This window comes from Poromitra crassiceps (assembly GCF_964638095.1).
Source record: "Poromitra crassiceps genome assembly, chromosome: 18".
Taxonomy (NCBI): domain Eukaryota; kingdom Metazoa; phylum Chordata; class Actinopteri; order Beryciformes; family Melamphaidae; genus Poromitra; species Poromitra crassiceps.
The window spans coordinates 23,729,663-23,792,848 of record NC_139636.1 but is presented as its reverse complement, the minus strand read 5'-3'; the positions used below and the strand labels follow the sequence as shown (position 1 = coordinate 23,792,848).

At 43.1% G+C, this 63,186-nt stretch overlaps 4 protein-coding genes across 6 annotated transcripts in view; all 4 read left to right on the top strand.

Moving 5' to 3' along the window:
• Nucleotides 1-7,924, top strand: part of pnpla2 (patatin-like phospholipase domain containing 2) — an 8,293-nt gene extending 369 nt beyond the window's left edge. Inside the window, exons 2-10 of one of the 2 annotated variants that reach the window (XM_083654520.1) lie at nucleotides 277-509; nucleotides 627-692; nucleotides 2,373-2,582; nucleotides 2,844-2,904; nucleotides 3,964-4,158; nucleotides 4,241-4,373; nucleotides 4,949-5,071; nucleotides 5,614-5,688; nucleotides 6,207-7,924. In XM_083654520.1, coding sequence (XP_083510646.1) covers nucleotides 277-509; nucleotides 627-692; nucleotides 2,373-2,582; nucleotides 2,844-2,904; nucleotides 3,964-4,158; nucleotides 4,241-4,373; nucleotides 4,949-5,071; nucleotides 5,614-5,688; nucleotides 6,207-6,450 — 1,340 coding nt within the window. In that variant the 3' untranslated portion in view covers nucleotides 6,451-7,924. The remainder of the gene's footprint in view (nucleotides 1-276; nucleotides 510-626; nucleotides 693-2,372; nucleotides 2,583-2,843; nucleotides 2,905-3,963; nucleotides 4,159-4,240; nucleotides 4,374-4,948; nucleotides 5,072-5,613; nucleotides 5,689-6,206) is intronic. The other variant, XM_083654521.1, reaches the window with a different exon arrangement.
• A 9,344-nt stretch (nucleotides 7,925-17,268) lies between these two features.
• LOC310792654 (protein phosphatase 1 regulatory subunit 12A) lies at nucleotides 17,269-35,790 on the top strand (the record flags this gene model as incomplete). Its single annotated transcript, XM_083654374.1, has 25 exons — nucleotides 17,269-17,559; nucleotides 20,570-20,700; nucleotides 20,816-20,934; nucleotides 22,173-22,329; nucleotides 22,523-22,667; nucleotides 23,256-23,330; nucleotides 23,453-23,532; nucleotides 24,962-25,191; nucleotides 25,384-25,493; nucleotides 25,606-25,803; nucleotides 25,973-26,055; nucleotides 26,234-26,323; nucleotides 26,474-26,575; nucleotides 26,702-26,803; nucleotides 26,923-27,013; nucleotides 27,135-27,272; nucleotides 31,128-31,230; nucleotides 31,360-31,463; nucleotides 31,626-31,691; nucleotides 31,836-31,870; nucleotides 31,973-32,036; nucleotides 32,132-32,236; nucleotides 32,831-32,881; nucleotides 33,094-33,144; nucleotides 34,340-35,790. 25 exons carry the CDS (start codon nucleotides 17,269-17,271, stop codon nucleotides 34,424-34,426), a joined length of 2,808 nt encoding a protein of 935 aa, XP_083510500.1. The 3' UTR covers nucleotides 34,427-35,790.
• A 3,156-nt stretch (nucleotides 35,791-38,946) lies between these two features.
• On the top strand, nucleotides 38,947-47,117 carry pgghg (protein-glucosylgalactosylhydroxylysine glucosidase). Its single transcript, XM_083654381.1, has 15 exons — nucleotides 38,947-39,158; nucleotides 39,303-39,364; nucleotides 40,055-40,314; nucleotides 40,447-40,657; nucleotides 40,743-41,178; nucleotides 41,269-41,388; nucleotides 41,486-41,617; nucleotides 42,065-42,176; nucleotides 42,618-42,690; nucleotides 43,520-43,656; nucleotides 43,754-43,887; nucleotides 44,321-44,416; nucleotides 44,520-44,617; nucleotides 44,709-44,932; nucleotides 46,652-47,117. Exons 1-15 carry the CDS (start codon nucleotides 39,141-39,143, stop codon nucleotides 46,726-46,728), a joined length of 2,190 nt encoding a protein of 729 aa, XP_083510507.1. The 5' UTR covers nucleotides 38,947-39,140; the 3' UTR covers nucleotides 46,729-47,117.
• Nucleotides 47,118-47,982: 865 nt separating this feature from the next.
• incenp (inner centromere protein) lies at nucleotides 47,983-62,814 on the top strand. 2 transcript variants are annotated; one of them, XM_083654522.1, is made up of 21 exons: nucleotides 47,983-48,139; nucleotides 49,018-49,169; nucleotides 49,378-49,488; nucleotides 50,294-51,141; nucleotides 51,282-51,318; nucleotides 51,693-51,729; nucleotides 52,248-52,380; nucleotides 52,505-52,535; nucleotides 52,968-53,046; nucleotides 53,181-53,318; nucleotides 54,489-54,509; nucleotides 56,400-56,509; nucleotides 56,685-56,802; nucleotides 57,019-57,105; nucleotides 58,205-58,341; nucleotides 58,527-58,647; nucleotides 59,538-59,678; nucleotides 60,590-60,637; nucleotides 60,987-61,052; nucleotides 61,579-61,732; nucleotides 62,114-62,814. In XM_083654522.1, the coding sequence occupies exons 2-21, from the start codon at nucleotides 49,027-49,029 to the stop codon at nucleotides 62,293-62,295; spliced, it is 2,742 nt and encodes a 913-aa protein (XP_083510648.1). In that variant the 5' UTR covers nucleotides 47,983-48,139; nucleotides 49,018-49,026; the 3' UTR covers nucleotides 62,296-62,814. The 2 variants fall into 2 exon arrangements, with proteins under 2 accessions (XP_083510648.1, XP_083510649.1); XM_083654523.1 differs by lacking the exon at nucleotides 54,489-54,509.
• The last annotated feature ends 372 nt before the right edge of the window (nucleotides 62,815-63,186 follow it).

The following is a 63,186-nucleotide window of genomic DNA, read 5'->3' as shown; positions in this document are numbered from 1 at the left end:
CACAGCAGGGTTTCCACACATCAAATTCAAGGACCCATACTTTACAGAAGCTCACAGACAACAATTAAAAAGATAGAGACTTGAATGTGTGAACACACTTTTCAACCGGGCTGTATTTTATTTTATTTTATTCTATGTCTATTTCTATTCTTGCACAAAATATATAAATTCAAACACTTTCAATAACCCGTCTATTAAAAAAAAATCAATTGATTTTTCCTCAAACTTTCAAGGATTTCAAGGAGCCCTCTCACAGACTTTGTATTCGATTCACAGGAGAAGCTGGTGCAAACATCATTGAAGTTGCAAAAGAGGCAAGAAAGCGATTCCTCGGACCGATGCATCCTTCTTTCAACCTTGTCAAGATTATGCGCCTTCTGCTGCACCGCTTGCTGCCAGCTGAGGTCCACCACCGGGCCAACGGGCGACTGGGAATCTCCCTCACCCGTGTGACGGATGGAGAAAACGTCCTGGTTTTTCAATTCAACAGCAAGGAGGAGCTAGTGCAGGTGAGCTCAGGCCTCCTGTGGCTGTTTTGTCAAAAATGATGCTGAAAAGTGATGTGCGCACATTTGCCCAAGAACTGCATTTCTTATTAGCTTTTTTCTTTTCTTTTTTCTTTGTAGGCGTGTTTATGCAGTGCCTACATCCCAGTGTATTGTGGCCTTATTCCTCCCACACTGCAGGGAGTGGTGAGTAGATCACATTCAGCATGTGTGCACTTTCCTTCTGTAGACATAGATAATTTCTTATCTGCATCAAGATGGTTAATGAAAAGACATTGCCCCAATCCAAGTGTCCACCTTCCAGACTTACCTTACGTACATACCGTGACGTGTTCAATGTGATCACGTCAAGTCTGCAAGGGCGAGGGACTATAAGGCTATAAATAAACTGCTGATAGACAGGCCTAAAGACTACAATAATAAAATGCATTTTGCTTACCTCTGTGGCCTACTTCTACACATTTCTGTGTCATGATGTGGTTGAATATTATTTCCCTACATGATTCGAGTAACGTTTTATAAAGTCATTTACACATTACACATTCATAAGTTATTTATGGTTGGCAAGTGGAAAAACTACAACTTCACGTCCATATAATTATACTGGAAGTCTGCTTGAGGGGCCCCTTGTGGACTAACCTTGCGAGGCAATTGGATTTGCGTGATGATGCTTGCATGAGAATTCCATCTTGCCACGCTCCAAGCTATTGGTTTAACTCTGTACTGGCAGTGGCAGTGGGCCGGACCAATCTGCGCCCAGAGGCCGCTACAGGTGGGATTTAGGTGTGACGACAGCGAGAAGCAAGCCCATGATAGACAGGTGGTTCATCCAATCACCTGCCCGGTATTTTTGGAACACGCTTGCCCTTTTTGAAGCAGTTTCCAAAGACGAGGGTCCAGATGGTTCCGTGTAACAAACCATTTGGCAGCGTCAGGTTACTTGTGGGCTGGATGAATTGTGGATCTGGACAGCCCTCGGAACTCGCAGACTTCCCGGGAACACGCCTGCAAAGTCCACGAGTATGCAGGTGGAGTGAAGTCCGGACATTTGGATTGGGCCATTGCCTCCATGATATACGTACATATGCACAGTTTTAAACACACCTCTCATACACACACAGATACAGTATATTGCTGTTGGAGCTGTATAACATCCTACCCTGCTCCTTTTTATATTATCATCTTTGCTTGAATCTTGTGTTTCCTCTAATTGTGTTTTATTGTAGTCCCTTTTGGCTTTTGTTTTGTTTTTGTTTTTTACCAGCAGGCACCCCCCGTTAGTTAGAGCCCTCCCTCTCTCAAAAGTGTATTTGTTCTGAATGACCACTGTTTGGCAACACTGATTATAAATTCCTCACGAGTTAGTGTTTTGTTTGACATTTCGCAGTAGAAGGGAAAACTCAAACTCTTTTCGCCGGACTTGTCTCTGGCACAAAGGTTTTCTGAGAAGTATCATTGAGCAACACCAGCGCTCCCACACTGCGTCTGTGACCTTTGTGACGAGTTTCAGAGCGCACGTGTACACGTGTTTGTGTGCACCGAGGGCTTGTGACCAAACTTGAGAGTGGCAGAACCTATGTGTGACTGTGTTGGCAGGCTTCAAGGTTGTTCTGGCTGCCGCCTGTCCTATCCTCGATGGCACAAATGTAAGCCTTGATGTCGCTGCGATCTTATCGGTTGACACATCGCATGCCTTCCGGCCAATTTTAAAAATAAATCAGCTGACTTCAAAACAAAACAAAATGCTATGCTCTGTGACCTAAATACCATTCTGTAGTACCATGCTGCCATTCATTGTGAAGACATTGTGCTAGTACTGATTTGTTTCTATTTATCAATCAATCTTATTTATGTGTTATCCTTCAGCGATATGTCGACGGAGGAATCTCAGACAACCTGCCTCAACCTGAGCTGAAAAATACCATCACTGTGTCCCCGTTCTCTGGAGAGAGCGACATCTGTCCCCGAGACCAGTCGACCAACATGCACGAGCTGCGCTTCACCAACACGAGCATCAAGTTCACCCTCCCCAACCTCTACAGGGTCTCCAGGGCACTTTTCCCTCCAGACCCACTGGTAGGCCACTTGCTTACACCATCCCCCAATACACACACACACACACACACACACGCACGCACGCACGCACGCATGCACACACACACACACACACACACACACACACACACACACACACACGCACGCACGCACGCACACACACACACACACACATACACAAATTGATTGGTAACTGGCTCAGATGGACTTGAGTGAACTCAGACTTCTATGACTAATGAGAGATGAATGTGTGTGTTTGCTGTGTGTTTGTTGTGGCTGCAGGTAATGAAGGCTATGTGTAAAGAGGGATATAAAGACGCTCTTCACTTCTTAAAGAGGAACGGTAAGAAAGTTTTTAATTTTCTCCATGAAACCATGTTATGTTCTGCTTATAAATAATGAAATAACAAAACTAATTGATCTCGATGGCCTGGTTATCTGGTCAGAACATCTCTGAGTATGAATACAAAGTGTCTCATACTGATATGCAATTGGAATTTGTGCTTCCTGTTACAACATGACTACAGTTCATACACGTCCTGTTGCAGCATGTCATCATGTCATACACATCCTGTTACAACATGTCATGTGTCATACAAATCCATACATTGCATTAAATGTTGTGTTTGTGATCAGGCTTGTGTTACCCCCTGTGTGTGTGTGTGTGTGTGTGTGTGTGTGTGTGTGTGTGTGTGTGTGTGTGTGTGTGTGTGTGTGTGTGTGTGTGTGTGTGTGTGTGTGTGTGTGTGTGTGTGTGTGTGTGTGTGTGTGTGTGTGTGTGTGTGTGTGTGTGTGGGCGTGGGCGTGGGCGCATGCTGTACGTACATACTTATGTATGTATCTACAGTATGTACGCACGTATGTATGTATGGGTTGCATCTATTGCTTATTAGCCTATTTCACAGCCCACCAAAATCAGACATTTTGTGTCTAAAAACAGGAAGTAAAACAGGTGCAAGCAAGTCATTGTTTAGACACCTTTCATTTGGCTGCAATATCCAGTTGGCTGCTTGTTAGGTTGAAGCCTGAACAGCTAAATGGGTCCAGTCCGGGCACTCTAATCAGTGTCTTGCTTGCACCTGCTTTACTTCCTGCCTTTTAAACACAAAATGGCTGATTCGGGTGCGATGTGAAAATAGGCGTATTGAATCATTCTAAAAACATATGATCGTTTTTACAAATACAGTATATTGTTTATTAAAAACGATCCAGTTGAACGACTTCCCCATCGATCCAAGTCAGATAGATAAAAAAAAAAAAACTATAGTTGAACTACTGAAGAACTTCCTTCCCCATCGATCCAAGATAGATAAAAAAAACTATACGGTTGAACTACTTAATAACTTACTTCCTCATTGATCCAAGATAGATAAAATGCTCTCACATTTGCTTTTGTATTCAGGCTTGCTTAACTTCAACGGACCTCGCAGAGCCCTGCTGGCCAATGGGGAAGAAAATGAGGATTACGATGAGGATGATGATGATGTGAGTGACGAAGGGGAAAAGCCACATGGAGAAGATGGAGCAATGGTGGTTTATTTGGATGACTCGATAGAGCAGCGTATCTTTGAACAGCTTCCACTGAATGTGCACAAAGGTAACAGAACTTTTACAGGAGTTTTTCCACTTCAGTGTATTTGGAATGGATTTCATAAGACCAACTCTGCCTCCCTCTGCAGCTCTAGTGGAGGCTTGCAAGGAGAGGAGGAGCCTGGCACACTCGCTAAGCAACCTGCTCCCCGTCAGGATGGCTTCTGCTATGATGCTCCCCTACACGCTCCCCCTGGAGTCGGCCATGTCCATGACTGTCAGGTACGACTTTGTTCCTCTACACCACCTGTGCTCATTGCTTTCTACACTGGATAAGTCAAAGCAGCACATTGATTCAAGATTCCCGTTGATCCAAGATTCTTGATTCTTGAATCCTGAAACTTGGATAAGTCAAAGCAGCACATTGTAATGTCGACTTGAGCTTTATATCGAGAAGTAGTAGAAGCAAGTGCCATTGTCCTAATTTAAGTTGATTTTATATTTTTTACTCTATATCCTATAACAGCTATTGCATTGTGGCTGTGGCTCAGGAGGTAGAATGGGTAATCCACTAATCAGTTTCGATCAAAGCGGTCGGTGGTTCAATTCCCGGCTCCTCCAGTCCACATATGTATGAGAATGGGTGAATGTAGGCATATTGTAACGCAATTTGGATAAAGGTGCTATACAGTATAAGTGCAGTCCATCCATTTAGCTATTATCTTGTTTGTGAATATATTCCAGTGGCAGAAACTATGGGAATAGCATCCTATAATTATAAAAAGATAGACCCACCATTGAGGTCCAGGTATTTTACAGTGTGGCCATACCCTAATAATAGTGTGTCCCATCTGTAGACTTCTGGAATGGCTGCCGGATGTGAAGGAAGATATGGTTTGGATTCGAGAGCAGATGGGCAAAGTGCTACAGAGCGTTCTACGTCAGGCCTCCAAAAGCATTTCTCAGCATGTATCTGCTCGGTGAGTGGCTATGCAGTTACACACACACATACACACACACACACACACACACACACACACACACACACACACACACACACACACACACCCACACACACACACACACACACACACACACACACACACACACACACACCTTCCTACATGTTCAACGACCCACTTCCTTCTCCTTCTCTCTTCCTGTATTTATGAACATACAGTACCAGCTCTTCCTTAACGCCGGTGGAGATTGAGGTGGTGACAGAATATAAATATCTTGGTCTTATCATAGATCACAAATTATCTTTGGATCAATGGATGCTATTTTTAAGAAGGACCAACAATATGTGTATTTCCTTAGGAAATTAAACTTTTTTAACGTTGATAACAAAAAAAAACTTTTTTTATGAGTCTTTTATTGAGAGTATCCTTTGTTATTGTATTGTATGTTGGTATGGACATTCCAAAGTCACTCACAAGAACAAATTGGGAAAAATGGTTAAGATCTGTGGGAAAATGATGGGGGAGCAGCAGGCTGATCTGTATCACCTGTACCTGACTAGGCTGACTGTGAAGGCAGACACGATCTGCTCAGATGCATTCCATCCACATTCAGCGGAGTTCCAGTCTGGTCGGAGGTATGGATATGCTAAGATCCGAATCGCGCACCTCTATAATGTCTTATTACAAAATATCGTGGGCACAGTATTACAGGGAAAGTTTACCCATAACCTTGGTTGCTTGATATCGCGGTATCACGGTAATCGTCACATCCCTAGAACTAACAGAGCAAAACACTAATTTTTATTCCCATTTCAATAACTCAATTAAACGAGATGTGAGATGATTATTGGTGTACACTTATGATGGCTGCTGCTGCGGTCGATGATGTTGGATTACTGTGGTTTCCGTTTCCGGGTGTGTTTTTTAATGGCCTTTATGTTCAGGCATCCTACTAATGATATGCACTTTAAATATGCCTGGCTACTATAGATGATTTGTAGTATTGCCGTTTGACTGCTACAACAGATGATTTGTCTGTTTATGTCATGTGATTTTATTGGGTCTGTGTGTCTACATGTACTGTGTTGTACTACAAATTGCGTCCTTGGTGGACATTAAGGTTAAAGTTTTCTACTACTAATGTTTGCTGTAGGTTTTCCTGTCAACTGGAGCTGCACCACTACCAGTCGCTCCCGTCTCAGCTCAGCTCCACCGGCCGTTTTCCCACCTGGGTGAATGAAAGCAGCTCCTCCGTCCTGGACATCATCATGCGTCTGGACCAGTACCAGAGGCAGCTGCTGCCCGGAGTCTTGTGCATCAACATGGACGTGCAAGGCTCCTTCGAAACTGGCCGTCTGACCCCAGACAAGAGTCCTCCTCCCATGCTCTTGCCTTAACACTCCACCTGCTGCCTCTTTAGGAGCCGATGACAGTTTTCTGTTGCAGATACTACAGCACTGAGGATCAGAGGTCCTGATTCTAGACTTGGGTACATTTTAAAAGGACTTCATTCAATTTGTAATGTGTCTTTAGACTGTTACATTTCTATATTTTTAAGCTGCCTGGAAGATGTTTGTATTCTAATCAACCCATCCGAACTAGAGTGGATAGAAATGGTAGTCATTTACCATTTTACAATTCCTGTTATAAATATTTTTATTGACTAATTCATAATGAAAATAAGTGTTGAACTACAGTCAGGCTGTGTAGCAAGCCCCAGGTCACAACATACATGTGTTGTGTTCATCACTGCGGTAGATAGCTGCAGACTTGTCACTCAAATTTGGCACATGCACACAAACAGGCATGTACAGACTTGAAATACGAGACATTACAAAGAAAAATGCGCACTTGGCATGTTTTAAAAAAGCAAGCGTTTATGTTTTTGTGGAATGCTGTCAGACCAGCAGTTAGCGGAATGTCTCTGCTGCATCCAGTGAGAAGCTCCAAGTCGCCAGCCTCCACTAAACCGGAAGTGAAGGACCGGAGGAGAGGAGAGAGACGAGTGGAACTGCTGGATGGATTCCGACTGAGTGGTTCCAGGTCAAGTACTTCAGTCTACTCCATTTATTTTATGCAATTGTCAATGCAGTATTATAAAAAAAATACACTGTCTTTATATTCTGTGTCTATGTCAGTTTATCTAAGAATTTTACGGTTATTTATATGAACATTACAAAACTGCTTTACTCTATTTTTTGTCCTGTCATCTTTGTTTGATTTAGGTTATGACTAGCTACATTAGTCTCGCTTACCAGACTCTCCAGCCTTCTTGTATTAACCACAGTGGAATTTTATAATTTATTTAATTTACAGGATGTAAATTAGTACTAGCAGAGCTAATAAGCACAAATACATTGAACATTTTCAAAACGGCCAAAGTGTGAGGCCACAGCACAGGTTTTTGACAAATGAGTGGAAGTCAAATAGTTTTTTTGTGTGATTTTTGTGCGTGAGTTTTAGAAGAAAATCTAATTTGTCTACCAATGATAAATATGTGAAATCAAGTTTTTTTTATTTTTGTCATGTACCTGTTGTTTCCTTAATGATATACTAAATCTTTAGTCATAAATGAGATATGAAAACTACAATATAATGTATTTTGGCATTCTGCTTGCCTTGAAATTCTGTTGACCATTGCTTTTCTTGTTATATTAAAGCTTACACTTAAATGAACCATAAATCACAAAGTAAATTTGATTTTGATTAATCAAAAACACAAATTTGATTAATGAAATGTGCAATATTTCTTCCTACTGTATTTGTTGTTGCGTGTCCTCATTTGATCTGCCACAACATGACATATCTCCCAGTTCACAACCTGATTTTATTTTCTATTGCAGTATGTACTTTAATGTGGCTTGCTGAGAATAATGTTTTGCATGATCACTAAATAAACAATGTTATTGTTTAACATTAACAACTCTGTCTTTAAAATGTCTGTTTTTCTTTTACCTTTATTTAACCAGATAAAAACAATCTTTTATAATTGTGACCTGGCCAAGAAGGCAGCAAAGTTGCATGTGGAGTGATACGTGTTGGTAACATCTAAAAAACAAAACAACAATACAAATAGAGCAAAGACATCAACACTGTGACATCAGAAGTGCTACTGGTTTGTAACATACTAAAGAGTAAAATCTCAAACATAGCCTCCTGCAAATTTAAGGTTGCAGATGGCATGACACTCAAGGGGAAAATGAGCACCATAAACATAATTCAAAAATTTACATACCGCAACAATCACAATTACAAGCTGAAGATTGTCATGTCTCAGACAACACAAAGAGAGCAAAGCAAAAATAACTTGACAGTAATGTTATAGATTGTGGCATGAGCTGAGCTTGTGGTAAGGACCTCTGACAAATTTGGTTTAAAGCTGGACAACGAAATGAGGCAGACCAATTTGAGACGAGTCTGCAGGTCATTCCAAAACCAAGGGCCGAAATACATTTTTTAGAGCAATGAGAAAAATTGTGGTACTCAACCTTGCCCTACTCAGGAGCCACATTGACAAAAAAATATTTTTGCAAGAGCCACAATCCAAGAACCTCCCTTTCCTCCCTGAAACCAATTCAGTCCTGCTTGAGTCTCGCTCAAACAGCTCTCCACCTTTCAGAAAGGCCATATTGAACCTTGGGTGCTTTGTTTCATGATGCCGCTGTAAATTGGACCTTTTGAATTGTGAAATGACATCATCACAAAGCAGACAGATGCATTTTCCCAAATCCACGGAGACAAAGAAAACCTTGAGTTCCCAATCCTCTTTAAATGTTCAATATTCCTCTTCATATTTGCGTTTCTTACGTTCTCTAGCCATTTTATGTTCATGCTGAGCTAGTTTTCCCAGTGTGATGGAGTTTGCACTTGGGGCATAATAGATTGATGCGACTTGAGAATGAGAATGAACTTGATGAATTCTGCTGACAATGTTTTTCTTTTTCTTTTTTTCTTTTTTAAGTAGGCTAGTACTTAAAAGAGCCACAACTACCCATAAAGGAGCCGCATGTGGCTCTAGAGCCTCGGGTTGAGTATCACTGCGTCTAAACACTCATCGATCAGTTAAACAACAATGTTCCCCTCACTACCTAGAAAAGCTGTTACTTACAGTGGAAAGTACACAGGATGGGGAACAGAGAATACTGTACACACCGTAGCTTAGAGCAGTGGTTCTCAAATCTTTTCACATGAAGGACCCCTAAACTCACAAAAATTAGACCACAGACCCCCATTTGATAGGATTTTGTCCCACGGACCCCCATATGATAATAAGATTGATGCTTTTAGATGTTTTATTACAGAAAGTGTATCAAACCCATGACCAAAATCGCCATTGTGTTACTTATGAATTATAGCAAAAATAAATTACCCCCCTTTTGGCTGGGGATCCCCTGGAACCCCTGGGGCCCGGACCCCCATTTGAGAACCACTATGGGGCTCTATCGTTGCATCAGCCTATAAACTGCGCCCATCACCCAGCGCAGCGCAGATTAATGGGCGTGAACCAGCCCACTCCATATTTTGGTATTGGCGCTACACGCAGCCTTAAAGGGATACACCACTTTTTGGGAAGTTTAGCTCATTTGCCACATCCCCCCAACATAACCAAGATACACCATGCCTTACCGGCACTGTCCGCTCAGTTCACAGTGAGCTACAGTCGTGAAGTTAGTAATTATCGGCATAGAATGGAGGCTAATGGTACAGCTGTTAAAAATCTGCCAAAACACACCAATCACTGTGCCAAAATACATGGTGTGCCTCGGGTACTCACCACACGATGAAATGTTAATCCAAAATGCACATAATCTGTCTTTTTGGAAGGAAAAGATGTTGGCGGCCAAGCTTGGAAAGTAGTGCCGGCTACCTCTTTTCCTTCCAAAAAGACAGACAAAGTGTTGTCAGCTTTGTAGAGAATTTCTTAAAGAATTCAAGGAAAGCCATCAGGCCCTGGTGATTTACTGCTTTTCATTTTTTTAATTGCCTGTTCTATCTCAGCTATTGATATAGTCTTATCAAATTTGTCTTTATCTTCCACACTAAGAGTGGGTGTTTCAATTTTCTCCAGAAATTGGTCTTTTTCAATGTTATGTCCCGAGTCAGATGAATAAAGAGTTGAGGGTGCTCTTGCAAGTTTTTTTATCAAGCTCACTTATCAAAGCAATTAACTTGTCGGTACGCTTTGTCCTCCTTTTGTTCATGCCTGCACTGTATGATATCACCTGCCCCCTCAGATAAGCCTTCATAGCTTCCCATAAATTAGCCTTGGTTGTACTAGATGTCTGATTTGTTTCCAAAAAGAAGTCTATTTGGTTAGATATGAAAGAGACAAAGTCTTCATTATTTAGTAGCCGTGGGATAAGTCTCCAAGAGCGATAGGCAGGTTCATTTTCTGGGAATTGTAATGACATTAACACTGGACTATGGTCTGATATGATGATATTCCCACACCCACTAGATGACAACAGAGGAAGCAGTTTTTTATCCAAAAGAAAAAAATCTATCCTTGAGTAGGATTTATGAGGTGAAAAAAAACATATATTGTCTATTTGTGGGGTTTTTAAACCTCCAAGGATCTATTATTCCATACAACTCCAGGAATGAATTAATACACTATGATGATTTACTTAAAGTTCCCTTGTACCTCTGGAGCGATCAAGAGTAGGATTTAATACACAGTTAAAAAAGTCCCCTCCAAGTATCAAGGGGTGAGTATTTAAATCCGGTAATAGAGAAAAAAAATCTTAAACAAATTAAGCATTGTCCCAGTTATGAGCATACAGGTTCGCCAACACAACCAGTAAATTAAATAATGTTCCTTGTACCATAATGTATCTACCATTATTATCTGAAATAACTTTTGTGACAGAAAACTGAACCTCCTTGTGGATAAGTATTGAGGACGAGGGATATATATAGGCCCAGGATGACATATGTGTTTCATATAGGGTTGTGTTTTCATTTCGCGATTTGATTTTGTCCAATATTGAAATGTTCTACAATTGCATGTTGTGGTAACATTACACATTATTTCTATCTATTTCTATCTACCTTTCTATCTATTTAGGCTAATTTGGATGCTATTTATTATCGAAATGTATTAGCCCAATGCATGCTGGGAGATTTCACATGTGTGGCTGTGGCAGGGAAGCCAGGCAGTGAACATTTGTTTGGCCAGAATGATCTTGTTTTCTCTCGCCTTCACTGCACAGGTAGGATGATGCAACAGCCTGTCTGAGCAAGGGAGTGAGAGAGAGAGAGAGGGGGACAAACTGAGATCAGCAGAGCAGAAGCTGTTCCTGGAATATCCGCGGCGCACTGAATAAGCCTGGTTTTCAAAAGCGCAAAGCGCTAAATTAACGCCAGGAGGGAAGATATCATTAGGCCGGTATTTAAGGCCGAAACGCCCATTCTGGCCTATTCTGCCACTGTGCCACGCCTATTTCGCGTAAAGCGCATTTCGGGGCGTAAAGCCATGTTGCTATCTTACCGAGGCAGGCGCAAGGCACGTTTTTTTGCATTTAAGGCCAGTTTTTGCGCCGAAGGCCTGTGGGAGAACAGGGCCCCACTGGCTTAGAGCAGTGGTTCCCAACTAGGGGTCTGGGGGCCTCCAGGGGTCCTTGAGAGGCTTCCACAGGGTCCTCAGCAAAATGAGGAATACTCACTGTTACTTCACTTATTAGAGGATAGTACGGTGAAGTAATGTTTTGGAATGAATTGTCATGTAGTTTTACTCTGTCTACCTGTAATGACTATAGAGGGTCTGTCCTCATTGACAGAGGCACAGACACTAAGCTCTTTCATGGAGGTTACAATTGTATTGATAGTCACTAATGGAGTTACAAACAATGTGGAGCAAGAGTGTAATTTGGTCAGGGTTACAAAAAGATGCTAATTATTTCTGTGTACATTGTATCTATTGTTACTTATTGGAGCAATAAAAACAGTGAGACTATGCATGTGTACAGCACTTTGCACACAGTACAAAGCAGTCACGAGAGCACAACGAAAATCAATATGACGTCAATGGGACCAGGGAGTTTACTTGGGGTTTTATACCCTCTATTTAACTCTTAACTTTAACCTATTATATAGCCTATATTTTACTTTATTGTTTTACTTTTGCTTTTTTGTTGATCGTTTATTTATTTTTGACTTTTTATTCACCCATGGAAGCAATATGTTCTATTTGTTCTTTATTTTCTCCAGCTTGTAAACTTTTATCAGACTTCATGTAAAGTTCTCTTATGAATAGGGCAGGCTATAATCTTGCATGAATATAAATCACATGCAGTTATAAAAGGTCAGCTGTAACCCATACATAGAAACATCACATCACCATGACACATACCCACATAAACTATCATTAGTTCCCACAGGAGGGAAGTGTTGTCTCTCAAGCAAAACTGGGTTCTTCATACTAAAACACAGTCAGAGTGAAACGGACAATCATACATTTCAGTCTCAAAAATAAATGGGCTTTTTTTTAAACAAGACAAGACAATTGCTCCAGTAGCCCTTTATTTTCATTTTTATTTATGGGGGGATGATTACTTCTTTTTTTTTGGGGGGGGGGGGGTAATTTTAATTTTCAAAGAGTTATACACACACAATTGACAACAATGACAACAACCGAAAAACAAACAAACAAGACAATCACAAAGACAACAGAGGTGTTACAGAGGTATGCATGGGATAATGAGGTCATGAGTCAGGTTACAATTAGTTGGGGGTCCAGTCTTGGAAAGAACGGAATTTTCGTAATCAGTTCGCTCACCTTTGCCCACTTAGAATGTTCCTCATTGTACAGTATAGCTCCATGAGGTTAGTGGCATGCAGCCTTCTCCATCACTAACATGTCTAGGAAAGACCTCAACCATGCTCTGATCACTGTCCAATCCATCTGCACGTTCCCAGTACACTGCAATGAGACTTCTGGCTGTCATACAACCAATGGTCAAGAGGCATTTATGATGTTTGGGCCAGGCACCTTGAGGTGAGTAATTGAAAAGGCACAGTAAGGGGTCCATGGTGAGTGTGCTGTTCAGAAAGACCCCGAGAGAACGGATCACTTTATCCCACAGTGCCTTCATTACTGGACACGACCAAACCATATGATAAAATGTCCCCTATGTCTTGACGAAAATGCCAACACACACCGGAGTCTAACAGGCCCATTCTATTCAATCTTGATGGGGTGTAGTATAACCTCTGTACCACTTTATAATTAATCAGCTTGTTTTTCACTGATTTAGAGACTTTGTGAAGATTTTCCCAAATTGAACACAAAACGTCTATATCTAGGGTCACCCCCAAGTCCCTCCCAAATTCCTTGAATGGCACTCCATCTATCTATCTGGGATCTGGGAGCCGTTGAGCAATGTATAAATCTTGGAAACAATACTTTCTTTTTCCATTATTATGTTTTGCAGCTTACCTTCTAATTTTGACGTTATGGGTATAATCACTGTCTGGCCCAGAAAGCCAGACAGCTGTGTCCTAATCTGCATATATGTTAAGAATTCTTTATCCTGTAAGGTAAGCTATATTTGTCCTTGGCTTGAGCAAAAGTGAGTAATTTCCTCCCATCGGGGCCCATCATATCCACAAAGTCTTTCAATACCCTTAGACTTCCATATTTCATTTCTCAAAGGCTTGCCACCCTGTGTAAACCTATAATGATCCCACAATGGTATCAGGTGAGTTGTTACTCTGAAAACTAACAAGGGATTGAAATATTTTAGTGATTTCACAGGAGAACTTGATCGATGGGTTCTCTATATTTCTCTTTTTTATGGGTGCATACCACAAAACTTTTAGGGAGATCTTATCTTCCATATTCTCCAAAATCTCCTGTTCCATGACTTCCCAAACAGTTTCTCTGGCTTTTAAGCCGTAACCCCACTTTAATGGATACCTGGTATTTGAAGGCTATATAATACTTATGGTCAGGAAGGCCTTGTCCCCCATCCACTCTGTCTATATGCATCTTAATCCGGTTAACCCTGGGTTTTTTATCATTCCAAATGAGTTTTCTGAATATAATATTGACATCCTTGAAGAAGCTCTTTTTGAAAGGGAGAGGGATTGCAGAAATGAGAAAAGTCAGTCTGGGCAACACATTCATTTTTAGCGTGTCTATATGCCCCATAATGAAATGGGAAGGGATTTTCATCTGTCTAAATCATTTTTAATGTCCACTAGGAGATTCTTTGTCTTTTCAATTTTATTATAGGATTTTTATTTTGAATTTTACAGCATGTCCACTGTAGTGGCGGACCACGGGGCCATTTTAGTGTGAAAAGACCTCCAGGAGGCATGGAGATGCAGATGCTCCGCCCAAAGGGCTTCACATTTTGGGGCAGGAGCATCCAAAAACCAGGAGAGAATTTTGCTCAAATTGTTGAGGGAGGCTCAGACAGAGAGTTTTCAGATGATAAGGATGAAGTGGGACTGGTTACAGTAGAGGGTGCTGCTGAGAGTTGAGAGGAGTAGCATTGGCAGTGGCGTAAGCCATAAGGTAGTCATGACAGGCCCCAGTACAAGAAAATTTGATGGGCCCTAGTAGGCTACATGCTACTACGAAGTATATGTGCGAGCGCACGCACGCACACACGCACGCACGCGCTCGCGCGCACGCACGCACACACACACACACACACACACACACACACACACACACCCCATATATTTTACCAACATGTGTTGGATTTTACGGTTGAATCAGACTATTGTATGGGGGAAATAAAGAGGTCATAATCTATCAGAACCATGGATAGCGCTCTGACACCCGTAACAGACAGCCAAAGTATTTAAACGTGAAAACAAGCATCAGCACCTGAGAGCTTTCACTGTGGTTCTGAAATGGCAGCTGTCTTTAACATGTATAATGTTGATACATGTTGATTGTATATTGATAAGCATAACATTTTGTTACAGATTGCTGCTGACTATTTAAAAAAGAAAGGGAAAAAACATTACAGAGATGGCTTTGCCTTTCGAGGGCATATAATAGCAAATGGCACCGCTTTATCTAATGTGTGTTCTTATTTGAACACAGGTGTATTTCTGTGGTGGCAATTTGAGTCATTTGCAAGGACCCGTTCTCTGCCCAATACGTTGGAGAGCCTGCTGTCTCCACAGGCCCCTCTACCCTAGGGGCCCCAGTGCAACCGCACTGCCTGCACTGTCTACTGTAAATGTATGCCCCCGGAAGGCAGCATCAGCTGAGAGGATGGGCAAGAGGGAAACGATCACAAATGATGCCACAATGGGTGGAACCCTGTGGGGGAAGAGCATCTGCATATCCATGCCTCCTGGAGGGCTTTTCACACTAAAATGGTCCTGCAGTCTGCCACAGTGGACATTGACAAAAGCGTCATTTTCAGAGTGTTACATTTATTGTATACCACTGAAAACTTACTAACTGCAGTTCTCAAATCAAACCCAATCTTAGCTACAGAAACACCATCTGCATGATTTGAAGTAACACTTATCTCTCTCTCTTGCACCCATAAAATGACACAGGGCAAAAGAGACAGAGCATGTGCCATGTCGTCATGGTTACAACCCAACAAAATTTGTTATATCACTGAAAAGCCCAGGATGCCCTCTACACACTGCAACAGGTTTCAGTGTGACAGCCTACAGTATGATTTTTGAATTTAAGACCATAGTCACTGAATCATGTCCACTGTAGGGGACATTAGTCTATGGTCTGGGTCCCAGGGAGTTAGAAAGACAAAATATTTGTTGAATTGATTTCAATTATAGGAATGGAGCTCCTTTATCCTTTGCATAAGTGTGTAAGCATCATTCTTATGTTTTATGGTATAATCTGCTCCACTTGATAATGCCTTCAAGTGCTGTCGGAAATATGAATGTTTCAAAGTGAGCAACATGAATAACCAAGAAATGGCCCGAGTTCCACACTGTGATGTTTTGGAGCTGTGTCACTATGGTAAAAGTTATGCATTTTATTGTCATGTTTTTGTTTGGCATTCTAGTAAATAATTTGGGCCGATGTATGTCTCTATTCACTATTTTGATCAAAAGGGACACTCCACCGAAAAACAATGCTGATTTATTTTGCACATAATCTTGCACATATCTGAACACTGTAAACAGTTTTGCACCCATTCAGTTTGACAGTTATTGAGAGTTGATTTGAGCGGTTGTGGACCAGTGATGTTATTTGTGCTGTGCATAAATGACATCACTGGTCCACAACTTAACTTTTGATTGTGTGAAATTACGGTAAATAAATCAGCATTTTTTTTCAACTTTGAAGTTGTCACGGATGTTGTGTATAGGCAGGCAGCTCTAACATTACTGTAAGTAGCTCTAAAACGTTTGCTTTCTAAAATAAAACGGACACAAAAACAAAATAGTTTTGTTATGAGGTCCAATTAAATTGGGGTATGGCTGGCAGGTGTTCAATTCATAATGAATAGCGGAAAATTGGGGTTTCCATGTAGCCTACTGAGCAATTATAGGCGTAGACCTACTGTCCTTCACTAGTCTACCCCCTGAAATTGATTTACAACATGGCTTTTGTTTTGTTTGATCCAGCTAGAAAGCTGTATGCAGTGTTACCCCCAAATGCCATTTGTGCCAATTGTCCTGCCCTACACTGCCTGTGATTGGCTTACCCTAACCTTAACCAATCATCCCTCCTCAGGCCTAAACCCAACCGCATGCATAAACCTAACCAGTCATCACTCCTCTTAGGGCAGGACTTGACACAAATGATGGTAACGCTATAATGTATATACATTATAAATGTAAATAATGTAAATAATAACGAAATAATCTATTAAAATAGTGGGATATTGAGTAAATGCTGTCTTATAAGATTCAAGATAGCCATAGTGAGTATGTAATCATGTTACAATTACAAGTGACTGAGGAATTTGTCTTTGTGCAGTATGCAGCACAGCGATCACAGCAATAGCAGAAAATGGAGCAAACAGAACAATATAAAGTATTATCTAAAGAAAGTCTTATCAACGTCTGATCTCGGAAGTAGGACTTTACAAGGAGCACTTGAACGCAGCACCAGACTGCCAGAAGTTTGTACCACACGGGAGAAGTTCACGGCTCGGTTCCGTGTTTCGTCGCCAGGGGGCGCAGCTCGAGCGAAGCTGTCCCACCGATCCACCGAGTCTCTCCCCGTACCATGAACTGAATCTGTCCGCCTAGAGAGACCAGGGAAGATGGCGGCGACGCCGGCGAGTGACCGTTCCCGGTCCGACGCTGCTAAACAGCGACGGCAGGACCAGCTGCAGCGGTGGCTGGGCTCGGAGACGGACCGGACGGGCCCGGACGGCCACCGGGAAACCTCGAGCGGCAATACAGGGACGCGGCGAGCCAAAGTCCGCTTCGCCCAAGGAGCGGTGTTTATGGCTGCCTGCTCCGCCGGGGACCGAGAGGAGGTGGCGGTGCTGCTCAGACAGGGAGCTGACATCAACCACGCCAACATCGACGGGCTGACAGCGCTGCACCAGGTAGCACGTTTACTCTGTCTGGGTTTGATCAACAAACACACAAACACTTTGATACGGCGATGCGGGAGAAACAGTCAGCACCGCTGCAATATAACGTTATCCGCTATGAAAACAAAATGACCCCTGCCTGCAGCAAAGTAGCATTAACGTAACTCTTAACAACATCGAGGAGGAGGCAAGTGAACATAATCTGACTGCGTTATCTAACTAACCTTTTCCCACCACGTTTCACACAGTGCCTGTTAGCTTTATAGCACATCACTTCATCATCTGGGTTGTTTTCCAAACTTTCCGGCCTTTATGGAGTTTATTAGCCTGTGTTGTAGGCTGGATCCTCACTGCTCAGCACTTGCATACTAGCTAGTCAAATGACTTTCTCCTCGGATGGAGAGCTCGATACGGACGGAAAGGGGTGAGCAGACAGGTCACCTCAGAGCCTGTAGTAGGCTAATTTTTTTTTACCGACACTACAGCTCCTGGTGGCATCTCTGAAAATAAAAGTAATTTGACAATAGGGACTTTTCTTCATCTGCACTAACTGTGTGTAAGGCAAGGCAGGCAGCCTGACACATCAGCTTGTTCAGAGAGAGTCATACAATCTCTATCAGCAGCAGGGAAAGTGTCAGCATTTATAATAGGATGCTGTTGTCCAATCATTATGTTCCCCTTCCTTTCTTAATACACTTGCTCTGCTAACAACTTGTCCTTGGTTGTGTATAAAGAGGACCAACATGCACATGCATGTGTCCCAAATAGGCTACGTTGCTTCTGAGCATGTCCCACGGGCCGGCCTGTGCTGCTGCTGCTGCTGCTCCCTCCTAGCTCCCTAGCTCCCTCCCCTCAGCTTCAGTCATAACACAGGAGGAGCAGCACCAGTCTGGACAACATCACTGTCACACAGGCCCTTGGTGATGCACTATTTCCTCTGCTTTTATGATACCGCATGCCATAAACACATCGCTGTCTCTTCACGCACAGCGAATGAATGGCACAGCTCGGTTCTCATACTGTGGTATCTTAAACATAGTCAACGTGAAGTGATGTCACGTTTTGATGGTTGACCCCCCCCCACCTAAATCTAGGCCCGATTTACTCTTGATGAGTGAGCGAGCGGCCATGTTTGAGCCTGGATACCCTGTAAATGTCCCTTCCTATTAGCCTGTCTATACATCGGCGTGACACCCAGTGTGGTCCCTCTCCTGCCGTCCATCGCTTTCTCCCCTGTTGCTCACCGGTTGCCTGGCAACTAGAATTAAATATAGGCCCACACTCCAAACTTTCCATCGCTTCCATCCAAAGCCTTTCTGTCTTCTCCCCCTCTCTCATTGCTCACCCTTCTCTCTCTCCTCTGCCCCTCCTCTCTCTCTCTCTCTCTCTCTCTCTCGCGCTCTCTCTCTCTCTTATACTCCTCTGTCTCTCATTCCCTTGCCAAATCCCCATGGTAGGGACTTTAGGGATTTCATATGAAGAAATGGAAAACATTCCTCAAACTGCACAAGCTGCTGTTGTCAAAAGGCGATTTCCACAATGAGTCACTTGATGACCCAGTGAGGGACTGCTAGGAGGCTGTGCACCCTCGTAACACAGAGGGTGTAAGAAGTGCCCTCTGTTCCTTTGGCTGAGAGCACCCACTTGTTAAGAGGGTTCCCCCTCCGCTGCGAATCAACTCCACTTTTTACGAGCTCCTGGCTCCGTACGGAGAGTACAAGCCCCATCTGGGGGTCTTATTAAACTGAGTGTGGTTTTATTTTTATCCACCACACTACCTGAGTTGACTAATTATCTCATGTTAGGAAGGAGGATGGGGACTTAAATAGCTCTGTGATTAGTTGATTTAGCCCCAAAAGGAAAGCCTCTTACATGGCTTAAGACAGGCAGCCTAATGCTCTCTGTGGCTGCAGACACTAGTAGCTGCCAGCACATTTGCAGTGCAACGCTAAGAATAGTGAATTAACTGTCAACGCAATCACGTTTGGGAATTTGGCCTTTTTCTGAGCAACAATCAAAAACAAATCACAGATCAGGCTGTGAAACCTCTCTCTTAGTTAGGTAACATCACTTTCTTCAATCATAGCGAAGTACAGAGAATAAGGATTCACACTTTGCCTGATTTTGTAAGCGTTATTTGAAAATAAATAACAATAATAATAACCGGTTAATTGCCTGTCTCTCTGTCTTATTGTTATGATGGAGCCACAGACATTCTCTTAATTCAGCATGATTTCCATCTGTTTTGCAGGTATATTGTTGTCGTTATTCTAAAGGGCTTTATAAAGGGCATATTACTCAAATCCTTATCCTAGACCTCTCAGGTTAGATATTACTCAGGTTAGATATTATATTGATTCATATTAGCTGAAATAAAAAGCCATGTATCATAACACCATGGGGTGTTATCTTGTTGGATCACATTGAGATGTTATTTGCAACTTGCCCCTAGGAAAAGCAGCTAAAGAGACGTGCTGTTTTCTTTCTGCTATTTTGGGGCGAGAAAAAAACTTGGGGGCATTTAGCAACTCTCTCAACAGAGTCATTATGATAAGTAGACACTGTAGTAGTCATTGTTTTACGCCAGTGCTTTAGTTAAATTCAGTGGATTTTAAAACTGTCTGGATTTTTTTTCTTTTTTTTACAAGCAAACCAACGTCAAGGGAGCGTGGAAGTGAAAAAGACCATGAAAAAAATAAATGGGCTACATACTAGTTTACAGCCTTAACCACAAAGTATGCAGCCTTCCTCTCTACATGAGAAACCATTATCCTAATTACTGATGTGTGTTGTATCTGTTTTCTATTTGTTAATGTGGTAAAGCTAATCAAGCACTTGTATAGCCACCCAACCTGTGTGTGTGTGTGTGTGTGTGTGTGTGTGTGTGTGTGTGTGTGTGTGTGTGTGTGTGTGTGTGTGTGTGCGTGTGCGTGTGCGTGTGCGTGTGTGTGTGTGTGTGTGCGTGCGTGTGTGCGCGCGCGCATGCGTGTGTACGTGCACTGCTGTGTGTGTCCTCTGGCAGGCCTGTATTGATGAAAATGCTGAGATGGTGCAGTTTCTGGTGGAGAGCGGGAGCGACGTCAACAGAGGAGACAACGAGGGCTGGACTCCTCTGCACGCTGCCGCCTCCTGCGGATTCATCCAGATTACCAAGTAAGCATTGGCCATCGCCACACGCTCATATTATCTCCCTTAAAATTTTTAGCAGACTGGGTATTTACTTAGATATTTCAATGACACTCTAATGAGTGCTTGTGTGTGTGTGAAGGTACCTGATTGAGCACGGGGCACATGTCGGGGCGGTGAACAGCGAGGGAGAGCTCCCTCTGGACGTGGCCACAGAAGACGCCATGGAAAGACTCCTCAAGGGTGAAATCAAAAAACAAGGTGAGGAACCGCTGTGTGCCGACCGCAGCACCGGGTCCCGTCATGCATCCTGTGCTGCTGACTCTGTCTCCTGCAGGGACTTGGCTACGCACGAACGCAGTCTGAGCAATGAGTCTGTGCTCAGGGCAAATATGTGACAGGTGGAAATGTCATCAAGGCAGTGGCTTTGTCAACATTTTAGCTAAGCCTGCATGATTAGGCTAAAATGCTAACGCTCATTATTTTTGCTAGATATTGTGATCAAAATGATGAATCATTGTTAATGTGCTCAATGATTTGAGGAACACAATTATTTACCACACTTTTGCCAATTCATACCAACATCTTATTTTCAGTAACACAAGGCTGTTTAAATATTGCCAATATTCTAAGAATGTGGAACCACAAATATGAATGGTCTAATTATGCTAAATGAATTGTGCAGCCCTAATTGCACTGGAAATAAAAGATTGCTCTAGTCCATTCACCTTATGTAGCCCCGCCCACTTGACCCAGTTGTGTTATGACTTCCTGTTCAAAACATTGTCTGTTTTACCTGCTCACTAGTACTGTACTGTCACAGGAAGTGTAAACACAATAGGAAGTAACTGACTGACGCCTGTGTTGGAACATAAGGTGAATAGTACACATTCACATATGAAGCATGATCATGAGATCATGACTCAGATGCTGTTGCTGCTTGAAATCATGCAAGCGGGTAGTTGCTATACTGTATGTCATGTGGTTTATGGTTCTCAATATTGTGGTTCTGCAATATATATATACCGTATATATATACACATATATATTGTAGAATTTTCCATGTTTTACAGTTGATTCCATTTTTATTACCAAATTCCATGATTCCCCCCTTTTTGTTTTGTTTTGTGGAAATCATATGGCCCTACCGCTGCAAGGAATTGAACCCAGGTCTCTGCGGTGGTAGGCGAGTGCTTTTACCTCTACACTCCCCAGAAGACCCTAAAAAAACATATTTCTGTCACTGTTAAAACACATACTTGAGGTCCATAATGTGTCTAACTGAAATCACGGATAATGCTAGTTAGGTAGAAGGGCCTATACAAGTTGTTGTTGTTATTTTAGTTTTGTAAACAATGCTGCAGCTTAGAGTACATATTATAGATTTGATGGGCACGTCTTTTTTTAGCATTTAGTAAATGTTTCTTATGCCTACCTCCTAGATGTAACTTCATGCTTGGTTGTGTAATTAACTGTGTTTATATGCGTGTGCATCCCAGCCATAGACGTGGACAAGGCCCGCAAGGAGGAGGAGAGGATCATGCTTCAGGACGCCATGGCGGTGCTGGCGGGAAGTGGCGCTCTCACGCCTCACCCAAACACCAAGGCAACCGCTCTCCACGTCGCCGCTGCCAAGGGCTATATCGAAGTCCTGAAGTGAGCACCAGTCAACACACTTAGGAGCAGTGACAGCTCGCTAGCTTATTTTTGGTATTGTACCAAGTCATCCCGGGCACCTGCTTTTATTCATAGCCTTGTCCTTTCCTCCTATCCTCTTGTTCCTCATTCTTCTCTTCTCTCTTCTCTCTCTCTCACTCTCTCTCTTTCCTCCCCTCTCCCGTCTCGTCAGGGTGCTGCTGCAGTGCGGTCTGGACGTGGACGGCAGGGACATGGACGGCTGGACTGCCCTGCACGCGGCAGCTCACTGGGGGCAGGAGGAGGTCTGCACCCTGCTGGCTGACGGCATGTGTGATATGGGTGCCGTCAACAATGTGGTGAGGGGAGAAAAGAAGAAGAAACACCTGCTCTCACACACACACACACACACACACACACACACACACGGGAAAAATATGTGGGGCACAACTCTGGCCCCCACTGCAAAAATGGGGGCATTCACAACATTTTGGGGGCCCTTAAAAAAAGTAATTTGTGCATAAAGTTGCTAAAGCGTAGTGTGAACAACAGCACTGTTTGTGTCTTCTGGCAACCAGCTTGCAGGTGCTGAGTGTGTGTTAGAGATGGAAATTAAATGGATTGAATGAACATAAAATGATCAAAACAATCACGGTTTTTGGGGGCATTCTGAGATTACTTGGGGGCATTTTTGCACTTGCCACTGGCTAATTCCCTACACACACACACACACACACACACACACACACACACACACACACACACACACACACACACACACACACACACACACACACACACACACACACACACACACACACACACACACACACACACACACACACACACACACAACCCTTCCTTTACACAAACTCTGTTATCAAAGCCTTTGCCATAGCAGCAGTCACATGCTGGGATGGGATCATGCAGTGTGAATGTCCTTGTAGGGCCAAACCCCTCTGGATGTTGCTGATGAGAACCTAGTGGACACTCTGGAGGAACTACAGAAGAAGCAGAATGCTGTAAGGCTGCATTCACAACAGGCGGCTACACTATCTCACTTGGTTAGATAAACGTGATATGATTGATAGTGTTACGGTGCCGAATGTTCTCCGTGTTTATGTGTGTTTATATTCCTCTTCAGTTACGCACTGAGAAAGCGAAGCAGGCTCCTGTTATTGAGACCAGCCCACCAATCTCCATGGTACCAGTTCGCACACGCAGGTCAGTGCCAGTGTGTTAGTGTGTGTGGGCATGCATTTGTGAGTGTGTGTGTGTGTGTGTGTGTGTGTGCAGGCACGCGCCAGGCTGCTCCTCAGCTAAATCCCAAACATCACAGTGTGCACAGTGTACCAGTAGTGTGCATGCAGGTATGATGCAGGTATGATTTGCATCAAGGTTACGGTACATCATATCCACTGACTCCACAGTGGGAGATCAATTGACAATGCTTTTGTTATCTTGCCTGGATGATCTGTTGCTGCAGAAAACACATTCTGATATTACACTAACTTTTGATCCCTCTAGTTTAACTGGATGTAGGTTTGTGTAACTTTGCACTTGCATCATATGTCGACAAAAGGTTAAAAGAAGTATGCTATAAGTCAGTGGTTCCCAACCAGGGGTACGTGTACCCCTAGGGGTACTTGAGCAGCTTGAAGGGGGTACGTGGAAAGATTGGGGATCACAATTTATTTCCAAAATGAAAGGGGAAAAAAACAGCATTCCAAGTCATTTCATAGGCCCATTTCTAAAATGCTATGTACGCATGCCCGGTCAGTGTTGGTAAAAAATGAAGACTTTTTCAACCCACCAGAATTATATTATAAAGGGGATTCATTCAAATTATTTTCATGTAATAATCAGTCGTGTTAGATACTAAACGTTTTAATATGAGTTTAATAGAACAAATTTAGAGAATCATCAACACGCCTGAGTGAGGGGGTACTATTGGCATGGCGAAACAGCTCAAGGGGTACATAAGCCAGAAAAGGTTGGGAAACACTGCTATAAGTGATGAAGTAAAGAAATCTGTTGGTTAAAGTTGCATTCAGGCAGCTAAACAGTTTGTGCGTTCATGTGCTGAAGGGACTTCCAAGTCGGCTGCTAAACAGCGTTGATTCATGTGCCGTATTGTGGGTAAATCAAGCCCTGAAGACATACAATATACAAACATGGACGTCTTGCAGCTTAACAAGTTAAATTGACGAGCTTAATTCAAACAAATGTTAGGTTAGTCTGGCTAACTACAAAGGTGCACGCGTAGGGGTTTTCTTACTGTTGAGTGGCACACAACTTTATTTTTTGCCTTGTTTGTAAAGTTAAAGATCGCCATTGTCGTGTCATAACTCGGAACCTTGGGTAGCAACATCTCTGAATTTCCACAATTCATATGAAATTCCCAAGTAGGAAATACATTTTTCCAATATACATGTATATCCGACAGCGCATGAATGCACAAAGTGACCTAGGGTTAAAGCAGTGTGATTACGGTACACACATTGCATCACAGAGTGACCCACCGTGTTCCACCTACCGATTTGTTGATTGGCGCATGCTCGCTCTGATTGGCTGCACATGGAATGATTGCCTTCACTGATCAGCTCCTGCATGCCACCTGTTGTTCCACTCCACCCTGGCCCCGCCCCCGCAGGACCTCTATCTCTCGTATGAGCAGCAAGGAGAAGATTTACCTCCACGAGCGGGAGAAGCACCCTCCCCCCGCCCTGCAGAGCAGCCCAGCTGAGGAAGAGGAGGAGGAAGGCCAGACGGGCCAGAGCCAGAGCCAGACTCAGACTCAGACTCAAACTCAAACTCAGGCTAAAGCCTCCAGCAGTTCCAGTTCAGAGGAGGAGAGTGAATCTGAGAGCGACGCCGAGTCAGGTGAGAGGAGCTCCTGGTGCCTTTTATCTGAAGGAATACATGTCTTTAATGTCTTTACTTAAAAAAGAATGTCTTTACTTAAACATATTTGAGAGAAGTCATATATTAGCATATATTAGCTTAGCATATATTTTGGGATTTTTTTTGATAGCCTGAGTACATTTCTAATTCCTGACCTTGGCACTGTTGTAGAGAAAGCTAAAAACCGAGAGATAATCAACAACTTGAATAACAAACGCAACACCACCGCCGTCCTTGCTACCTCCATGTCAACCAGTGCTGCAGCAAACCAAGTGAAAAAGGTAAGCCTCGTTAGATCCTGTGCATCCACACACTTCTCGTACCTGCACATGTGGAATAGGTCATGTTTACTGGGCCTCTTTTACCTGCTGCCTGTTTACTGGCATGTCGCAGGAACCAAGCAAGCCCCCGACCACCGAGGCCCCGGGCTCCTGGAGAACGTCTCTGCGGAAGGCGGGCAGCTCGGTGACTCTGGGCTCGGCCGGAGGCTCTGATCCGAGCCAGGACTCCTCCAGCAAGCCTCCAGAGACTGGCCTGGGCATGACCCGCTCCGCCTCCAGCCCCCGCCTCAGCTCTGAGGCCGACACCAAGGTGAGAAGAACCACCGCCGCCATTCACCCGCCCACGAAAACCACTGCTACCGTTGAATCAATTGACAATGACGAGCCAACTATAAATGCCGCTTGTACCAGCTTTCATTCTCGTAGTTAACATGTTCATTCAAAAGAATTATGGAACTGAACTCGCACGTCATTCGCAGGAGCCCAGGCTCGCCCGGGTGCCGCCCACCCCGACGCGTAGACTTTTCAGTATTCCAGACAGCAACCCTGACAACTCCAACAGGTGGGTCCTTTGCTCTTCATGTGTTTACGCGCTGGTGAAACGAGAATCTGTTTTTCTGACTCACTGCATATGTGCCCTGTCTCTCTCTCTCACTGCATATGTGCCCTGTCTCTCTCTCTCACTGCATATGTGCCCTGTCTCTCTCTCTCACTGCATATGTGCCCCGTCTCTCTCTCAGCTGGCTAAGCCGTAGCTCCTCTTACACCCGGCGCCTTCATAGTCAATCAGGGAGTGATCTCACTAGCTCCGCCCCCTCTTTGCCTCGCAGGTCAGTCACGCAGCCCACTGCTTCCCTTGCCTTTTGTTTTGCAGTGTCACACAGCTTATTACACGGCGGCAATGAATACTGCTTCGTGTGGATGCTGCGAACGATGGCTTTAGATTTGCAATGTTCCCATGGGTTGTGTCTTGTCTCCAGCTCATCTTATGGAAGGAGACTGGATGACCCCACGGTGACCTCAGCTAGCACCGGGACAAGCTCTGCTGGACTGAGCCGCCTCAATAATCTAGTGGCCCAGAGGTACTTGATGATTACATGTCCGTCTGTCAAAAGGCACGGTTAAACATTTTCCTCACTTGTCTCATCTATCTATGTCTCTGTCTCTCTCTCTCTCTCTCTCTCTCTCTCTCTCTCTGTCTCCCTCAGACTTGCTCAGGAACAGACGGAAAAGAAGGACCACTCTGCCGTCCCCACCTCCAACTCTGGGATCACGAGCACAGGCGAGACGGAGACCAAGCAGAGGCGCAAGTGAGTCGAGGCAGCGGGTTCTGTTCTGCGTGTAGTGGGGTCTGTCTGCTATGGCTGTTGAAAGGATCCGATCCTTAAAACTGCACTGTAGCTGAGGGTGTTGCGTTTGCTTTGTGTAGGTCCTATCTGACACCGGTGCGGGACGAGGAAGCGGAGGCGCAGAGGAAAGCTCGCTCCCGACACGCACGGCAGTCCCGCCGCTCGACTCAGGTAGAAACGGGAGGAACCTTCTAGCTGGATGACCTTCTACTCTGTTTGTGGACCTCAGCAGTACTATTTGCTGGCCTGATACTTAAGAGTTGGTTTTATCGTTCTTTCATTTCCTAACAAGGGGGTCACACTAACGGACCTGCAGGAGGCGGAGAAGACCATGAAGACAGACAACAAAGGAAGGGAAAAGAAAAAGGAGGAGGAAGAGAAGGAAAAGGAGAAGGAGAAGGAGGCCAAACAGAAGAAGGGAGAGGAAGGGGTGAGAACCATATTTCAGGGTCAAAGGCCTGTGATGGCTGCCATGTTGAGAGAATTTAGGTATTTTTCAACCTGGACCCTATTTTCATATTTTTTCATGTATAACCGAGTAATGTGAAGGGAGATCTTTAAAATTGGTGCAGTATTGACCAAGATCGCTTCAGTTGACAGCCACTCTCCTCACATGCCCCTACTGCACTAAACAAGCTTGTTTTGACCACTGAGAGGATCAGATTATTCCATCATGACAGTATTATAAAAAGAGATATAATTTTCTTTCTGCTTGATCCAAGTCTCAGGAGAGTTGCGTTGTTTGCCAGAAGTCAGCTGTGGTGTGGGGCGGAAAGCTGGGACTAGGAGCTGCAATTTGTGTTTGGGGTAACTGATAGTGTAGCTGAATGATTTTGTAAGTTATGGCTGAATATTTATCCGACTTCAAGAATATGGACGAGACATTTGAATTTGATGGCCGCCCGTATTTATTTGTGGCGGACTGACGTTATACGGATTACAAACCGAAGAGCGGCCGGGGACAACGGGAGCTTCTGTCTCTATTGTACGAACGTGACGGACAGCAGACAGAGAGAGGGTTGAACCGAGGTCCAACCAAGGCACCAAGGTCAATACAAGTGTTTGTTTTCTTTTGCTCTTTTACAATAACAATCTGAGGCTGGATCCATTGCAAAAACAAGCTTACTTAGTGGATGTACGTGCAGGCTGCCAAGGCAAGGGGCATGTGGGGAAAGCGACTGAAGCGATCTTGGTCAATACTGCACCAATTTCAAAAATATCTGCTCACATGACTTAGTTATACACATAAACAAATATGAAAATGGATTGAAAGTCCATGTTGAAAAATACAGAGATTCTCCTTTAAAAGAGATATTTGATTATTTGATGTGAGGTTGTATGGGATACTTACCGGTAGTCAGTGTATTACCTACAGTAGAATGCGGTTGGTGCACTCCCAGTTTGGAGAAGCAGAGAGTAAGTAATACCTAGCCTTATATCAGACTGAACTCGTTGCACTCAATTTCCTTCTTCAGTCTGACATTGCCTGCCTCTATTCTAACTGTTTTCCGTGAGGGAAATTCCCAGAGGTGAATTTGATTTTCCCTAACCAATCACTAGAGACTAATAATGTATCCGTCTGAATAATCCAGTGGGGAGAACGCAAAAAAACCACCATCTCCCATTTGAGTGAACTAGGAATCTTGCACGCTACGCAAACTCAATTCCTGGTGTGGAGACTCTGGAGATGATGTGCCACTTGTCCTCTTCTCCCTACTTATACTCCCACCACTTATACACATCACTGATGACATCACAATTGCTCAAGTGACAACACTGATGACATCACAATTGCTCAAGCGACATCACTGATGACATCATCACAATTGTGACTGAACCGATTGTCAATGATGACAACCCCGGCCTTCCACCGCCATGTGGAAGGGCGAGTGTTCACACGGGGGAGACCCGATGACGGCCGTCAAACAGCGAGGGAGGTCGGCATGCTGGCACGAGGGCCCGAGAGGTCCGGGAACACGGAGGTCCAATAGAGAGCCGCAGGAACGAGTCCGGAAATCATCGATGCTAACACTCCTGCTTCTTCACTGTTTTCGCCTATGGGAGTTTTGAATGGGTTTTTGGCGCAATGCTTCTAATAATCTCTCTGGGCAACGCTGGCTTAATCAAACGCGAACCAGTGTTTAGTAATATCATCTTCACACACGAGGACCACTTTTATGAGTTTTGAAGCTTTTACGTGCCGTTAAAAGGGCGGCTAGCTAGCAAACGGCTAAATGAGACTACACTGTTGAGTCGATGGGAATATATACGTCAATAACGTCACCACTTCAAAGGACGAACACGGAAATTCTCTTTCCCTCACCTGGTTCAGCCCGTTCAGCCCGGGGTAATCAGTGCACACATCAACAACAGTCCAGGTTGAGTGCTGACGTGACGTGGAAGCCTATGCGACAGTGTGTAGTTCTGGATTAGCTTAGCTCGAGCTTTTTACTTCTAGGGCTCGCATTTACACTACAAAACTCATGAAAGTGGTCCTCATGTGTGAAGATTATCCGACTGAACTCTGGTTCGTGTTTGATTAAGCTTGCCTTGCCCAGAGACCTTATTTGAAGCATCGCGGCAAAAACCCATTCAAAAATCCCATAGACAGAAACAGTGAAGAACCAGGAACTCTGGGACTGCCGCGTTCTGACTACAAAAATACGTCATCCCTGCGGCTCGGGCGGCCAGACGGAGGAACATTGAGTAGGAGGCGGACCCCTGAGTCTGGAATTCTGTGAGAGGCAGCAATGTGTGCTGCAAGGCATCCAGTCTGCCAGAAAGCCATTAGAAGAAGAAGAAGACTGTTTGGTTGGAGAGGAGAGGGGGTGACACAGGGACACAATGTGGGGAAAAGTGGATGGATAAATCCAGAAGGAGGCGGTAATGCAACATAAAGGATGCCAACGGTCATAAAACACCACAGAAGAAGAAGACTTGATCAAGTGATATCACTGATGACATCATCAATGATGACATCACAATCGTGACTGAACCACACCAACCCCCAAGACACCACCACCCACTTAGCCAATTTCCAAAGCAGAGTGCTGTTCGTTTTTTAAAGTAAGTGGTACTTTTAATCGATTTAAAACCGCCTCAATAGCAGCGTCTATTTCGTCTATAGCGGTCGCCATTGTTGTTAGTGCTCCTTGGTCCGGCGCACCTAACTTGGCGTAGTGGGTGGATTTGAAGGTCTGGACCCACCTAGGCCACCTAGGCAAAGTAGTACTGCTCACTGCTGTGAGTTGGGCTAGCAGCAAATACGTAATTTAGCCACCTAAAAGAAGGCCCACTTAAACAAATGAATATCAGTTTAAGTGTACGCTATATTAACATTTTCAGTGCTTTACCTTGCTATCAAACAGCCCTTTCCTTTGGCACTACATTTTCTCAACCGTACAACTTCAGTATTCTTACGCAGTAAGTATTGTATTATTGTACTGTATTATGCCGCGGATTGCTGTTTGGGTCAGAAATGTGCTGTTGCGTGCATGCATGGAGGAATATGGAAGTTCTACGTTTGAGAAGATGTAGTGCCTAAGGCAAGGTAAAGCACTGAAAATGTTAATGTGTGTATGTATATATATATGTATATATATATATATATATTGTTTTGTTTCTGAATTTTCTCCCCAATTGTACTTGGCCAATTTCCCCCTGCTGCCCCCGTCATTGCTCCACCCTCTGCCGATCTGGGGAGAGCCGTAGACTAGCACCACGCTTCCTCCGACACATGCGCGGTTGCCGCTTCTTTTCACCTGACAGTGGGGAGCTTCACCGGCAGGACGTAGCATGTAGGAGGATCACGCTATTCCCGCCAGTTCCCTTCCACCCCGACCAGGCACCCCGGACCGACCAGAGGAGGCGCTAGTGCAGTGACCAGGACACATGCCGGCTTCCCACCAGCAGACACAGCCAATCGTGCCTGTATGGATGCCCGACCAAGCCGGAGGTAACACGGGGGCACGAACCTGCGACCCTCGTGTTGGTAGGCAGGGAATAATAATGCGTATACTTAAACTGATTTGTTTAGGTGGCTAAAATATGCATTTGCTGCTGGCTCCACTAAACAGCAGTTGCTTTGCTTTCATGCTGGGACTCCTCTGCTTCTCCACACTGGGAGCACACCGACCCAAATCTACTGTATGTAATATACTGACTATCAATAAGTATCCCATACAACCACACATCAAATAATCTGAACTATCCCTTGAAATGCTGCACAGAGAACTCTGATGCAATCCCATGTGACGTCACATTGCGGGGGACCCTGTGTTAACAGGAGGTAAGCTGGAGGTCTCGTATTGCTAGCCTGCAGAAGTCGGACCTGCTGGGCCTCACGCAGCCCGCCGGCACGCCGCGGCCCCAGACGTCCGACAGAAGAGGTACGCAGCGCTGCCTCCCTGCCCAACACGTTTTCATCCGTTGATGTTTGAAAAGGTCGAGCTTGACAGTGTGCTTGTTTAAAGTGCTTGAATGGCTCTTAAGTGACCCGCTGTCTGGTTGTGTCCCAGACGCTGAGGCCAGCACGGGGGAGAGTGAGACGGAGCGGTGGGCCAGGGAGAGCAGGGAGAGGAGACGAGCTCGGGCCAGGAGGAGAGCGCAGAGGACCGGGGAGGTGAGCACATAATGACTTTTCTACCATCTATATAGCATTAATCCAGAATGGATAATGTGCTTTCTTAAGAAATATGAAAATGTAACAAAAAGACAAATCAATTTCACAGCATTGGAAGATGTCTGGCTTTTATAATGCTTTGACATGCTGTATCATCTGCAGAGTGATGACAATGATCCCAGTGGAGAGGAGGAGTTTGCAGGCAGTGGGCTGGATCCACGGCCACAGGTGTGTGTGTGTGTGTGTGTGTGTGTGTGTGTGTGTGTGTGTGTGTACTCTGAACTTCTTTTTGTATCTGTATTTAGTTCTGGTCTCTCTGGACCATAACCTGAGACACCGGTCATAACTCTGTTGCTTGTTTTCTGTTTACAGTTGTTTTCTGTTACAGACCGACACTTGAGCTCCAGGTATGGATCCGCCCTTTGACCTTTTTTGATCTGCCCTACTTCTTCATTCTGTCAGCCCACTGGATATGATATCTGTATCTCTGACCTCTGTTCTCCACTCAGGTCTGACATGTCCTGCAATGACTGTGTCCAGGGAGGAGGCTCTGAGACCAAGGATTATAAAAAAGTAAGCAGGCTGAACTGATGCTGAGGTCAGCAAACCTGTTTCCCTTATCCATCCCAGTTACTCACTCTCTGTGTGTGTGTCTGTCTGTCTGTCAGCTGTTTGAAGAAGTGTCCAGAGAGAACAGCCAGCTCCAGTCTCAGCTGCAGGACACCCAGAGGATAGTCAGTCAGACCCGGGTGGACCTGGAAAAGGCCACACAGGTGACACACGAGCTGAACACAAACACTGACACCATGATCATCCCCACACAGTCAAGAGGAAGCATTTGAAAACGGTTTTTCTTTTTTTCTCAGTTTTTTTGCGACCTCTGTGGTGCCAGGCGGTAGATCTCTTTGCAATCAAACAGTGTAGTCAGCACTGCGATGTCTTTCTTCCTTGCATTTCCTGTTGTGGTCTTTCTCCGTTCAGCTTTGACGGCTGTCACTGCTCCTGCTAACTACCCAGCTCTTCTTCTATTTCAAACAAAGCTTTTGCACCTGGCGGAAACAAAACGCACCTCTTCCTGTGTGAATAGTTTTGCTTTCATTCTTTATCGTTTTATTTTTAACCGTGGGATTGATGGGAAGGCACCCAACACTTGGTGTTTACAACAACAAGTGTAAAAGCCTTCATAACTGGCTATAGGTTGAATCACTATTGTGTTGCATTGAGAGTACCAAAATACAGATTTATTTATGTTGAAAAGGTCACAAATTATTACTTTTAAGTGAGCATATCTGGCAGCTCAATGCAAAGCTTACATTCTTAATGTTGAGATGTTGACCTCAGTGTTATCTGTCTGGTGCCTCCAACAGAGACAGGAGCGCTTCAGTGACTGTTCGGCCATGCTGGAGCTGGAGAAAAAGGTACGAGTCACGGCCTAGTGAGAATGACCTGCTGTTGCTTCCAACTGCCACACTACTGCCACCCTGCTTTCTGTTGACACAGTCTCCCCCTCTCTCACTCCACTTCCCCCCTCTCACCTATCTCCACCCCAACTTCTCTGATCCCACCTCCTCCTTTCTCCCCTGTATCACTTCCCCTCACCTCCCACCCCCGCGTGTTCCTCTGGCACCAGGAGCGGAGGATATTGGAGCGGCGTATGGCCGAGCTGGAGGAGGAGCTGAAGGTGAGGCAAGAGACCGATGTTCATAGCCACGGCACAGACACTTTGCATGCTCCTGCTTGATTAGCTCGCTTTAGCTCGTGCTCATCACCAGCGTTGTGCAAGTACACTGTAGCAGCTGATGAAAAGCAACTGATACTTTATACAGTATTGTCCTCCTAGGACTTCCTTTATGGGCTGTGTTTAGGTTGATTATATTATAGCTTACAGGTTTATTCTATTGTATATATTAATAGTTGCTTCCCCTTGTCCTGTCAAGCGACTGCCTCAAATATTTATTCCACCCATGCTGTAATACATCTGAGCAGATGTAGTCAGCCAATGGGGTAATTCATTGTCTGAGAGTGCTCTGTCATATCAGACAAGTGTTTGATGTTTCTGCTTCATACACTCATCATTTTGGATGCAAAAATGACACAATAAATGTAGGCATCCTGCCAACCGCTGTTCATGATAAATTGGATTGTGAAAATTGGTGGTGGTCTTATGTGTGGTTCCAGTATTGCTAGCAGCGTATCAACCATAGACAACAGTATCAACCACTGACATTGTGAAATAGACCTGAAAACGATCCGGATATTTCCACAGCTCCTTTATCAGCAGGTGAAATTCTCCTTGCTCTTGACGCCTTGTCAGGATCGGATGGACCCAATATTTCTTCGAAGTGAGAGGACCACACAATCATCCTCACTGCGTAACGACTCAATTTTCTTGTATTGCGAATTTTCGCAACAAATTGAATAATTAAACGCGCAATGATCACACTGCTCCTCAGGGCATCCTGATTTCCACCAACCATATAGCCTACTGTCCTCATCAGAATTGTAGCATTTCACATCCAGAGTTATGGGTACAGCAGCAAACGATCACTGTCCTAATAGTTCTAGGGGTCGCACTACAGTAATATAAAAAGTTACTAACTTGAAAGTGACCTAACTGTATCCCCCTCTGAGGCATGAGGCCATGCCATTTTTCCCCCACTTCATAAACACCACGTTGTGTAAGTGTTCTCCTATTAACTAAATCAGCTTTGTTTTTTGTTGAATTGCCCCTTCAATATGTAAATCCTATTGACTAACATTTGCTAATTACGTGAAACCAAAATAAATTCATACACAATGGAATCTAAAGTACGGTTTTATTTGGAAAAGATTTTCATTCTAGATTTGTTTTAAAACGAGCTTCATTTTACCATCAGGTTCTGGGAGACTTGAGAGCCGACAACCAGCGTCTTAAAGATGAAAATGGAGCACTGATCCGTGTCATCAGCAAGCTCTCCAAATAGACGGAGAGAGAGGGAGAGAGACGAAGAGCAAGCAGGGAACCCCGCTCCCTCCCTCCCTCATCCCTTCCTCCCTCCCTCCCTCCTTCCACACATTCCTCCCAGTGCCAAAGAGCGAGAGAGAGGGGGAGAGAAGCAACAGAATGTCCTACTTAAATGAGCACCATAACTTGACTTGGATTGTGATGCCTCTCTATAGTCCCGAACAGTTGGAGTGGCTTTTGTGTGCCTTAATGCCCATTTGTCACAGGAAATCCTATGGCATGAAGGCCTGCGGCTATATGGTCCGAGGCTCCCACAGTAGCAACATGAGACTTGACAATGGCCAAATGCCCATGGCTTGTGCAACACAGAAAACGCCATCTACAACTGTGCATCAGGGGAACACTAATATGCACACACACATTCCTATGCGTGCATCACATATGTCCTCGATGCACATTCCACGAGCGCCCAAGGCAACTTGGACCTTATAGCTCCCACTTAGTATTTAATTTTTGTGAACACAGTCACGCAACATATTCACGAGTTTACCCCACAATCTACTAACAATTAGCCCTATTCTAATTTCTCCACAAATGCACTAGTCGTCCAGGACCTTAGGGAGATATTAGGGTCAGTTCACGCAAATTCATGCAAAAGCAGAAATATGACAGAATGGGGCTTCCGGAAAGGGATCATTCTCAAGATGGTAGAATAGTAATTGAGTTATCTAGCATTTTAAGCTCCCGGCAGCCGCCACCTTGAGAATGACCCCTTTCCGGAAGTTAGATTTTCAGTACGTTATTTAACATGCCCAATCAAATTGTTCAGGGTTAGATGCTCGTTATTACCTAATATTGACTGGCCTAATTAGTTCGTTTTCTGTAAATTTGCACATTTTAACATAACGTTCAGAAAATGTGTAATACAAAAAATATTGTCTTCATGTAAGTAATCAACTGGGCAAGTGTGATATCTGTTAGTTGTACATTTTTCCCTATTCACTGTCATTTGGGGCCCCTCAGGATGCCATCTTGGATTACGATTACGAAAACTTTATCCACAAGTGGAAATTTGTCTTTGGTTCCACCATAGACATGTCTTAGAAGCATGAAAAGTACCAAAACATGAAATAATGCAATGTGATAAGAAATATGGCTAGACATTTACAATATATGACTACACATTTACAATACAGTCAACACACATTCATCCACATTCAAAGGCATACCGATGCATAAAAGTACACCTCACAATACAGGGCAAATTTACAAATCATAGGTCTACGACCTGTCCAATTTAAAAAAAAAACATTCAGGAAAAAACCTGCTACCACCCTATGCAGTATCTACCGCATCCTAGTTTTATTTATTGCCATGACAGCATCTGGGACAAAGGACTTATTATAGATGTTTCTCTTTGCCATCGGTAGCCTATAACGCTTCCCTGGGGGTCAAAGTTCAAATTCACTGAACAGTGGGCGAGAGGGGTCGTTAATGATCCTCTCAGCTTTACTTCTAATTATTTCATCGTACAGGTTATTTAGCTGCTTCTGTGGCTTCTCTAGGATCTTGGAGGCCATATGCACTATTCTCTGTAGCTTGTTTCTCCATTTAATGTTCAGATTGCCATACCACATGTCAAAAAATAATGAACTGATGGTAATTTCACTTGATTCAGTTGTATTCCTTAAGCCTTAAAACCTAGAGGTAGACACCAAAACCACCTATCTAGGCTCGGGCGCTCTGGGTAAGTTAGCTCTGGCAAGTTAGCATACCCTGGGCTAAATCGGAGCCAAATTTGGTGCTTTTTGCATGAATTTGCATGGAAATATCCACAAGGGCCTGGACTATAAAGGGTGTAGTTCATCAAGTAACCCAGCTCCTCAGTTAAGTCAAAGATGCTGGGCTGAAAACACATTTCAGGCTCTGCCTTCACCTTCAACAATGTGACAGGGGAAGTCTGTGAAGCGCTCTGCTGGGTAGTTTCATTCCACATGCAACGTGTTTGAACCCACCTACCTCTCCACCTATGCACTTCCCCACATGTATTGTGATCACAGACACACTCCATGCTCTTAAATGACCACCGATCCAGCTCAGTCGACCACAGCACTTTACTCTGCAAAGCAATAACAGATCTGCGAGGCTTTGCCCGTCCTGCAGATGAATAATCTTGTTTAGAGCAGCGCCTTCTCACTACAACCTGCCTCGAGGCAAGTAGAGGGAGAAGTGTCACCCATAGCTGAAGGTCAAAGGTCATTGCACAATATAGAAATTGCTGTTCTGTAAAAGCCTATTATGCTATGCATTGTTTTTAATTATTACCATTGATAAAGATATTATTTTCATAGTTTTCCATTGTCAATTCCTCTCTTTTGCAAGGGAGCATGGTTATGTGTATTATATATGTGTATAAATATTAGTCCTAAATAATAATCTTTTGAAATAAGATTTCATGTAGTCTTCTTCCTTCACATTTTGGTTTTCTAATATATTAAATGGATGTTCTGCACCCTAATAAAGAAAGCGTGTTTGTAGTGACTGGCTGTTTTATTCTGTACACGTGAGCTAAAGAAGAATCCTTCTCCAGCACATCAAACATCATTTAGTCAGCTCGTGTAAGTTCAAGCAAAATATTAAATCCTTTAGCGATGATGTATCCTTGCCAAGACGGAATTCTTGCTGGGATGCCTGGCTTCTTAGCAACATGCTGTGGCCGACGGAGTCATCAATCTGCTCACCTTTGTGATTTGTGATCACCTGGAAGTTTGCATACTGCTGCTTCAGCCATACCTCTCACTCAACCCACTTGCAGTGTTTCGTCTACTGTTTCTGGTAGCCAGATGTCCTGCATCACTGGGGAGAAAAAAGAGGAACAGAACAGCTGCAACATTGTCTGCGACACTCAGAATGAGCTGAACAGGGCAACACAGTTTGTTTGGACTGTTCTGTTACTCCTAGGTGTACAGTACATCATGGTTGACTTGAGTGACGTGCCATTTGTGCTGTTACAACACAGGACATTTGTGCCGTTACAACTTCTCAACGAACAGACGAGCGCTTAATAGACTCTTGGGTGAGGTTATGAGAGTCTTAGTGTCTTGAGCTCCCATCCACACGCACCAAAGTGTTCTAACGCCAGTCATCCATCTGCTTGTCTCATCTGGGTGAGGAGAGATGGACCACTGTCCTGTAGGGATAGAACTGCTGACAACAAGCTGAGCTCCTAATAAGGTAGGCCAAGCTGGCCGAGGCTCTCTCTCTGTAAATATCCCTTAGGTCTGAGAAAGACAGAGAGGAAGGGAGCTGGGGAGGAAGAGGGAAGCGGATGGATTGCAGCCTTATATGGGCAAAGCACTTCTTTTCCCAGGGTTTGTGGCCCTGACCCCCGGCATGGTGCCAGACGCAGCAACAGCGGCTCCTCAGCGCCACCGTGAGGGAGAACCTTTACAGTGCTACAAAAGCCCTTACGCTGCTGCACTTGAGCACAGTGATAGACAGGTATCCTAGTCCTATATCAGTGGTTCTCAACATGGGATCTGGGGGCCACTTGGTTCCAGGGGGTCCACAGCAAATGGATGAATTGTTAAACTCCAGCATTATTTCATTCACAAGAAGTTAATTAGACTAGAGAATGAAGAAGAAAGACTATCATGGAATTCTGGACAAAATCCTATCTAACAACAATACATATTCTCCTATTTGGGTCCAAATCTCATCAAATGGGGGTTCTGTTGCCCAAATGTGGACTAAGTTAGGGGTCCTTGATATGTTCGTAAAAGGTTGAGAATCACTGACCTAGATCACTAAAACTAAGGAAGGAGGAGGAGGAAAGGAGAGAGGTGGAGGGACAGCTAGAGTGAGTAGGCCTGGAGGAGAGAATATGATTTAGTTTGGAAAGGGTGACGTCAGATACTTCTTGAAAAGATGATGGAAATGTAAACAAACTAAGCCTGTGAACTGGAGAGTATTTTTACTTCCACATAGTGCCCCATGCAGTCCCATATTTGTGTGTGTGTGTGTGTGTGTGTGTGTGTGTGTGTGTGTGTGTGTGTGTGTGTGTGTGTGTGTGTGTGTGTGTGTGTGTGTGTGTGTGTGTGTGTGTGTGTGTGTGTGTGTGTAAGTATGTATGTATGTACATACATAGGCTACATACACACACACACACACACACACACACACACACAACCACCACCACCAAAAGCACTAGGCTATATCACATCGATTGCAATAGATACATATTTATTATTTGTTTGTTTGTTTATTTGTTTGTTTGTTTGTTTGCCATAGATGTGCTTTTGGTGGTTCAGTCATACGTAATAAGCATGACCTGTTGCAGTGTGTGTCCTTTTCAACAGAGATACAAACTCTATCTGCATGCTTCTCCAGATCTAATCCATGCCATATTTTCCGACAGACCATGACTCCAGTCCGTCCTCCCCTGCTCCTGTACAGCTATGCAAAGTTGCCCGTGCCCGTTGCCTTGGTCCAACCTCCAGTCAGTGAAGTCACACGATACAATCATAAAAGTCATGCTACTCGACCTACTAACTTTGATACACTTTTGTTACAACTTCAGAGTTCTTTGCCTTGACTTGAGAAATGAGGTTCACCTGGAATTTGAGGAAATAAGCTGTTTTGCCTAGCTTAAACTGTTAACAGAGCACGCAGTTTTGGACTTTCTGCATGCTTTGCATTTGGGGCTTTTCAGCATCCCCCATTGTTGCAGACAGATGACTCTTCTTTATTACGTGAGGGTGAAACATTCCCATCTTAATTATCTACAAGAAATGATTCTGAATGTGCGGCCAGACTGTCATCAGTGACTTTGCTGACATTTTGATCACTGAGATTCACATGGATGGATGCCACTAAGCATTGATTAATCTTTTCAGAAACGCTTAATTAACGAGGGGGGGAAATTAGTTGCCCATATTTTGCTTCTATCTGCGTTGTGGTGAGCCAACTTCTACTTTTCAAAATAAAGTGTACATAGTTCAGCTAGCTGCATGATCACATTTTGAAATAACCTGTCACAAAGACGTCAAATAGCCTTGTGGAGGGGAGCTGCGAAAATAGTGTACACTCTGTTCTTCCGCAATAATAATTTGTCTCTTGCTCCTATGTTAAAAGTAATTTAACAGTTGATTTTGTTTTTGTTTTGTGTGTGTGTGCAAATATTTTTAACCTAAGTGGGGCTTTTTGTTGATGTAGCCTATTAGTCTATCACAGAACTAAAATTATTTTTTCTATAACAGTGCCAGGAGAAAACTATAATCATATCATAGATCCTTATACTCTGATGTAGGCTATTGCTTTTTATATTGCTGTCCGGCCCATGGCTGTCTTATGACTTGTAATTTAAATGTATCATTGTTGTGTTGTTTATTGTTGTGTTTTATTGTTGTGTCTTGTAAACCCATGGGGGTTGGGCACCTAGAGTGCATGACACGTAAATAAATCAATCAATCAAAATCAATTACACTGTATTAACTTACAGTATAGGCCTTTGTGTAATGTATTAACTTATAATAGTGTAATCGTTCATTTAGCTGAAGACCCCATGGGAGCCCGTTTTGTAGCTGTGACCGCACTGTGGCAACCATTCTTCCTGGTATAATTCATTCAAGCATTTAATCTTTCCAAGTGGAGATCACCTCACCATGGCCAGTGACTCAGACCCCTACATCTTCACCACTGACACTTTGCCCCCTGACCCCCGCTTCATGCCCCCGCTGGCCAATGGGCTGCTGGGCTGGAGGGTTTACAATAACATCATGCACATGGGCAGTGTGTACAATGGGGAGGGGGGCGACTGTCACCGAGCAGATGTCCCATGTCCCCTCGCTGTGAGGCTTGCGGTGGAGGAGCCTGCACAGCACACCTACAGCCTGGACATGCACACAGGTGTTTTGAAGTCTTTTGTAGTCTCACAACTAGTTCTGTTGTTGCCCTGCTTTCCTCTCATTTTTAACTCATCTGTTATGAAGATGTATGCCTGTTAACTGATCACTCATACTGTCTCCTTTTCCCATCCAGGCATTTTCACACACACCCTAAGCACCGCTAATGTAACCGCCTCACAATCTTTGTACGCACACCGGTACTATTCCAACTTGATGGTCATGGAGGTTTTATTGGTGCGTAAAGTCGCGTCAGAGGAGCCGATCACCGTGAATTTGGTCAGTTCGTTCACACCTCAGAGCAAAGACATTGTTTTCGAGTCTGCGCCTGATTACAAAGGCGGAAGGTGAGGCTAACAGACAGACACTAACAGGCACTGGAGATGATGTCCTCCTGTGTCAGTACTCACTTTATGTTCCCTGCTCCCACAGGCACATCCAAGGACAGACGACGGCCGCTGAAGTCCCAGGCGGCTCCTGTCCCTCTGTGCACCTTCTGTGGACCCCCGTAACACCCAGCGTGTCACTGCTGCCAGGACAGAGCCAGTCTCGCTGGGGCTTCATCCTGGTTTTGGCCAACAGTTCAGAGAGTGCAGAGGCCAGTTTTGACGAGGGATTGAGCCTGATGGCGACCGGTAACCTGCGCCCCTCTCACAAGCAGGCCTGGAAGGAGCTGTGGCTGGACAGCACGGTGGAGGTGACTGGGTCGGAGAAACTCAGCAGGGCTCTGATTGGCTGCATGTTCTATCTCCTCAGCGCCTTCCCTTCCTTACATGACCCCTCCAACCTGTTTGGTGGGGTCAGTCCAGGAGGGCTATCCAATGGTGGGGATGGTCAGGACTACTGGGGCCATGTTTTCTGGGACCAGGTACGGCTAATGTTGTGTTATTTGCACTATATTGCATTGTTGATGGTATTATTAATGTAACCCCACATGAACCCTGCCTTCCTCTTACAGGACATTTGGATGTATCCTGGCATAGCTCTTTTCTACCCCAAGCTGGCTCGGGCTGTGCTGGAGTACAGGGTGGGGACTATCGATGGTGCGAAGGACAATGCCCAAAAACAGGGCTACAAGGTGTGATAATATCAGTGGGATATTAAGTGTCATTATTAGGAAGGAGATAGTTTGTGTGTAGTCTGTGCACTTTGATGAAAAGACCTGTTCTGTGCAGGGGCTGAAGTTCCCATGGGAGAGTGCTGTGTCAGGCAGGGAGGTGTGCCCGGAGGATATTTATGGAGAACAAGAGATTCATATCAACGGAGACGTCACTCTGGCCTTCCAACACTACCTCTACTTCACTCGGGTATTCTCTTTTATCCCCACTCACTACCGTCTCACCACGTGTGATGATTAGGGATGTCACAATATATCATCCCACGATATATCGCGATATCAAAACGTCACAATATGTATCATTGAGATGAAATCTCATATCGTGAGAAAAAGAAGCTGAACATGGTGGTGGCACTGATCTGCATCTGATTGTATGCTCGCTCTCCTTTTCATTGCTTTGTTTGAACAGACGAGGGACGTTACAGACACGGAGGATGAAAATGGTGAAATTACTCAAATTAGCGTGGAGGATGCCTCCTCAACTTACAAATCGATCACAAAAAAATATTGTTAAAATATCGTATCGTATCGTTATCGTGAACCCAATATCGTGTATGGTATCGTATCGTGAACCGAGTGTATTGTGACACCCCTAGTGATGATCACACACAGCGGTTGTGCTCTTTGACTGTTCCAGGATCTGTCCATGTTCACAGAGGGCCGAGGCAGTGAGGTGATCTGGGGCGTCGCGGATTACTGGGTCTCCAGGGCAACGTGGATGCCTGAGGATCAGAGCTATCACATCTTAGGTAAAGATGCACCTGTCAGTCATTATTTGAAGGTTTTCTCCAAAATAGCAGTAAGAAAAAGACCTGATGTAGCATGGCACATTTATCAGGCTAATTCTTTGACTGTATATTTAAAAGTACTGACAGACAATTGTTGCTGTAATTAAATGATGATGATGATGATGATGATAATAATAATAATATTCACAGTGAAAAATACAAACATGAGTTACATATTAAGTAGTATCATAAGAAAATAAAAAAGTAAATAAAAACACATAAGACCAAAAACTAACCATTAAATATTATTGAATGTATTTCCTATCTTAAGACTATATTATATGAGGATAACTTATGAGCATGACCTCATGATATGGTTTATATTTGTACTTTTATACTGTATCATGGTCTTTGTGTCGTAGTTATTTTTCTTCCAAATCATTTCCCTTTTGTGCCATTCAGGTGTCATGCCACCTGATGAGTATTACTACAATGTCAACAACTCTGTGTACACAAACACAGTGGCCAAATTCAGGTACTAATATTCGTAGTTGTAGGCACCTAGACAAGCACATAAAATCCATGACCCACACCTGTTTCTTCCACCTTAGAAATATTGCCAAACGCCGGACCATTGTTTCACATGCCGAACTGGAAATATCCATCCATGCATTCATTTCATCTAGACTAGACTACTGTAACTCCCTTTATTCATATATCAATAAATCATCGGTGGTTAAACTTCAGTTGATCCAAAATGCTGCTGCCAGACTCCTCACCAGGTCAAACAAGTCATGCCATATCACCCCCATCCTAGCCTCACTGCACTGGCTCCCGGTACAGCACAGGATCCATTTCAAAATCCTTGTATTTGCATTCAGATCCCTCCATGGCCAAGCCACGGCCTATATCTCTGACCTCATTCACCCCTATGCAGCCAGCCGGTCTCTGAGGTCATCCGACCAAGAGCTCCTGGCCGTGCCCAGGACCAGGCTCAAAACAAAAGGCGACAGAGCCTTCGAAGTGACAGCCCCGAGGCTCAGGAATGCCCTCCCCCCCGATCTGAGATCTCTGAGCTCTCGTTTAAAAAACTATTAAAGACTCACCTGTTTAGACAGGCTTTTTAGTCATTCTTAGCCATTGTTTTTACCTGTTCATGCTCTGTGTATGTTTTTATGTTTTTGCCTTTTTCTTGTATTATTCCTGCACTTATATTTCTGTGTTGCTGTTTTAATGTGTAAAGCACTCTGTGCATTCGTGCTGGGAAGGGTGCTATATAAATAAAGTTTTACTTACTTACTTACTTACTTACTGTCCTACCAATTGCACTGTGAATAGCAGTAATACAAAGCAATATTTGTCAGTCTCCAGTTTGCTGTAGAGTTGGCTGACCTCCTCCAGTATCCCGCACCCAAGGAGTGGCAAGAAGTGGCTGAACGAATTAAAATACCCTTTGACAAAGAATTGAAGTACCATCCTGAGTACGATGGCTATATAAAAGGTTAATCTTTGTACCTTTCTTCTAACATTGAACTACTTGAGGAAATGGTGTGCCCATCATGTGATAGCAAAGGTTTTATTGGTTTTATTGCTTGCAGGTCATGCAGTGAAGCAGGCAGACACAGTGATGCTGGGCTATCCTCTTGGACTGATGATGTCTCCTGAGATCAGAAGAAACGACCTCGAAGCATATGAGCCAGTGACAGACCCTGATGGTCCAGCCATGACTTGGGTGAGACACAGTACAAGTTATATTATAGAAGAAAAGATGCAAAGCTTGCTGCACTGTCCATAAAACAAAGTTGCTGGTGTCCAAAAAGATTATTTTGGAAACCAGGGAGTATCATGAAAAGAGGTAGTACTGGAACATGCTAAATGTAAAATAGGTCCATTCTAAAAAAAAAAAAGAGGGGGCAGATTTTTTTTGTATTTTCATATGATCTGTCTCTTTCACAAGTTATAGTAGCCTATGTTTCATTTTTGGTACAGAATTGCTGCTACAGTTAACTTTTGGTAAAAAAAAAAAAAAAATGATAAAAGAAGGGAAAACAAAGTTTTGCTACCCACAATTTAAAGGTAGATTAAAGATTCTCTCTCGTACCTCTTCTCACCAACCCGGCATCAATGCCAAACCCTGCTCCTCTCTTGACATTTCCCACCGTCAGGGCATGTTTGCAGTGGGCTGGCTGGAGCTGGGCGAGGCTGAGAGAGCTCAACACTTACTTCAGAAGTCCTTCAGTAACATCCAGGAACCGTTCCAGGTGACAGCTTGTTTTTTTGTTTTTCTGACTCACCCGCTCACATCTGCCCACACAGGCCTGTTTTGATGTGTGGTGACTGTGTCATTATTACTTCTCCTCACAGGTATGGAGTGAATCATCCGATGGTTCTGGTGCGGTCAACTTCCTTACTGGCATGGGGGGATTTCTGCAGGCTGTGCTGTTTGGTTATACTGGCTTCAGGTCGGTCATCAAGCCTCCCACTAGTATGCACAACTGAAAAACACGACACAGTGATACAAACATTCACTGTCTGTTGTCCTGTTCTGTCCAGAGTTCAGAAGGACTGCCTCGCCTTTTCCCCACTCCTTCCCAATGATGTTCCTCAGCTTTGCATTCGCGGTGTGAGCTACCTGGGTAATAAGATGGACTGGCTGCTGAGGACAGAAGAAGTCTGTATCATCCTAAGGAAGCAGGCAAGCGAGGCTGAGAATGCCAAGCGCTGTGATCTACAGGTTATCCTGAAGGCATCAGGAACTAAAATCCCTCTCATACCAGGTAACATTCAAATAGAAGCACACAGTGATAACAGCATTATGTTTTACGCTGTGGCCACTGCGTGCCTGCGTGTGTGTTATATATGTATGTCCGTCTGTCTGATGTGAGGATTTGGGACCATGTCTACAACAGAGCGGCAGCATGGCTGGTCGTCCTGCCAGTCATTCCAGCTGGCGAAGATAAGGGCAACCTTAGTGCTTCGTCTTGTGTCTTGACCGATACCCAGGGGCGAACGCCAGCTAGCTCTGACTCAACCTATAGTCTTTTACAGTCCCTTCAGAAAAGGGCCAGTGCCAAACTATATGAATTAAAGAATTGTTAAGCCTGTTTACAGCAGTCTTACATTGGATCAGTGCCTGGTGTAGACAGATCATTTCACCTTGGCGGCTTGGACCATTGAAGTCAAAGAACAACATTAAACTTGGATGACAACTCTCAACTGAGGAGTTCGAAATCTCACCCTCCAAACCCTCCGTCCACATTGTTTAAAGCAGAGGTTCTCAAATGTTTTTCAGCCAAGGACCCCTTACAAGATAGAAAATATACCGGGGACCCCCTCATTCTGATTTGTGATTTTGGGCTAAGCTTAATTGTTTCCATAACGTGCTTGACTTTTAATTTGATAGGTTTGTTATTAGAATGTAATCCATGAACCATTTTAGATTTAAAGAATAAACTATTTTCGTTGAACTATGAAGATTTTGCAATATATATATATATATATATTTTTATTACATTACATTTACATTACGTCATTTAGCAGACGCTTTTGTTTTGTCCAAAGCGACTTACAATATCACAATTTGTCAACAGTACAGAAAACCACTATGCAACACAATCAATGACAGCCAAGATATTTTGATAGACTAGCACCATGTAGGAAGTAGTTTGAGAAGGAATAAGTAACATGTAGCATTTTTTTTTTATATATATATATATATATATATATATATTTTTTTTTTAATATATATATATATTTTTTACCTGAAAACTTTTCGCGGACCCCCTGGCAAAGTGCCACGGACCCCTGGGGGTCCGCGGACCCCCATTTGAGAACCACTGGTTTAAAGAGTTCAAAGAGCCGCTGTTATGAGAGTTCAGTAACAGGTGAGAAGTCTCTATTACCCAGGAGATGAATCATCTCCTATGATACAGTATATATCAGTATTAAGAATTATTAATCTTGGAACTGCAAAGCTAATTGCCTATGAGAGTGAGACGCAGGGTTATTATATTACTGAACAATTTGATTAAATGAGGCAAAGATAACATCAATAAACACCCTTGAGTGAAGAATTTCCCCTCTCAACCGAAATGGTAAATCATCCGATCTATCCATTACATGAGGGGAAAGGGGCTCAAAACTGACAGAGTATCTATGGAGAATGAAGGGAGAGCTTCCTTGCATGTAAATGAATGTAGCCTAGTTTAAGGAAGTATATGAGCACAAGTAAAAAAAGAGAGAGAGCTCAATAGCAGCACATATTCAAAAACTTCAGTACCTGAATTTATAAACTTCAGACAGTAACTGAATTTGTGTGATATTTGTTCTTTTTTTTAATGTGATACTCGTCTCCCCCCCCCCCCCCTTCGAAGATGCACCACTATTTTTCGACTTGTGCCCTTCTTCTGGGAACCTGACAAATCTGCAAGCTCATGTTTTATTTGCTCTGGCAGACATGACTATTAATTTTTACTTGTATATTTATTTGTTTTCAGGTCGGCCAGTAACCTTTCCTCGAGAGGCGGGGTGTGTCTGTAAACTGGACTCAACACTTTCCTGCTGGCCTTTCTGAGACTGGAAACAGGACCCTCTTCTGTTATCGACGGTTTTTACGGAATTGTCAGTCCTGTCCTATTGTACTAGCAAATACTGCAACAGGAAATGAGCTGGGGTTCAATTTAGAATGTTTATGTTGTAAAGTTAAAACCCATCTCTAACATTCCATTTAATTGGCATGCATGCACACATTACTTTACATTTAGTCTACTATTCTGTTGCATTTCACCATAGACAAAATGGGCAATATGAAGTTCAAATATGAGATATAGCTCATGATATGTAAACATTTAAATCACATTAGCACATTAAACTACTGATTGTCTAAATAAAGGCTAAGGTGATTTAAATGTTACATATCAGCTCACACGTACAGTAGGGCCAAAAACTACTAGCCTGGGTAAACCCAGCCTTCAACGTGACGTCACAGGATATGCCTGTAGCGTAAGTTTCTTCGTTACTGATAGCACATAGAGGTCACGTGGAGGCTGGGTTTACCCAGGCTAAAAAACTACATCATGTTTAAAAAGAAAAAAATATTGTCTTCATCTCATTTTCTGCTCAGTGATTTATCCACCTAAAAAGGGAAAATAATTAGTAACACTTTATAATAACATTCAGTCTTAAGTCATTTACGATAAGCCTTTAGTTAATGATGAACTAATCATTTACAAAACATTATGCATTTGTAGATTACTAATACGTGCTATGTTAACATATCACAGATGTGTAAACTTTTAGTAAATAAAGTGTTCCTCACCTGTTATAAGTGATCTGTAAATCAATTACAATTGATTTAGGTTTTCTGCATCCCCTAATCTAAAGTGTAAACAATTCATCACACATAACTGTGTAATTAAATTCACAAGAAAATTGTCTGTAATCAAGCGAGATTCCCTGCATTTTTATTAAAATTTTCAATTTTTCAATTGTATGTAATGTTAAAAACAAAAAGGCAATTAAGACTTGGAAACTGTTTATGAATAAATGTTGAAATAAGAAACTACAATGTAGCCTACAAAGTTGTATTCAAATGTGCTCTTGGACGTCTTCTGTACAGCGCCTTGCGATTGAAGCTTAAGCAATCCAGTAGGTGGCGGTAGTGCAACATTTAAGGATGCCAGCCGCCATAAAACTCCACAGAAGAAGAAAACGAAGAAGGAGCCCTGCGATTGGTGGACGAGTTTTGAACGGTTTAAGCGTGAACAAAAAGCCTTGCGATTGGTGGACGAAGTTTTGAACGGTTTAAGCGGTCAACACTGAAGAGGAAGTAGACATTCTGTAGTTACTCACGAGCTCTAAAGGAAATACGAGAATTCCTCTATTTTAGATCGTGTATTATTAAGTGAAGCATGCAGTAGGGGTAGGTTTTAACGTTAGCGGAGCAGCGACCATCGACATATATTTCAACAGCTTGGATATCAAAGGTAACGTTAACTTATTTAACGAGGGAAAATATCGCTAACGTTAGCTGGCTGATGCTAACCTTACATATTAGCCATATTGGCAAATAAACGGCAAATAAAAACAACTACGGCCAGCTTGCGTACCCAAATTAGTTGCATGTCTCTGTTTTCTAGTCACGTTAATTAGACATTTAGTATTTGTCATTGTAACGTTAACATTAGTGTAAACTGTTGACTAGTGCTATGTTTTCGCAGTTATAACGCATAACTATTAACGTTAACATTATGGAGGGATCGATCACACGATGATAACGTTACCCCGGCCTATAAAAAACAATCCACGAAAAAAACAAAAACATGCACACATTTCGCAAATGCATGCCTGATGATTAACGTTAGATGATTAACGTTCAGCAGTAACTATTAAAGACTCAAAAAAGTGATTGCCATAACTGCCCAAACATAACCTCATCGTGCACCAAGATCATCAGTATTAGACTAGTCTACACAACTTTATTGCAGTTACCATTTCCATAGGCTGCCAGCCAGTCGGTGGCCGATATCCAATTCTTTTTGTACCAAATTATATGCTTTTATCACGAAATGCACAATTTTTATGGGATTTAATCAATGGCATCTTCAATGATCAATGTTATCTGCCTTCCCTTAATCGTTCCTGTCATGTTCTTGCCCCCCAACTCTCTTCCAACCTGTAGAAATGTCAGGTAGAACGGAAGTTTACACACACATGAACATACCATACATATCATTAACAATAACACATTGTTTGCTAGCCTGAACCCTCCAGATGTCACTGCAATCCATTTGTATTTAGTTGCCTCAGTCGGTCTTTATTTAACTCAGTGGGTCTTTATTTAACAGTGCAATCTTTCCCTTAGGCTGCCACCATGAATCTCTCATCATCATCATCTATACGGTCCCTCATGCAAATGTTTGATGGCAAAATACAAGAATTCACCAGTGACATTAATGATGTCCACCTGGTTTGGCTCGAGGAGATCCAACAAGAAGCCAACCGCATGTTCTCAAGGTAGGCTTGATACCAAAAATATTATAATCTAAATTGTCTCAACTTCCTTTCACAGGGTTCCACCTTCCAAATGTAGTTGTGCTAAATTGTGATTCTGTTCATGCACATTATTATTATCATCGTTATCATTTTAAGCTTTTGCTTCATTTCGACATAGATTTGCGTTCAAGCTACTTGCTTTGAAAATAACTTTCTTTTTCTTTTTCAGTGATTTTAATACGGAGCCCGAGTTGATGCCAAAAACTCCATCCCAGAAAAAGAACAGTCGCAGGAAGCGTGTGTCTTTGGGGCGTCAAGAAGAAAATCAATCCAGGCGAAGGTTTATTGCTTTAGTTACATTTTCCTTAAAGCCCCCGTCCAGTCAGTTTTTCCTACCTGTACAATCATTGATGTCCTATGAAAACGTAGATGTGTCTGTGCTGTATCAACGCACATCATCATTTGCTCCAAAGAAGTTGAATTGATAAGAACCGAAGCTAATGGCTTGTTCCACCCATTATTCCACTGCAGCATAATGACTGCAGGTGTTGTCTGTTCTCTCTTTGTTAAACTCTTTGTCTGTGCCCAGAGTGGAAATACAGGAAACAGTCGCCGCCATGACAGTCTGCCTGCATCTCGGAAAAACATATATTGTTATAATATCAACAACTAGCCAACCGCAATCAAAGCTGGTGGACTTTATGGAAAGAGCGTGACTCGAACTGGTTAACAGTTATATCAAACTGGTTATTCAGTGGCGTTTTGCACCCACATAAGTAATGTAGCTCACAGCTAGCTAATGCTAATGCCAGCTATTTACTGTAACTGTATACTCTAATGTATTATCTGAACATCATATGTCAGACCACTACAATGTCTGATGTCATCCCCTGTTTTGACCAAGAGCTTATTTTGAGGACTTTGAGCCCAAAATTAGGTTATTTTCCAACAAAATACACTGGCGAACACTAGCTAATCAGCAGACCAGGGCAGGACCCAGCAACACGTGAAATATCTTAAGGATGACAATACACTGGAGGGGGGCTTTAATGCTCTTATTTTCACATTTCTTAAATTAAAACTTGTACAAGGCTGAACATGTTGCACTCGTTTACACTGTAAATAAATGTTGCTTTCTTGTCCAGTTTTTCAAAGGGACGGCGCAGCAACCTTCGCCGTGTCTCCTCCTCTGTGAAAACACTGAACCTCATACCTGAAGATGGTCCTGAGGCTTCCACCTCTGAGGCCATCCCCATGAAGCCCAAACGGACCACCCGCAGAAACAAACAAACACAGCCTGAGGTGGCAGTGGTTGCAGGCAGCTGTGAAGAGAGTTCTGTGCTGGACAAGGAGCTGGCAACGGTAGAGGAAGAGAAGGCGGACAAACGGAACCAAGTGAAAAATACAGAGACAGAGAGAGAGCCAGTCTGGTCATCGATCACAGCCGCTTCTCCACCTAAGATGCCCTCACCTGAGGTGGTGGTGAAGATCACTTCATCTGATCGCCAGACAGCTGAGATGCCTAGGAAGCCAGAACCTAAGATGCCCTCACCTGAGGTGGTGGTGAAGATCACTTCATCTGATCGCCAGACAGCTGAGATGCCTAGGAAGCCAGAACCAAAGATGCCCTTACCTGAGGTGGTGGTGAAGATCACTTCATCTGATTGCCACTCAGCTGAGATGGCTAGGAAGCCAGAACCTAAGATGCCCTCACCTGAGGTGGTCGTGAGTATCACTGCAGCCGACCGCCACTCAGCTGAGTTGGCGAAGAAGCGAGAATCCTCTCCTGGCCGCACAGCGACTAAAATTGCGATAGCCGCCTCACCTAAGAGTTCACGGCGGAGCTCTGTGCGTGTCTCCCTCAAGCTGCGGCACTCACTGGCAGGGCTGCGCCACAGCCAGACACAGGAGTCAGTGCGCCGGGCCTCCAGGCGTTCTTTCCAAAAGAAGAAGCAGCGCCTGGGTGACTCCATGATCAGCAGTAATGTCAGTGGTGAGTAAGGAGCCACATTTGGTGGAACATTGCCCAGGTGTGGTTTGGGAGTTTGTCTTGTGAGTTCCACACATTACATATGGTTAAGCAATGGGTTATATTGTTATTTGTGGCTAATACTCCTCCCCACCCCATTATAGAGGACTCTTCCGTGGATTCTGAAGAGGATGAACAGGCGTAAGTGATGAGTAAAATATTTCTTATGCCTGGGTGAATGTGTAAAGAATGTTTTTTCTTTTTTTTTACCTGACCTAAGCTTGTTTAGATGATAGTTTGTTAGAGATGCTGACTATGTGGGACATTAACAGCAGCCACCACCAGGCAGATGCTGCTCCATTTTGACAGTGGCTGCTGATAAGTTTGTCTACTACTTAACCAGCCACTTTGGCAGGTAAAAGGCCATGATTCCCATGTCCAATTATATAAACAATGTAGTTTACTTGTAAAATGGTTGAAAGTGGCTGATAAATTGTTGGACCAGCCACTGGCCAGAGAATAAAAGGTTAGTTCCTTCCCTGAATCATGGTGGATGTATGTTTTCTTTACTGTAGGATGGGGGCAGTCGGACTTGCAGAGGTCGCTCCAGAGGTATGAAATGAATATTAGGGTGCTTTCTCACTGTCGCCCCAGTGCTGTTCCCGAGCGCACTTCTCCCCAAATTGACCCCAGTTTCAGAACGTTTGATGAGTGTGAACGTTGCGTTCCGTTCCATGCCGGGGAACCGTGACAGGATCCACTTGAAAAGGTGGTCTGGGGAGCACTTTGTCGTGCCCGGGCACGGAACACTTGCGAGTGTGAAAGCCAACAGTTCAGAACCACATAGACAACACACGGGCGAGGATAAACTCCAGGATGACGCAAGTGCACTCTGTTCCGTTTCCGAGTGCGGAAGAAATGTTGTAATGTGAAAGCTGAGAGGGGAGGGGGGCAATCGTTCCTGGGTACGGAACGGAACAGAACGAAAGCGATCGTTCCCAGTGAGAAAGCACCCTTAATCATTTTTCCTTTATTATTAATATTTTTATTTTTGTTGTCTAGAGAACAACAGTGTTATCAGTTGTGCTATTGAGCAGCTGATATTTATTATTGATTTTTATCAAACATAGCAAACAATGGACCAGAACACAGTCAGCCCCATTCGACGCATTACTCGCTCGACCTTGAGGCCTGTAAACTCTCCCACCATGGCACCTTCCACTTCGACCACCAAGCATCTAGTTGGCACACCAGATGGTTCAGGTACAGGGACTCTGAATTTCATTATAAACTGTTCTTGTTGAATGGTAACGATGAGTTGGTAACTGATAGACCAGGTGTGTACTGAGGTTACTTAATATGTCTCCCCCATCTCTTTTCCTCAAAGCTGCCTATGAAAATCCACTCGTACGTTCAAGGTAAAACACAAAACTAACATATTTTGCTTCTAGTTGTAAATGTACCAAACATGTAATTTTAATGTTCAAACATATTTTTTTATTTTTTTATATATGCTTGCATAATAAATGTATTGTATACATTTCAGGAGTGTGTGTGTGTGTGCGCGCGAGCGCAATAGTAGTTAGAGACTACCGGTATTTCATTTATATAGCTTACCTTATTATCTTTGTCAGTTTTTAGTACTAGTTCTGAATTGTATTTTGTGAGCTAATTTCATTCTGTATAGCTTGAATGACAATCAAATGAAACTTGAGCTTTATTACTAAACACTGGTTTTATGTATATTTTGTGGCTTGCATTTTCAAATGCTGGGGTAAAATGGACCTGTATATTTTGAGCTATAATGGGCTAACACTGTTCTAAAATAAAATTTTCATTTCTGTCTCCAGGTTGCGGCAGAGCACCAAACGCAAAGCACCTGCCCATAGTGAAGAAAGCCCCATGAAAAGGGTCTCCATTCCAAAGAGTGTAAGATGAGAAAATCTTTCTGGGCGTAAAGGTTTAAAATGTTTGGTTGGGTCGAATAATAAAATCTGGTTTCTTAATCAAAAAACTAGTGATGACATGTGATTGAAACTTAATACTTTTTTTGGTTTGTTTAGGTAAGGCCCAATATGAGAGCTTTTCTCCACACTGTGCAGAAGAACAAGATGCTGATGATGACTCCAAGTTCCCTGGCCCGAACTTCTGTTACCAAGTCTTTCATTAAACACACCACTCCTTTGAAGTCTGATCTCAAGGTTTGTAGTCGGCATATTTTAGTATCAGTGGCTTTAATCAGTCACATTTAGTCATTTAGGGGTTGAGGAATTTCTGGAAATTCACAAAGTTTTGAGTTAGGCAAAATGAGAACTGGGAATTTCTACTTCTATGCAGGGAGCAAAATGTAAAAAGAGTCATATCTCAGAGAAATGGTGTAACTTAAAGAGACACTCCACCGAAAAGCAATGCTGATTTATTTTGCACATAATCTCACACATTCATGCACAAAATGACATCACTGGTCTACAACTTTACTAAAATCAACTCTCAATAATAGTCAAACTAAATGAATGCCAGCAAAACAGTTTTCAGGTATGTGTGAGATTATGTGCAAAATAACTCGACATTGAAAATCGGCTGAGTGTTCCTTAACCCATTGATACCTGATGCAGCATTTGCGTGTGTATCCCTCATTTGTTTGTGTATCCCTTTAAGACCGCGTTGACGCGGTTCACGGTCTTAAAGGGATACACACACAAATGCTGCATCAGGTATCAATGGGTTAAGACATGAGTAAGGCCGTGGCCACATTCATCCGTTGTGTCTGTACGTCTCCGTTCATTTCAATTAATTTTCAACGACAGCTATCCGTTGGCAGCACTGATGACGCGTCCGTCCCCGGCAGATTTCCATCCGTTTTGACAGGCAGAAAGAAATTTCAACCAAGTTGAATGGATTCGTCATCGTCCGTTTAGAAAATCAGGTTTGAGGAGGCTTCATATGAATGCCAGAATGCTGACGTTCCAAAACAAAGCAACAGACATAAATCTATCGTTAGTAATTCTGTACGTTTTTCAACGGATCAGTGTGGCCGAAGCCTTGATGTTTCTTTCACTACAGTGGAAGCTATCATCTTTATCCCTTTAGAACTTTTTGGAGCTCAGGACAACACAGGGAAGGGTGCAAATTTAAGTGACGGAGTAAGAAATCCTCCTATGTACATCGTGTCACAGAAGTCACTTGACTTTATTTCAGCCTTACATTGGGAACCGTGGGTAATCTGTTTGTTTTAACAGTTGAATTTCCATAGAAAACCTCACATTTGGTGAGGTTGTGTGTGCTTTGATTTGAGGGCATTTTTGCAGTCTTGTTTAGCAGTCAAACTATGTGGTTAGACTTATGTGGATTTTTTTTCTCCTTTCCCCCAGTTCTCTAGTGATGGTCTAGTGGTAAGTGTAAGGTTATGGCACTGGGTAATATCTGGGCGTTTGGTGGTCTCTAATACCGGTAGTCTGTTTGGCAACGTGTGTCGCCCTAATCCACCACTTCTTGTACACTTGACACTCCCCTGTCTACACTTGTACACTGACTCTGAAATTGTCTTTGATTTCATGGCTTACTAATCCTGAGTCTCTGCAGTGTTTTGATAGAACAACCCTTTTTAAATGGTTACCATAACATCACAATTCACTGTGTTTTAAAACACATTTTGTGATTTGCAGTAGGTAGAATGGCAAATCCATCTATAAACAGAAGATGTGTTGCTATGATCCAGGAGAGTTCAATATATAACACAGGTGTCCAAATTCTTTCGTATGAAGGGCCAAAATTAATCTGGGTGGATGGCCGTGAGCCAAAAATAAATGTTGATGTTTTGTGAAATTACATTGTCCACAAAGTCAGTGACTGCTAGTCACGACTAGTGAGCACTCTCAAAAAAAGTTTCAAAAGCTAAGGTGCAAGGCGCAAACAATATACAGAAGGACAGAAAAACCAGCACTCAAAATAAATCCTTTTGGTTTTTTAATACCTTCAAAGCAGCAGTCAAGCAATGATGGACGTTTCAGCACAAGCCTTTTTCTGTCCTTTTGTGAAATTACATTAAAATATATTATTTTATGGACAGTTTGGCAACCATGACATGGTCCGCTAAGTGGTCCTGTTTCTTGTGTGAATACTATTTTTGGGCAGTGGTGGCCCAATGGTTAGAGAAGCGAGCTTGTGACCGGAAGGTCGTCGGTTCAATCCCCGGGACCGGCAGGATAAATCTGGGTGGGGAAAGTGAAAAGGCAGCGCTTGCCCCTCCCTCATTACCACCACTGAGGTGCCCTTGAGCAAGGCCCTTAACCCCAACCGCTCCAGTGGAGCTGATCAGTGGCCAGCAGATCAGACTGTGGTTGTACTGGTCAGCTTCCAGGTGTGAATGTGTGCGTGAATGTGAACAGGGCACTCCTGAAAAAGAGAGCATTGCTCTCAGTGAGACTCCCCCTGTATAAATAAAGGTAAAAAAAAAAAAAAAAATTATTATTAGAGGAAATCAGACTATAATATACCGTAACCATGACTGCATGGTTAATATAGCTTTGTGGCATTTTTAGAAATGCACAGCTGATGTAACTGTCCCTGGCTTGTGCCATATGGGTGAGCTCCTGTGTAGAAATCTAGCTTGGTTATTGAAGGAAGGATATGGTAGATGAGAATGAGTGTTGGTTGGCTTGTGAGGTTTGAAGTTTGCAACTATCCTAGATGTTACGTTGAATTAGACCCACAACACCACCAATAGACTCAAATGGTAAGTTCTAGGTTCCCAGAACCACGCATCTCCACTGAACTCTGTAAGAACATAGCAATAAAATAAATTCTGTCTGGGTGGATTTTTGCCTAAACTAATCCCAGGATTATGGTGTCTTTTGTTTTGGGAAGTCATCTGTTTCCACATAGGCTACAGTAGCCTACTGTAGGGATGTAGCAATACACGTATACGTATCAAACTGTTTAGGTTCAATATGCATTGAAAACCTAAACAAATCTTTCACTGCTCAACAGTGCAAGTCTTCCACAAGGATATCATGGTAAACTAAAACTGAGACATATTTTTAAACTAGACCTTGAAAATAATAAAATAAATTAAGTTAATAATTTAAGTCAAGGACATTTCTCTGGAATTTCTACTTTTTTGCTGTATTGAAAACATACTGAAGCGTGAATTTTGTGACCGTTACACCCCTGCCCACATGCCATTTTGGAACCATTTGACCGTTACCACCACCTATTACTGTACCAGTCTGCTGTGTTAACAACATCCGTATCTAAACTCCATTGTAACTTTTTCCTCCTAGTTAAGGGAGCGCATAAAACTGGAAGCGCTTAAAAAGAAGCAAGAGCAAGAGGAGGAAAGAATGAAGAAAATGGAAGAAGACAAGAAAAAGAAACAGGATGAACTCAAAAGGTTGGCACCCAATGTGGTATTGCATTCGGACCTGTACAAAATAACTTTGTACTTTGGTTCCATGTCTGCCGACTGGACATATGACTCTGTCATGGACATTGTCTGTCTTTGTTTAGTTGGTTTGGTTTGAAGTTGTAATTGTTTTGAAATGTATTCATTCATTTTTTTGCTTTAGGAAAAGGGATGAGAGGCAGAAAAGAGTGGCTGAGGCCAGAGTAAAGGGGGAACAGAAAGAAGAAGAAAAGAAAAAGAAGATTGAACAGAAAATGGCTATTGATGAGAAGAACGATAAGGTGTGTAATCAATGTCATTACTCTGATTCTTCAGAAATTGCATGTGCTAATCCACCTCAAAGCAGCATGGGGACCGGTGGGGGGCACGGTGGCGCAGTGGTAAGCGCTGACGCCTCACAGCTAGAAGGTCCTGGGTTCGCTGTGAGCGCTGAAGGAGTGCGTGGGGGGGGGGACTTTGGTCTAACGATCATTGCTGTTGTGCCTGTTTGATCCCAGGCCAAGAAGAAGGTGGCGTTGAAACGTCAGGAGGAGCTGGAGCAGAGGCGGAAACTGGATGAAGAGGCTAGAAAGAAGAAGCAAGCAGTGAGACCATTACTCATTTTTGTGTCATAACTCAACTTTTTCTGTTGCATGCACATTTGGTTTTCCACCAGATACATTCAGTAGCGAAGCCCCGCTGCTGCATCGTTTTCTCACGGTGAGAACAATTTGCAGCGGTGGGGCTTCGTTATCACCCCTCCACTGGAGGATAAAGTGATAACCTGATTTGACTACTGCACAGAGCAGTATGTTTATTGTTTACCCCCCACTGCACTATTGAGTACAGTAACTGATATGGGCTGTTTCACATTGTCCTCACAAACTAGGATTTATTTTGCCTAAAGCGCCTGTTTATTGGTTTTCCTCTTATGACCTGCTTAACTCTTTCCCCGCCATTGACTTGTTTTTACGTCATTCATGAGACGATGCTTCCCTGCCATTGACGTGATAACATGTATTAATGTTTTTGCCGTCGTGTGATAGATGGCTCTCTTACCGTATGAAATGCTACTGCACTTCCAAAATGACATAGAAGCCACCGTTATTGTATAGAGCAGCTTTGACCGAGGCACCGACTCCATGACAGCGGGGCAGTCGGTCATCAAACTTTTTTATTTTTTTTATTTTTTATGATGCAAGGTGCTGATACACGTCACATGTCCTCAGGTAGTTTAGTTAGCAATCCAGTTTGTAAACTCTCACACCGTGTAAATCTCAGATGGTACATTTGCTCCTGACCTCCAGACATGGACAACCAGTCGCCCAAAGGGGCAAGACGATAGTGCGACCCGCATCCCCTCTCCTGAGAGCGAACTCTTGCGGTGGCTGGTGACTTCCTTTTGAAACTCAGGCGGGGATTGAGTTAACAACTGATCAGTCATTGAATTGATCCAATTCCTTTAGAATTGGTTAGTTGTCGGAATTGATGGTTGGCTTTTATTTTGGCAATTATTTTGCCCATCTCTGGAGTTTCTGTTGCAAAGTGTGCACTTGCCTTGGAATAAGGATGCGAACAGGTCATTTTTCATTATTTAAATGTAAGTAACTGGGATTGATTTATTGCCATGTCAATTTTGTTTACCTTCAGATCATAGTGATTGGACTTTTCTTGTAACCTGCCTTTTATTTATTTATTTTCTAGGATGATGAGAAGCGTCAACAGGAACACTTGGCCAAGCAGAAGGCAGAGGAAGAGGAGCAGCGTGCTCGCAAGCTGGCCGAGGCCCGCAGAGCAAGGGAGCAGGAGCTTGAGAAAGAGAGACAGGCTGCTGCTGAAAGGTTGGTCCTTTACTTTTTAATGTAACTGTATTATGCTAGTAGCATAATAACTAGCACATTTATCTTTTGAGCATGATACTTCATTAAATTGAAATGTGCATTGGTGAAGGTGGTAATGAAGTGTGGACTGGTAGGAATTGTATTTTCGTTCAGTTTGTTTTGCTGAATTGAATCCTGTTCTTCAGGGAGCAAGCAGAAAAAGCAAGGGCTCTTGCTCTGCAGCGGGAACTGGAGAGAGCTGCAAGGGAGAAAGAGAGGAGAGACTTGGAGGAGAAGAGAAAGGAGCTTGAGGAAAGGAGAAAGCGGGTAAGGATTAGTCCATGAAGAAGTTAGTTTTACACTGAACAGAATGAAATACAATACAACACATGGCACACATTAGATTACAGTGTTTCCCCTAGAAAATCTCTCAGGCCTGGAGGGATTTCGAAACGTACCTTGACCGCAACGGTCGGGGCCCTCGCTGGCGATGCTAAACTTTTAGCTAACCTGTTCACAAAAGCATCCCAAGTATCATCATACTATTATGGGATGCGATGCGAACAGTTGTATTATGGGATGTGCGTTTCGCAGGCAATGACATGTTGACATGTTTTGGAACAGCGCTGCACGCTGGCGCAATGCTCCTAAAAGCAAAATGCTTATTGTTTTGAATGATTTGGCATTTTCTATTACTGTCAACACCAGTATTGCTGTATTGTAATAATATGCCATAAATGTTTATTGAAATTTTGGGGAGAGCAGGAAAAAAATCTTTTAAAAAAAAAAGTTATTTTTCCGCCAGGCCTGTAGACTGGTAGGGGAAACACTGGACATTTCAGGACATGGCAGTAATGCCATGCTGGCAATGATTTAACCTTCATGTATCCAAGCTTCATCAAGCTTGCTGAGCACACGCTGTTTTTTTCCGGCAATGCTTTACTTCACATTCATACACAAATGTATTGCTGGGACTTGCCCAGTACTAGGCTGTTACTAACTTACTGGTGGCCACAGAGCAGCTTCCTTGGAGCAACTGATGCCTTCAGAGCCTTCAGAGGAAAGTGCATAAAAATGTACCGGTAATTGCATTTATAAACCACAGATATTGTTAATGACTCGTAGCTCATTTGCTCCCCCGGGTAACAACTGCTTGATGAATACAAATAACTCATCCAAATTGTAAATGTGAGTACTTTATTCTCCTGATAAACTAGGAGGAGCAGCAGAGATTGGCTGCAGAACAGCAGGCTGCTAAACAGAGGGAAGCTGCTAAAGAGTTGGAAGCTGCTAAAGCGAGAGAAGCCGCCAAGCAGAGAGAGGCGGCTGCTAAGAATATTACTGCTGCTGATGTTCAGGTGAGCAGGCAGGAAAGAAATTATTAATATTCGGTTTAACACTTGAATGTTAGTATATGTTGGCTTAAAGGGGAATTATTTTCAATTTAATGATCTGCAATAGCCTCTATGAACATGAAAAATATTTCTCTTAAAAATGACCATGATATGTATGTGTATATACCGTAAATTTCGGACTATAAGCCGCGGCTTTTTCCCCGTTTTTTGGCCCTGCGGCTTATGTAACGGTGCGGCTTATCTATGGATTTTTTCAGAAAAAAAAAAAAAAAAAATCTCTCTTCAGCACTCTTTCTAACTATAAATCCACTTCTGTTTTAATTTCCTCTCTTGCCCTCTTTTCACCACACCGCAGACACTGTGTGCACTGTAAAAAAAAACACAGGTGGTGTTGTGTTATGTTGTTTTGTTGAAATGTTAATAAATGGGAGCTTCCTCAAACAGCCATCTCTTTCCCGACAATCCCCTCTGTGCATGAACCCTTACATATGGTAATTAAACATTAAAACACAATTTAAAAAAAAAACATTAAAACACCTGCGGCTTATAGTCCGGTGCGGCTTATAGTGCGGAAATTACGGTATATACACGTATGTATGTATGTATGTATATATATATATATATACATACATACATACATCTAGAATAGCTGCTGCAGCTAATAGTGATCCTAATAAACTTAAATAACATCCACAGTAAAGTAACAGTAGTAAATGTTTGCCAAGTCACATTTCCGTGGGCACAACATTGGAACACTAGGATCATTGATCTCCCCCTTAGCTTTTATCATTTAAGATGTTTGATAAGGCCTTAAGTTGCAGGCATCCCTTATGGAGGACGTTTCATAATCAGTGATATATGAACTAAATGTACTGCACTTTTCTCTTTGCTCCTTTCGGCGCTCTGTCATGAAGGCTCCTGCTGGGAAGGGTCCTGCCCTGAATGAGACCGTGGATATCGAGGTAAAGGCAGAGTCGTGTGATAAATCTACCCACCATAGACACTTGGAAAATAAGACGACTAAACATTTTATATTAATCTTTTGGTACTTCATCAGTTTTCATCTTAAACCTAGACCAAGATATAACTAATAAGTAGTATTGGGGCGGGGGGTCGCTTTTTCCGTGTGTTTGTGTGTGAGAGAGTTGGTAATGGTGTTCAACATAAATCAAACTTTATTGCAGTTCAGTATCCATACTATTTCAGTATTAACAAGACATGCATAAATTTAGTTGAATGAAGGTATTTTATTGTCTGTGATGCAGTGATCAAAAGACTGATATGTACCACTTTTCTTCTTGATCCTCTCAGCGTTCTGTGATGCAGACACCAAAAGCAAAGGGTGCATGTGCCCTGAATGTGACTATGGATATTGAGGTAAAATATGCTGTTATATAATATATAAGGGATAATCAACGACTAGGTGTGCGTTATACGATTTTAATGCATGACGTGGAGGCGAAGAACCACCCTCGGCGGTTGCCTCCGCGAAGTGCATTAAAATCGTATAACGCACATCTTGGAGTTGATTATCCCGCTTATACCACGGTCATTTGCCAACAATATAAAATGAAAGCATTCACATTTTTGGTGCAAGTTTAGCAATCAAAATCTTTAGCTGTGCTGTTTGATTAAACAGCTGTGTAGGTTGGGGAGCCGATGAATTTACATGTGATTAGACTTGAGCCGGGCTATGTGTGCGTTACACGGTTTTAATGCACACCTGCCGGCCAATCATAAACTAGTCAGACCACGGTATCAAACTTGATGATGCATGAGATGGCAGTCATTTTATATTATTTTGCTAAATGCATTTTAACTTTCTGTCGTAAACCGAGGTATGTTACTGATCAGTTTCAGAATTCAAATAATGCTTCAAAATGCATATTGTCCTTTCCTACAGAAATCTCCTCAGTCATATAAGATCACTCCGAAGGGCGGCAACAAGCCTCTTGTTTTGAGCAAAAACGGTGAGGACTATGGGATGGATCAAAATAGCGACGACTCGACCGATGACGAGTCTGCACCACGGAAACCAATACCATCGTGGGCACAAGGTATGGATAAACTATTGTACTTTATTGTACGTTATTTATGATGATACCTATCGGTTCAGTCTTCACAACGTATCTGAGCTGCTGTAATCTTATATAGATTATGAATCCATTTTACTGTGACACTTTGTAATGCATGAGTTTGAATTAGAATTTAGTTATTCACATATTCATGGTCTTTGAATGTTTGCGTTTCTTGTGGTATCTTGTTATTTTTAACCTTTTTAGGGTTCAATATCAAAAAAGAAATGACATAAGTTTTACCAGATTTGCTCAATATCTCAGAGCTGCACTCTATGCGTAGCCTACATAACCTTATCATTTCCAACTCTGTACATTTTCCATACACAATGCTTAAATTTAACATGTTTTTCCGCCTCCAAGGTCAAAATCTGCAGCAGCTCATCGTGAAACAGTACTATAACCCTCCAGATCTCGTCTCGTTCTTCGGAGCGATTGAACCACCAAAGCTGGAGGACATCTTCAATAAGAGCAAACCTCGCTATTTCAAACGCACCAGCTCTGCAGTTTGGAACTCACCACCTCGAGGTGCAAACCAGTGTTAAACACTGGGAATGGGGTCAGGGTTTTCTTCATTGTATTATCTAAACTGTCTAGTCTTCAATAAAGTAGTGTTCCTTGGGATTGGGATGGGATAGGGGCAGGGCCTGAAATTAAAGCCCGCCCAGCCGCCACGTGCCGCCACGTGACCTGCTCTCAGGCTTACCCTGCTTACGAGTCACAAGGTAGTGACTCGTAGGTCTGAGAGCAGGTCACGTGGCGGCTGGGTTTACCCAGGCTAGGGTCTGTCCGCCATGGGGGGGGGGCTTCTATTTTCCCCCACTGTTCACTGTTTCTTACTTATTTTAATATTTTGTAAAAACTCCTATAGTTTTCAAATTGTTGTTCCCTATTCACATGTTCTGTTTTTCTTGCTTATTTTAATATTTTGTAAAAACTCATTGTTCTTAGGAGTGATTTAACCTCCAAAGCTGGAGACACTTGCTGTGTGACACTTGCCACCTCAAGTTGGAAACCACTGGGAATGGGGTCAGGGTTTTCTTCCTCTTTTATTTGTTTTAAAAAGTGTCAATAAAGCATACAGTTTTGTTCCATATTCACATTTTCTTGTTTGTGTTTTGTTTGATCTACCATCAAGTCTCCTATTAGAGAGATTTAATCCAATGCATTAGGGCAGTGGTTCTCAAACTTCTTCATGTCAAGGACCCCTAAAGTATCAAATTAGACCACAGCCCTCATAGGCCCTTTTCACAGCATCCGTAACTTGTCAATTGTCACTCGGCCTGTTTCTGGCCTAGACAGGAAACAAGCAGCGGAAATAGCTCGTTCACTTGAGAATCAGACACAACGAATAAGAAAATAAAACTGCAAACAACGCGAGACTCAGTCATTAACAAAAGATGGACATACCGAACGACGTTTTTTTTTTTATTAGT

Coding starts and splice junctions, on each gene's coding strand:
- pgghg (XM_083654381.1), top strand. Junction 41,389..41,485: donor CCCAAAAACAGGGCTACAAG/GTGTGATAATAT, acceptor TGTTCTGTGCAG/GGGCTGAAGTTCCCATGGGA. Junction 44,933..46,651: donor TAAAATCCCTCTCATACCAG/GTAACATTCAAA, acceptor ATTTGTTTTCAG/GTCGGCCAGTAACCTTTCCT.
- incenp (XM_083654522.1), top strand. CDS start 49,027: ATGAATCTCTCATCATCATCATCTATACGGTCCCTCATGCAAATGTTT. Junction 49,489..50,293: donor GAAAATCAATCCAGGCGAAG/GTTTATTGCTTT, acceptor TTTCTTGTCCAG/TTTTTCAAAGGGACGGCGCA. Junction 54,510..56,399: donor TCTCTAGTGATGGTCTAGTG/GTAAGTGTAAGG, acceptor TTTTCCTCCTAG/TTAAGGGAGCGCATAAAACT.